Source organism: Hibiscus syriacus, unplaced genomic scaffold, assembly GCF_006381635.1.
Source record: "Hibiscus syriacus cultivar Baekdansim isolate YM2019G1 unplaced genomic scaffold, ASM638163v2 tig00110450_pilon, whole genome shotgun sequence".
Lineage (NCBI taxonomy): Eukaryota > Viridiplantae > Streptophyta > Magnoliopsida > Malvales > Malvaceae > Hibiscus > Hibiscus syriacus.
Window position 1 is genome coordinate 1,494,321 of NW_024062743.1, and position 72,089 is coordinate 1,566,409.

At 35.5% G+C, this 72,089-nt stretch overlaps 4 protein-coding genes and 1 pseudogene across 4 annotated transcripts; 4 read left to right on the top strand and 1 right to left on the bottom strand.

The window, feature by feature from the left end:
- The first annotated feature begins 12,844 nt into the window (after nt 1–12,844).
- LOC120126123 lies at nt 12,845–13,957 on the top strand. The gene is made up of 2 exons (XM_039144405.1): nt 12,845–13,321; nt 13,379–13,957. The coding sequence occupies exons 1-2, from the start codon at nt 12,845–12,847 to the stop codon at nt 13,955–13,957; spliced, it is 1,056 nt and encodes a 351-aa protein (XP_039000336.1).
- Nucleotides 13,958–20,224: 6,267 nt separating this feature from the next.
- Nucleotides 20,225–25,595, top strand: LOC120126096 (annotated as a pseudogene).
- Nucleotides 25,596–26,678: 1,083 nt separating this feature from the next.
- Nucleotides 26,679–29,062, bottom strand: LOC120125964 (pentatricopeptide repeat-containing protein At1g62350-like). Its single transcript, XM_039144276.1, has 3 exons — nt 28,655–29,062; nt 27,638–28,024; nt 26,679–27,069 (listed from the first exon to the last, which is right to left on the bottom strand). Exons 1-3 carry the CDS (start codon nt 28,952–28,954, stop codon nt 27,040–27,042), a joined length of 717 nt encoding a protein of 238 aa, XP_039000207.1. The 5' UTR covers nt 28,955–29,062; the 3' UTR covers nt 26,679–27,039.
- An 8,782-nt stretch (nt 29,063–37,844) lies between these two features.
- Nucleotides 37,845–38,255, top strand: LOC120126124. The gene has a single exon (XM_039144407.1). The coding sequence runs from the start codon at nt 37,845–37,847 to the stop codon at nt 38,253–38,255; it is 411 nt and encodes a 136-aa protein (XP_039000338.1).
- Nucleotides 38,256–68,684: 30,429 nt separating this feature from the next.
- On the top strand, nt 68,685–69,839 carry LOC120126125 (receptor-like protein kinase ANXUR2). Its single transcript, XM_039144408.1, has one exon. It carries the CDS (start codon nt 68,685–68,687, stop codon nt 69,837–69,839), a length of 1,155 nt encoding a protein of 384 aa, XP_039000339.1.
- Nucleotides 69,840–72,089: the final 2,250 nt, after the last annotated feature.

A 72,089-nucleotide genomic window follows, 5' to 3' on the forward strand; every position in this document is an offset into this window, starting at 1 on the left:
CTGAGACGTGTTCTCCCAAATTCACTTTCTCGACCCCGATAAGCTTTTTTTTATCATACAAAGATCCTTAAAAAATCAGACATATCTTGGAACCTTTCGGATTACCTCAAGGAGAGGTATGTTAACTTCCACCTTTCAGAGTACATTTAGTATTTCCTTTTCCTCAGCTTGTCTATCCATTTTAACTAACCTTGATGGAAAAGGTGGTAGCAAGTCATAGGGAGATGGTGTTAGATCCCTTTTTATTTGTTACTCTTTCTCTAGGGTCTTGAATCATCAGTCTTCTTCCCTTTTTGGATTGCTTCATCTGATGGAACATGTGGCGCCACTACTGTACCACTCCAAAGAGTGATTGCGCTGACATTCTCCCTTGGGTTTACCTCAGTTTGAGATAGAAGTTTACCTTGTGATTACAAGTAACCTACGGTTTGAGCAGTTGGCTCATTTTCTTATTTATCTCTTGTAATTGGGCTTTAGTACAAATCTATAATTTTTCCTGGGAAAGTTCTAACCTCTCGACAATTGACTCTAATGATGTTTTCTACGGTTGTTGTGGTGATGGAGGTGGTCTCTCTTGATAACCTTGATTCGGTCTTGAGTTTTAAGCATAAATGAAGTTTGGATGATCCCTCCATCATGGGTTGTAAGTATTTCGTAGGGATTATAAGCTCTTTGGGGAGGTCCTGGAAAGTTTTTGACTGCATTGAATTGAGCTGCTACGTCATCTTAGATCAGTGGAGAACCATCTGTTGGATGATCAGGTAATACACATATTCCACACGATCTATTTGGTCTATCTTTCCTGCAACAAGAGAGTTGACGACTTCAGTTAATTTATCTATCTTATTTTCTAAAGAAGAAGAACTTATCTCATGAACCCTTTGAGGAGGTTCATTATTTGTGCGGAATTGTTGGGAATTTGTAGCCATCGTGGAAATTAAATCCATAGCTTCAGTAGGAGTCATGTTCACTAAGGCTCCACTGCTGGCAGGATCGATCATCTTCATTTCCAGGGGAGTTAATCCTTCATAAAAGTATTGAAAGAATGTTTATTCTGTTAACCCATGTTGTGGGCAACTAGTACATAACTTTTTAAACCGCTCTAGTAATCGTAAAACGACTCTCCTTCAGGCTGCTTGATTCCAAGTATTCTCTTTCGTAGTTCACTAACTTTCGCTGCTGGAAAAAAACCTGTCAAGAAAAAGACGAGTCATCTGAGCCCATGTAGTAATAAAATTAGGGGGTAGATAAAATAACCACTCCTTAGCCGATTGAAAAAGGAAAAGCTCTAAGTTTGATTTGATACTCGGTTTCTCCCTGTGGTCTCATGCTAGAGCGGACCATGTGAAATTCCGTGAGATGTTTATGTGGATTCTTATTTGGCAATCTGCAGAATGTAGGGAGGAGATGAATAAAGCCAGTTTTTAACTGGTATGGAGTTTCGCCTTGGGGAAAATCAATGCACAAAGGCTCTTGTTCAGTAAGTGTTGCGACTAACTCTCTGATAGTAGGATCGACCATCGGATCTGGTTCTGTATTAACACATTCACCTGAATTTGATTCTGATTCTGGTTTTGATTGTTGTCTCCTTCTTTCCCGAAACGTCTATGCGTAAAGTCTCCTAGCTTTGGCTTGGATCTCCGGGTCGTACTCCACTAATGCGCCCGGATTAGTCCTGGTCATAAATCAAAAGGAAACAAAAAATTAGTAACTTTTGTGAAGTCCCTGATAATGGCGCCAATTTAAAAACTGCCATTTTGATGTCAAAATAAATTCTTTTTCTCAATTAATAAATAAGGAAATAAGTAGTAAAGAGAAATAAGGGTTAATTCCACAGAGTCTTAGAAAATTCCAAATTTTTGCCTGAATTATTTAAACCAGACGTGATTCAGTAAATGAGGTGATTTTGGTAAAAAGATATTTAAATAATGATAAAAGTGATTTAAAGTAAAAATAAAGAAAAGATTTTAAAGTTGAAAATGAATATGGTAAAAACAGCCTCAAGCTTCGCTTTGACTCAAATTCTTTTAGATCGCCGATTTAGATTTTTCCTTGGGATTCATGTCGGTTACTTTGTCTACAAGGGCAATCCCTGTGACTCTACTTGTATACCGAATACCCAAGGCAATCTTTGATTCTGACTTCAGAAACTGATCTTATCAACATCAATTGTCATAGATCAATTACCGTTTAAGTTCATGGCGACAGACTCAGATTGTTGCTTAAATAACTGTTAATTCTGATCTCAATTTCCTCTTAGCGAAGTTATCTCGCCAAGTGTGTTCCCAGGAACTCGAATGTGCTTTCAATAAGCCAATCCTTCCTCCCACACGTTTAATCGCAATAACCTCTTGACCAAAGTTAATCTTTGATTTTGAAAACTGTTTTGATTTTGAAAAATAAGCACAGAGATTGAGAGAGATATTCTGAAGTTATTAAGGGCCTGTTTCAATTCTCCCGTTGGAATTGAGTCATCGCTTCAGCTCTCGGCTTATTAGAAAATTAGCTAAGCATGACTAAAGTCATACTTAGCATATTTAAAAACAAAGCTAAAAAATAAAGTAAAAAATCAAAAACTTGAAAATAAAATAAAAGACATAATTTTATAAAACTAGAAAGAAAAAGAAGATTGTAATATGAGTTGTGAGTTTAGGCTTACCCCAAGAGGGTATTTATAGCCTCTCAAAGCCTAAGGATAAACAAAGAAATTAAAATAAAAAAAATCCTAAAGATAATTGTTTTTTTCCTAAATTCAAACTTTAAACAAGTCTCCTAATGAACTCTGCTCGTCCATCTTCCAGAAGGCGCATTGAGTAGACCTTCTAGAAACTGCCGTTGACTAGACCTTCTAGAAACTGCTACGTCAGACTGTGTCGTGCCCATGTCTCCACCCGTGACCAAATAATAAAAAAATGCAGAATACGCCGATTTTACCACTAGTTCTGGAAAGTAAGGACCTTCACGAAAATAAGTATAACACAACCAAATCAGCAACAATAAATCCACAAGGTCGAAGAAATAACAAGCAAATATTAACGATTATGAACACTCATCATTGTGGCCAAAGATGTCTGTCATTCCACTTCTTTTTTTCTCCTTATACAGGTTGGCATTCTCATAGGCTTGACTCTTCTATTTCATTCAACTCTAGTAACTTCCTTTCTCTATCTAGTTGAGCATCCATGTTTAACTTTTTTATGGCCCAATATGCTTTGTGCCCAAGATCCACCGAGAGGTGACGTGCTTTCCTATAAACTAACTTAAATGGGGATATTCCGATGGGTGTCTTGAAAGATGTTCGATAAGCCCATAATGCTTCATCGAGCTTGGGAGTCCAACCCTTCCTCTTTGAATTAACCACCTTCTCTAATATTTGTTTTATCTCACAATTGGAGAATTTGCTTGACCATTTGTTTGAGGATGATATATTGTAGGAATCTTGTGCCTCACACTATACCTATGTAATGCCTTGGTAATCAGCTTGTTATCAAAATGGGTTCATTTATCACTTATGATGGCTCTAAGAGATCCAAATCTTGTAAAAATATGCTTATGAAGAAACCTAAGGACTATCTTGGCATCATTCCTAGGAGTATCTACTGCCTCAACGTACTTGGACATGTAATCGACGACAAACAAAATATACAAATCTCTAAAGGAAAAAGGAAAAGGGCCAATGAAGTTATACCCCAAACATCAAAAAGCTCTACCTATAAGATATTTTGTAGGGACATTTCATATCGCTGGAGATATTTCCCGTCCATTAGCATTTGTCACATGACTTAAAAAATTCATGCACATCCTTAAAAAGTGTGGGCCGATAAAATCCTGATTGAAGGACTTTTGTAATAGTCCTTGTACCTCCAAAATATCCTCCACACGATGCTGCATGGCAATGAAAAAAGATATCTTTTCGCTCTTCCTTAGGAACACACCTTTAAATTATTTGATCAGTACATTGCTTGAATAAATAAGGTTCGTCACAATAGTAGAAGCGTACATCATGCTTGAACTTCTTCCTACCCTGGCTATTCAAATTAGGAGGCAAAATATCACTAACAAGAAAATTAACAATATCGACATACCATGGAATTGTCGTAGCAATTAATACTTTCTAATAATGGAATTCCTTCTTAATTTCAAAAGCATTATCACTGTGGACCTCATTCTCTAGCCTAGAAAGGTGATTGACTACTTGATTTTTCGTACCCTTCCTATCTTTCACCTCTAAGTCAAACTCTTGTAAAAAGAAATATCCACCCAATAAGTCTAGGTTTCGCATCTTTTTTAGTCAATAGGTACTTTACAGCCGAATGATCAATATGAACAATTACCTAAGTGCCTATCAAGTATGACCTAAACTTTTGAAGATTCTTCCACCAGGATCTTGTGCAAGAAAATAGTGGGACTTAACCCCTTCAAGTAGCCATAGTCCAGCCTAAAGCTCTCTTGTGTTGGGCTAAAACATTAATCAAGCTATGTTCATGTTTAGGCTTAGGAATCAAAGAGATCTCACAAGTAATGTTTCATTACTACCCAAATATATATACTTAAGATGAGATGACAAAGGATTTAATTATAAAGTTGGAGCATGTTCAAGGGATGGATTGTGTGGGGTAAACTCAGTGAAATCCAAAGGTCCAAAATGTATACCTAGTTTGGTTACAAGCAGGTTAGACTGTTGTACCTCTATAGGAATATCCTTGAGCTCCTTATCACCATCTTTATTATGCTCTCCATAATCCTCACTTTGTAGGAATTTGCTACAGGAAAATTCTTCTGCTCCTTCTTCCACCATCTCGTCCATGTCAATAACATATTGACATTCTTCATAATTATCCGCAAACTTGAGACTGTTGAACACATTAATGGTAATTCTCTGGTCATCAACCCACATAGTGAATTTTCCTTTCTCACAATCAATTAGAATTTGTCCAATGGCTAGGAATAGTCATCCCAAAATAATGGGTGTATTATCATCTGCTTCACAATCAAGGATAAGAAAGTCAGCTGGAAAAACAAACTTATCCACATTTACCAATTCATCCTCAACCATCCTTTGGGCTAAACATGCAACTGGTAAGCTAATTACAAGATAACAGTGGTTGGTATGCTTTTCCCATCCCCTGCTTAAAAAATACAGACTTAGGCATCAGGTTCACACTTGACCCCAGATCACACAAAGCCTTTCCTACATAGGTATCACCGATTTTCCAAGGAATGATGAGATTGCCAAGATCTTTTTGCTTTGGTGGAAACTTGCTCAGCACAAAACAACACTATTTTCTTGTAGTAACAGTCTCGTATTCCTCCACCTCCCTCTTTTTTGTGACAATTCCTTTAGAAACTTCAAGTACATAGATATTTTACCAATAACATCTAGAAAAGGGACATTAATATACATTTGGTTAAGAACATTAACAAATTTCTTGAACTGAAGATCCATATTTTGATTTTTCAATCTTTGAGGGAAGGGTGGTGGGGGCTTGACATCTTCCATAATTGGTGGGATTTGTTCTTTTGTTGTAGCATCTTTTTATTTTTCATCAGTATATTTACTTGTTTGTCCTTCATTAGTGTTTTTATCATCGACCTCATCAATATGTAACTCAAATGTTTCTTGGACACTTCTGGGGGTTAAATCTGCTATGTTACTTCCCCCAAATTTATCTCGTTTATTGATATGTGTCCTACTCCTCGAAGTAAGTGAACTACATTGTTTTTTCCTAGAGCTTTAGCAACTTCAGTATCACTGTGCAAACTTCCTTGAGAACGTACATTCATTGCTTATACAATTTGACATACTTGAGTTTCCAAAGCCCTCAATGATGCTCCTTGACTCTGCAATAAAACTCTATGATTCTTTATAGATGTGGCACGGTCTTACATTAAAGCTCTTATAGTGGCCATAAAATCATGCAAAGTAGCTTTCAAGGAATTTGTGTTCGATGAGGATGTTGACCCCTTGATGGCATTTTACCATTGCATATTTTGCAGAAAACTTGGGGATTTAGTCATATTATGTTGCTGATTTGAACTACCTGCATTGTAGGTCTCTTGATTTCCCTATAAGAAGTTATGGTGTTGGCACCATCTTGGATTGTAAGTATTTGAATATGGATTATTGTTGCCTCGATTGAAGTTTCCTACATAGTTAGCAGACTCGTGTTTTTTGGGACACTCATTTACATGATGGTTACCACAACATAGAACAAAAGAAAAACTTACAACCTTGACCTCCTTTACTTCATTATAGCATTGCAGATTCTTCAACATATTGGTATTGATGGATAGCTGAGATGAAACATAATCCTTGACATCTAATTCAAAGGTTCCTTGGGGTCTCTTTCCTATTTCGAGTCTCAAAGAAGGTAATTGATAGTCGTTATTCGTGATCTTATCTAAGATATCAAAGGCTTCTTCGGGTGACTTGTCCAGCAAAGTACCATTTGCTGAAACATCAAGCATCCTTCTTGTAGGAGCATTAACACCATTATAAAACATCACCACTTGTGTCTAATCATGAAACCCATGCATGATTAGTCAACTTACGGAGCAACCCATTGTATTTATCCCAACACTCATACACGGATTCATCATCAGCTTGGTGAAAGGATTTTATGTCATTCCTCAGTTGGGTGTTCATGTTGGGTGGGTTGTAATATAATAAGAAGCTCTTACCCAAGTCTGCCCACGAGTCCATTGAACTGGATGAAACACTACTCAACCATGCTCTAGCTTGACCACACAAGGAGAAAGGGAATAGCATGAGCTTCAATACATCTTCCTGTAATCCTTGTTGTTTAAACGAGTCACAAACCTCTAAGAAAACTTAAATATGTTTCCTTGCATCTTTATTAGGCATGCGTCCAAATTGCCCTCTTGAGTTCAACTTGTTGAACATAACTGGTTTAAGCTCAAAGTGGGTTTCCTAAATCTTAGAAGCTATAATATCAGGGTTTAAATCATCCCAAATGGGATTTAGATGATCCCTAATAGAACATAGATGAGCAATACCTCTCAGCGCAAATCCTAGCAAGATACTATCGTACAAGCCCTACTCATTTTAGTCGTTGAAACTTTATCCTTATCTATAAGGCAAGTTAGTGTTTTACTTAACAGTTCTACCCCATTGTTCATGTATATATAGGCTTAACTCTCTGGATATCAAGCATCAACCAAAGATAAAGGACATGTCTCAAAAGCTCTTACATATCTAAGCAATAAAATAGTGAACAAAACATGAAAGTAAAAAGAAAATGTTGTGACATTTATTAAAAGAAAAACATATTCATCCAAAATAAAACCAAGCCAACTTAAGTTAGTTCATTACTGGGTAAAAAGCATCCGATATCATTTGTTTAATACAACCCATTTCAGAAATAGATGGAGGAAATAAAAGCAACAAAAGGAAGGAAAAAGACTTTCAAGCCGATAGCTGCAATAGAATACCGTGAACTACCTTAAGCGTTACTACTTTTCTCAAAGTTCAGCAAGTTATATCCCTTTGGAGCTTCAATAATAGAGGTTACCTCGATGGATAAGAGAAAACTGAAGAGTGGTCGCCTCTTACTTTTCTCTTTCTTATCTCATGTACTCATCTCTCGTAAATGTGGTGTTATTTTTTCTTTATATAGTTGGGGTTCCTAGAGTTTTGTGCCCTCATTCTTCATGGTGCCCTAAGGGAATATACCATTCACGTGTTAGGGTCAGCTGGCAGGGTGTCACATAAGGGCTGCCAAAATGAAATATCTTCTTCTTTTGTCTTCTAGTGCACCCAAAAATGTTGTCCCATTTATTGTAACATAATCATCTTCTCCCCTTCGTTTTCCTTAAGCCACTGTCACATCACCACAAAAAAGTAAACCTTCCTCAAGCAGCACCAATTTTAGAAAAATAAAAATTAAGGCAACGAAACACTAACAAATGAAAATGAATGTATTATATGAATGTATATGCAATGGTATGAGCTTTTAAACAACCAATTAACTAAGTAAAAAACATGAAATATAGCCTTTTACAGGGTTATCATGAATCTTGCAGGTACCTACAACAATCCAGGGTTAAAGAATGCGTAACACGGAGACCTCATGCATAAGGACAAGCCGCATTGAAATCAAAACAAGGTACGTGACTTCTTTTCTGGTGAGGATGCTAATAAGGTGTCACATAACCTAATAGCACCTTGTTTCACATATTGTATAGTTTGGGGAACCATGACTCTGGTGTGTACTCTATTAGATTTGTATATTGGTGGTTTCAAAAGCCGACTCATACAACTGAAGCGATTTTATTTCTTTGAAAGGTTGTCATGAAGATGAGAGTTCTTCATAAGGTACGTATCTTTGCATGGCGATATGAAAATGAGGATTTACTGATCAGGAGTAAAGTGCAAGTAGCTAGACTAGGTGACGATATTTGTCCTTTGTGCAAGATAGATGTTGAAACAACCATGCATGTGTTCTGAGATTGTTCATTTGTGAATGACGCTCTATGAGTTACATGTATATCAGGTGTGCTTCTTTATTCAAATTATACAACTCCACTATTACGGTTAGAATCATCACTTGCTACGTCGGGGTTAGATGACTTTGTAGGATTCTTGGTTCTTCTATTGAATGTTTGGAATGAAAGATACTCCATGGTGCATATGGTCAGTTACAACCTTTTTAAGTACTTGTAGCCAATATCAAGGCGTTGTACTGTGATTTCCTTAAAGCCTAGCGGATGCACCTTTCCAACTGGTCTTCTACTTATAATTTGTACCAATGAAGTTTTCCGGATTGATAGTCAATTAAGATAAATGCATATTGTGCTTACAATCCAAATACTAAGATTGCAGTAATCAGTGTCATTGCTTGTGATGTTTATGGTTATGTTCTTGGTGGTTTAGCTACCACGTCATGATGTATTTATGATCTAGGTTTGCCAAGTTGCATTGTCTTGCCACGGTTGTTAATCTTACAATAGAGGAAGACTTGTATGACATTATTATTGAGTTGCATTCCACTACGATTGTCAACCTTTATAACGATACGAGTGGAAATGTTTCTACGATTGGTGTTTCTATTCAACTTATACACGATAAATATAATATTTTTAATAGTTGTATTATGGCCTATGTTTATAGGGAAGCAAATAAGGTTTCTCATAAGTTAGCTAAACGAGCCCTTGATTGTAATGTTTCCTATATCTTTGAGTCAAACTTTCCGCAGTTTATTACACTTGATGTAATAATGATTTGTTCCTGGCTAGATCAATGGAATTCTGGGCACTTTCTTCCCTTTATAGGAACCCCCAACCTTGTGTTGGTAAAAGAGTTTTTAATGAGGATATTTTTCTTTCAAAAAAAGGAAAAACTGCACACATGACTTAACCAAAAAATATGCGAATTTTTAAATGTTATTAGCATAGTACAACATAGTGTGGGGACCGTTGAAGTGTTTTCACCATGGTTTGTGGGTTTCTCTCGGCACTCATTAGCGGGGCTAATGGCATCTGAGGAATCTGCGACTGCTCTTCCGGCGCTCCGTTCATCTCTTCAAAGATCTTATTTCTTCACGCCCTCATCATTAGTATGTTCTAAGCTTCGTACGGTCTATTGATGGACTGACGCAAGCTATTTTCATGCTCCGCTGGGACTCAGTTACAATATTTCCCCCCAAATTCCGGAGATGGGATCCCGACTGTTTATCCGCCGCCGAAAGTGTTCGAAGGTGGAATTAAAGAATGGGGTCTCTCGCTTGTTGGGCAATTTTTAGGTGCTGCTCTAAATTAGCTGCTCTACATCAGATTATCGACACTCTGTGGAGAAAGCCCTTGCAAGTAGCCAATTTGCAGATCAGCTACGCAGGTAACAACCTTTACCTTTTTTGTTTAGTTCAGAGCATGCTCGGGACTGGGTATTGGAGAATGCCCTTGGCACATCTTCAACAAACCATTAATCCTTAGGAAATGGGTACCAAACATGGAAAAGTTGCAACTTGATTTATCAAGAATTCTTATTTGGGTTCACCTATTTAATGTTCCCCTTGAATTGTTTAACTACGAAGGCCTTAGCTATATTACTAGGCCATAGGTTACCCCCTTTTAATGGATTCTATCATCGCCTCTAAATCTAGGTTAGTGTTTGCAAAATTTATGTTGAAGTTGGCCCGTCTGAAGTTATTCCTAAGTTTGTTGATGTTGTTCTTAACAATAGTAAAACAGTCTCGATAGTTGTCGAAGTATCGTGGATGCCTCATTGCTGCAAATGTTGCAATGTGTTTGGACACAGTGTTAAAGAATGTAAGCAAAATCCTATTCCTCAAACCTCAACAATGGTTTGGAGGAAAAAAATTCTGCCACTATAACCCCACTAGATTTTGAAATTGTTTGCATTGAACATAAACAAAATGCAACGTCTGTTGATCCTAAACCTTCTTTGAATATATCTTCTAAGGATTTTGAAGGTGGGAGCCATTCTTCCTTAGGGTCATATCATTCTGTTAACGACTCTGATGCTTCGGCTGAACCCATTCAACAAGTCTGTACTACGATTAATGATCAAGAAACTTCTACTGATCCTAATGAAGAAGAGAACTCCATAATTCCAGATCAGCTAGGTAATTCTGCTGATACAATTTCTGCTCCTACTCTCCTTAATAAAAAGAATATGAAGGCATGCTAAAGCTCACGATGCATTAACAGGGTCCAGTAACCGTTTTGAGCTACTAAACACGATTAATGAGACTCTTCCTACCTCAGAGAATCAAGGGAAAAAAAGTAAGAGCAGTTGCTTCTGGTGTTGTTGTTTTGATCAAAGAACTCAAAATAAAAAAGAAGTCTCATCTTGATAAATCTAAGGGTTCTTCAGTAGGAAGTCAAGGATGGGAACCGAGCTCCTCATCCCAAGGAAAATGATAATTTCCTTTTGGAATGTAAGAGGATTAAATAATCCTCTTAAACAAGGCCAAGTCCTTCAAAGGGAAGCCAAGAATAATGTGGATATCCTATGCTTGATGGAAACTCGAGTGAAATTAGAGAAATCTTATGAATAATTAGCTACTTCTTTTGAGAATTGGAATGTTCTCACCAATTATGATTTTGCAGTGAATGGCAAAATATGGTTTTTGTGGAGGAAAAGATTGGATTTATCCTTATGTAAAGCTACCGATCAAAGTATCACTGTCAAAGGTCTTTTTAATGGCGCTCCCTTCATTATTACCACAATATATGGTAGTAATAATGGCATCATTAGAAGACAACTTTGGCAAGAACTTCGGTATCTTGAATCAAATTATAGTGACCTTTCTTGGCTCATGGGAGGTGACTTTAATGTTATCTTGAATAATTATGAAAGTTCTGATCACGAGCTCATGGGTATGATCACTTTCTCTGACATGTTAGAATTTCAGCATATTACTCAAGATCTACAGTTACAAGACCATTCTTTCTTTGGTCCAACATTCTCGTGGAGTAACAAACAAAGTGACAATTTCCTTGCTCGGAACTTGACAGATGGTTCGATTATTTTCCTCACTCTTCTGTGGAATTCTTAGCTCCTGGTCCTTCTGATCATTGTATGGCAGTGATTGATCTTCACAAAGAGGCTCATTCAAATAAAAACTATTCAAATTCTTCAACTGTTGGACTCTGCATCCATATTTTCTTAACATTGTTAGTCAATCATGGAATATGGCAGTGCAAGGCAACCCAATGAAGTCTTTATTCTTAAAGCTTAAATGTCTCAAAGAAATCCTTAAGCTCAATAAAGACCATTTCAGTGACATCTCGGCTCGAACTAGACTAAAAAGAGAAGAACTTGATAGGCAGCAAATTCTTACCTTAAGAGGTGATGATTCCTTGGAGAAAGAACTCGAGTTACAAATGGAGCTCAATTCTTCAGCAGAAGTAGAGATGATGTTCTTAAAACAAAAAGCTAAAATGCATTGGCTTAAGGAGGGTGATAAATGCACAAAATTCTTTCACTCAGTATTGCTACTAAGAACCAGAGGCAGACTATAAGGGTTCTTGTCAATAATCGGGGGGAAAGACTTGAATCATTTGATGAAATGTCCTCGGAAATAATTGAGTTCTTCAAAAATATTTTAGGTTCCAAGGATCCAGAAGTAAAAGAATGCTCTCCTGCAATTCTTAAAGTTCTTATGCAACCTATTTCATCACTTGTTGACACTGAAGCTCTTGTCAAGGAAGTTACTAGTGATGACATTAAAGAGGTCATTTTCAGCCAAGGCAATGACAAGGCTCCCGGACCGGACAGTTTTACTTCTCTCTTTTTCAAGAAAGCTTGGCCAGTGGCTGGTAATGATTTTATTAAGGCAATAAAGTACTTCTTTCAAGAATCATTTATTTATCCAGCCTTTAATGCAACCACTATTATCTTGATTCCAAAGAAGTCGAATCCTAGCACAGTTTCTGACTTCAGACCCATTTCTTGTTGCTCGGTTATTTACAAGGCCATTACAAATATTCTTGTCAATAGAATTACTAACATACTGCCAAGGATTATTGCACCTAATCAATCGGCTTTTGTCAAAGAAAGGAGTATAGTAGATAATACCCTTCTTGCGCAGGAAATTGTTAAAGGATATGGGAGGAAATTCATATCACCAAGATGTGCACTGAAAATTGATCTTTAAAGGCTTTTGACTCCATCAATTGGGACTTTATTTATGCAGTTCTTAAAGCTCTGGATTTTCCTACAAAATTCATCGAATGGATTTTTCATGCTATACGATGCTAGATATTCCATTGCTCTTAATGAAAGCTTGGTTGGTTTTTTAAGGGTGCAAAAGGAATCAGACAAGGTGATCCGCTTTCCCCTATTTTATTTGTTCTAGTTATGAATGTGCTCTCTAATATTCTCAATAACGCTGCTTCCAGAGGGATTTTTTCCTTCCATCCAAAATGCAAGAAAATTGAACTCACCCACTTGTCATTTGCTGATGACTTATTGATTTTCTGCAAAGGAAACCTTGAGTTTGTTATGGGAGTGATTACTGTCTTGGACTGTTTTTATGAATATTCTGGGTTGAAGCTCAACGCAGGTAAATGTGAGATTTTCACTGCAGGTATTTCGGCTCATAATCTTGAATCTATCATCAACTATACTGGTTTCAAACAAGGAAAGTTACCTGTTAGATACCTCGGGGTACCTCTTGTCACCAGAGAGCTTACCGATAAAGATTGCAAAGCTTTGCTAGACAACATCAAGAGCAGACTTCACCAATGGTCTAGAAAGAATTTGAGCTACACAGACAGAGTTGAGCTTATAAAGATAGTTCTCTATAGCGTTGCGAATTATTGGTGTAGAAATCTGGTTTTACCACAGACCATTATCAAGAAGATTGAGCAATTATGTTCCAGATTTTTCTAGAAAGGTTCAGACATTTATGCTGTCGGTGCAAGGGTGAGTTGGGTGAAAATTTGTAAACCAAAATCAGAAGGAGGTTTGGGACTAAAGGATATCAAATCATGGAACAACGCCTGCCTAATGTTTCTGATCAGAAAATTACTTGTAAGGGAAGGTTCTCTTTGGATAGCGTGGCTTCAATCCTACATAATTAAGCAGCATGATTTCTGGACCATGGAAATACCGCAATCTGCCAGCTGGAGCTTTAAGCGAATGCTGAAGCTCAGAAATGCTGCTCAAACAGTGCGTGTAATAGCAGTAAAAAGTACTAAAGAGATTTGGGAAGAAATCCGCCCTAGAGATGCTAAAGTTGCATGGCACAAACTTCTCTGGTATCCTCTACATGTCTCGAAGCATAGCATAATTTCATGGATGATTATTTTGGATCGTCTCCCACTAAGGACAGAATGCAACGATTTGGTCTTATTACAAACAATCTTTGCATGTTCTGCTCGGAAGCAACGGAAACTAGGAACCACCTCTTTGCCGAATGCTCGAAGACTGCTTCTATTTGGAAATCAATTCTGCAACTTTCTGGTCTGAACAGGAATTTCTCAAATTGGACTATTTTGTTGTAATGGGCAACCTCTTCATAGAAAGGTAAATCACTGCTAACTTGCATTCTGAAGCTGTCATGGAACGCCTTTAATTACACCATTTGGGAAGAACGAAATCGTTGGATATTCAAAGGAACTTCCAGAACTGAAGCAGAAATTATCAAAGCTATTAAGGAGATGGTAGGAACTCTTCTAAGTAATAGAATTTTCAACAGATTAAATAGCATTAACTTATCTATTTGTAATCATTGGGATATAGTCTAATTTGTTAGCAGCTTGTTCCTTGATTGAACTGTTTTGTTAGCAGCTTGTTGCTATTTTTGGGTAATAAAATCTTGATTTATCCAAAAAAAATATATGTGAATCCTACGAGGTTAGACGACCAAGTCGGGTGGGCAAACATGTTTAGTATATGAGTTAAAATTGAAATCATGATTTCATTTTAAAGCATTTTTTATTTTAGGCTACCTCTTCCCCGGTTTAAACTCTTTGAAATTTGAGAGATCAACCCAAAATCGGCTTAACTACATCTGCTTACCATTATCTATCATTGTTAGCCACCACTAATAATGATTGAAAATTTAAAAAAATATATATATTTCTCTCAATTTTTCACCCTAAAGATGATTTTAGTATTAGAATCTCAAGAAAATCATTGAATTTGAGTAGATTTAAAAAAAATCGATGGAACCTTTATCAAGCTTGGAGATTCGTTGTTTAACACTAGCATGCCCAAGATCTAAAAGTACATTCATCGTTGTGATTTTTTATGTTTCCTCTTATGGTATTAACATCTTTCAGTCCTTTTTCTTTTTACAAGTCTTACTTTCCAAAAGTAAGTTTTTGGTATGGTTTGGGGGTTTAAATAAGGTTTTTATGGTTATAATCTAATAAGAAGTGCTAGTTTTTATGGATTTAGATGAAGTTATAATCTATTAGGATAAGATTCACTTTGGGTAGGAAACCATTCGAATATTCGCTAGTATTTAGACATTTGAGATAGTGACAGTTTTTTTCGATGAAAGAATATGTCGATGATTATCATAAAAGCAATGGCTACTAAAGGTAGGGGTTATTTTTTAGGGGGGATATGGGTTAGGTGGGTTTGTATTGTTTGAATGAATTTGGGTAGGTTTTGATCAAGGCATGGGTGTTGGGTTGATTAATGTTTGGTTATATAGGTTTTGGGTTTTGTTTAGATCTGGTTCTAAACTTTAAACCTAGATAAAAAAAATATTATAGTAGTCCTATTTTGTCCATTGTTGAGAAACATGAATATGGAAAAGATTAAAATGAAAAATTGTATTCAGATAACTTCAAATAATTTACTCACTCCTACGCTAAAGATGTTGAACTTACTCTTCAACAATTTTACTCCATTTCTCCATAGAAAATGATGTTGGGCTTGCTCTTAATTTTGTTCCATTCTACTATAGAAAATGATGATAGGATCACTTGTAATATTTTTCTCCACATTTTCATAACAAAAGATGTTGAATTCGGTCAGAATAATTCTCATCACTTTCACACACAAAAAGGATATTGAACTCGCTCTTCATAATCGACTCCACTCCTTCATAACAAAGAATATTGGTCTTAATCTTAATTATTAGCTCCACTTCTCCATAGTAAATGATATTGGACTCGCTTTTTAATAATATGCTCCACTCCTTCATAGCAAAAGATACTAGGCTCGATCATAAAAATTTGCTTCAGTCCTCAATAGAAAAGGATGTTGGGCTCTCTTTACTCCACTACTACATAACAGAAGGTGTTGGCTTCGTTCATAACAATTTGCTTCACTCCTATATAAAAGAAAAGGATGATGTGTTCTCTCCTAATAATGTACTCCACTTTTCTATAAAAAAAAAAGAAAGACATTCGACTCAGTCATAATAATCTGCTCCACTCCTCCTTAACAAAGAATGTTGGCTTGGTCATAATAATCTGCTCAATTCTTCCATAGCAAAGTATGTTGGATTGATCATAATAATGTACTTCACTCCTCTATAGCAAATCATGTTAGGCTTGCTCTTAACAATTTTACTTTTAATACATGTGTGTATGCCATTAGTTATGTGAAATGAATTTATCATGAATGCACGAACATATTCTCTATTATGCATGTGCTCCATGGTTTTCAGAACCGGACCGGTTAGCGAACCGGTCATGCTACCGGTTCACTGGTTCAACCGGTCGAACCGGTCCGACCGGTCGGAAGAACCGGACGACGTCAAAATTATTTAAAAAATTAAATAAAAATATCAAAAATATTTAATAAAAAATAATTTTTTTATATCACAAGTCATATTCAAAGCAAGTCATAACATATATAAGTTAAAAACCATAAAATCAAGTGAAGCAAAATGATTTAAATTAACTACAACATAATATTTAAGGTAAAACATATTAAACAATAAATATAATTATATAACTATAATTAAAAAATAAATTTGGGGCTAAAAAATCATAACAAAATGATATTGTTTGGTATAATTTTTTTTTAAAAACAATCCCACATGGCTAAGAAACATAGAAGAGCATCCCAAAAGTCTAAAGAGTAAAAATATGAGAACAAAACAATCCCACATGGCAAAGAAACATAGAAGAGCATCCCAACTAACTTCTATAAATAATAGAGGTAATTTGACATTCAAAATCATGGAGCCTTTTAGTGAGCATTTAGTGAACTATTCTTTCACTTTAATCAAGCTCAAATTTTAGGCTTCAATCGAGCTTCTAATTTTTTTTTTTGAGTTAAAGCCTTTTCGAGTTCAAGTTTCAATATTATATTTCGAGTTCGAGTTGAACTTGATAATTTTTAGCTCGTGAGTTTGAGTCGAGTTGAGCTTACTTTTAAAGTTTTCAAGTTTGAGTGGAGTTCAGCAATACTCGAGTTCGACTTGGCTCGTTTAACAAACAACGTTATTTGGTTTAATTTAAAAAAAAAAAAAAAAACTAAATTGGCGGTTTTTCCCGGTTTTTTCTGATTTTCAGCCGGTCCAGTTCGAACGGTTCAGCGGTTCAACCGGTGTAGATTGAACCGGACTAGACAACGGTTCTCGGTTGAACCGATTGAACCGGCCGGTCCGATCCGGTTTTCAAAACAATGATGTGCTCTTAATGCTTGAAATTTTGTGTCATCAAATTTTTTTCATGTCAAGTGCAAAATCTTTTATAAACTTCATCTTCCCTAGTTGCATGTCTGTTCTCATCTTCTGTGTACATAGATATTTTATTGTTTCGTCTTCTCATTATAACTTCAAGGCTTTCTTAATCATACTTCTTTCTAGTTATTTTTTTTTTTTTAAATCTCCACATACACTTCAAAAATTTTGAAAATATGTTCAAGGGGAACTTTTCCTCTAGTTCTTATACTTATTAAAAGTCTTTATCCTAGATAATGTGGAAAATGCAATAGCATATATTCTCTTTAGACATTCTATAAATACATATATTTTTATCATAAGACAATAAGAAATGATTTAATAATTATTAAGATGCATGAAACAAGGTATAAAGAAAAAATGACGTTGTATTAGAAATTTCATTTTATTAATGCATAAGTAAGAAATGATAAAGGTTAAAACTGGTCACCAAATGATTCTAACTGATCTTTTAACTTTTAAAATTTTAAAAAATAAGTATTAAACTTTATATTTTGTTATAAAATGGGCATTACATTGTTATCTATCATTAGTTGTTATTAAGGAATGACATCACATATTAAAATTAATGGATAATATCTCATTTGATCCTTTAACTGTAATTTGAATTTTATTGGATGATTTATTTAATATTTCTAAGCAATTATTTTAAAAAAATACAACTTAAGATAGGATTCTCTCATCTAAAAAAAACTCTAGCGATGCTTGCTCTTTTATTTTCATCTTTGATTGATAGACGGTGACACTAACCTTGGTGTTAGTTTTCGACCATCAATATTTCTTATTTTTTGTTTTCTTATCTCTCGTCTTTGTTTCTAAAATTCTACCTTTATGACACACTTTCTTTTTTTGACACAATTTTCTCTGTCTTTTGACACTTTTTTGGTTTCTTTATCAATTGTTTGATCATTTTTTTCATTTGTTTTTTTCTCAAGGTTGGATTTCTCGCCACCTGGACCAATCAAGATGACGAGTATTTGTTATTTTATTGATCTTTCCTGCTTTAGACCATCGAATTGGATTTTGATACTTAGTTTGCATTTGTATATAGTTTTCTCATGATGCTTGACTCTGATTTACATTTGTCGGTGATATTTTAGTATTTTTGATATTCTTTTGTGACTCATTTGTCGATGTAGTCAAATTTATTTGTATATATTTTGTTCGATTTTTTTGAGTTTTTCATTTTTTTCCTTGTATGGTCATTGTATGATCTTAAGTGACTAATTTTTTGCAAATAGTAGTAGAATGTCATAATTACGTGTTTAGTTTACAATTATGACTGTAAACATTCATTATAATTTTGAATGTCTTATTTTTTATAATATAACTAGTTGCTTTTATTTGTTGATATATGCACCACATGCCACAATCCTAAAGTAGATGGGCTTACTCTTCTACTTGGCCCAATCACATGGAGACATACCAAACATCTTAAAGACAAGCTTAAGACCACTGTGCAAGCCTTCATCAGCAAGAGCTTATACGCCCATAAGGAGATTGAAGACTTTCAGGAAGAGAATCCACATCTCTTACCATCCACATCAACTTGGATCACCACAGCTCAAATTGAAACTATTTCAGGATCAAATTGCAAGAATCACAAAGATAATCTTGAAAATACGTTCAAGCCCCTTTGAATGGAAAACATCTTGTAATGTTGCACATTGCTAAATTTACAAAGCTTGAGATAACTTTCCCTTTTAGGATTTCAGTTATTTAGACAATTATAATGGTTGTTATTTTATTTTCTTCTAGAAGACTCATCTTGGTCGTCTATCACCTTCTAGAAGACTCATTTTGGTCGTCCATCTCATCCTACAAGCTAAAGGACTTAATCATGCTTTCAAACTCCTAGTTTCCATCATCACTATTGGATCAAACACAACATCAAGGACTCATATTCATGTCATCCACTTCACCTAGATTAGGATTGCTTTTATTTTTTATTTTACTCTTATTTTTAATACTTAGTAATGTTACAACAAGAACTCCTACAAACCTATATAAAGGATGATCCTTCCACCTTTTTAATCACATATTTTCTTGAATACAATACATTGAGAGTTTATCTTTGCAAGTGTTGATTACTTATGTCTTTAAAGCTTCTTTTCATCAAGTTCTTTGTGAGAGAGATCCTTACACTCCGGTTTGCCTCTTCATTGTGATTAAAAGTGCTGGTTATAGCCAATTATCGAGTTTGCCTAATTAATTGCGATTAGGAGGGTTTGTAGGACACTTATCCATTGACTATCATCGTCTACATCAACTACACGCCCACCACCTCCATTAAACCAAGTTTGAGTTTATCCCATACCTACCAGGAGAAAGTTTCAATTTCAGTTTTTCTATTGATTCGTTTATCCTTTTTCAATTCTGTTTGCATATTTATATTTCTAATTTTGTTATCTTTCTAACACATATTATTTAATTCTATTTGAGGAACGATTTTGCCAAAACCATAATTTGGCTAAGTTATTCTCATCTTATTACATTCATTATCTTTATTGTCTTTTGTCTTTGGCTTGTTCTTTCTATCTATTGTCTTAATATTGCTTTGTCTTAAAATTCTAGCAACCCTAATCATCTTTACGCCACCCACATCCTATTCCTTCCCTCTCATTCTTTGATTGAGTTTAAAACTTTCTAGGTTTGATTCTTCGACAACGAGCAACATCCATCTTCCCGCTGCTATTTTTTATCAATTGTAAAAAATAGTAAATATCATCAATTTTAATCTGTCGCGTCATCTGAAATAATGACCAATAATACGAGACTTGTTTTATAATAAAATATAAATTTTAATATTCATTTTATAAAATTTTAAATGTAAAAAATAAATTTTAAAATAATTTAATCATCATTTCTAATCCTTACCTTCAAAATGTAAATTCTATTGCATTAACATAAAAGAAACTAAAGGTTCGAACACCAGCACCAACAGCATGATTGAACATTCATCGTCAAAATAACATATACTACTAATCACCTTAACATAAAAAATGAAGAGATTGAATCATATAAACAATCTTTAAACTAATGATTTCTGTTTTGGTTCCACACTTTTAAGTTATTGCATAATGGGGTTTGGAAGAAGAAAAATAAAATAACGAAAGAGAAAGAAAAGCAAGGAATAACAAAACCATGAATAACAACAACAGCCGTGGCGAAGAACATCAGCGTAACAAAGAAAGCCTTGATTCCAGAATAAACCAAACCCTCGAAAATGTCCAAGGGTACCCCTTTTTAACCATTCCAATTTCTCATTATTTTCCTTTTTTTTTAACTTGTGTTTTGCCCTTGGATTTAGATTTAGATACCCAATTGACTAATATCTACGAATCTTTCGAATTTCACTTCTTATTCTCAGTTCACGTGGAAGAATTTTCATCTTTAGCGGGAAAACTTTGATTTCCCAAATTTTCCAATTAGGTTTTTAGTTTAAATTGTGCGTTGATTGAAAACCCTTTTTTTGGAAGTTGATTCTTTTATCTTTGCACTAAGATTGAAAGACCCCTTTTTTCCTCTAGAAATGTCTGATTTGGTGTATGTTGTAATTTGATCATGTCATTGTTGTTGGAGAATCGTATAATCACATTATGCAGTAGAAATGTTACTCCTTTAGCTTGGTTCTTCCCGAGAATAGAAAGGATGGTTATAAATGTGAGAAGTTCATAAAGGTTATGGAAAAAAACTGTTGCTTTTAGACATGCTTACCAATGATAACATTGCTGAGAATGGATTTCATGATGGCAATTGGCTGAAGCTTGATGTTAACATGAGTTGCAATTAGCTTACTCCATATTTATTGCTTTAGCTGCAAATGATTATTTCTTTTATGAGTCCTATCAAGGTTGCTTAAAGGTCGCAGTATTCCGGGTAAAGTATTATTGACCAGAAGGACAGATCAACTTCATGATTCAGGTTTACAAGAACAATCACCCACTTATCAAAGAAGCGTCTCACATAGCGATGCTGGCACAAGTGACGATATGGACAAGTCTTTAGAGGTGAGGTTTAGAGTGAAAGTGTGTATTATTCATTCTATTACTAAAATAATGAACACTGATTTATTCTTTCACTAGTGTGACTTTAGAGTTCTTTAAAAGTTTGTGATATCCTTAAAAACATTTATTCATTTAGGGAGGGGTCAGAAATACAAATAACTCAAATAGTAATACAGTTGTTAATAAGTCAAGATCTTCCAAGTTGAAGATCGAGAAAGCTGCCAATGAAGTTCAGAGCTCTGAAATGGGCACAAGAGCTACTGATTCTGCCAGGGTTACAAAGTTCTCGAGAGAGCTCTCAGGACAAACGGTCATTTTAAGTACCATATCTGCTTTTTTGCTTCGAAAACAATTTTATATATATATATACACACACACTATCGTAGTTTTGATTAGCTTAATATGTCTCTTTTGTAGAGAGATTACGTGAGTTAGCTTGGAGTGGTGTTCCACCTTACATGTGTCCTAATGTATGGAGACTTCTGTTGGTAAGCTCAGAACTATCAGACTTAGGCATTAGGTGGACTTGAACTCTATGAACCAATTCATTACTCTTCTTGTCTGCAAAGGCAGTGATTTTTTTTATGTAAAGTAATGATTTTTTGTTAATTGCTGCCACGGTACCAACTTTAATATTATCAACTTTGTAAAATCCTCCGTATAAATATTTCTTGTAAGACTCATTGGATTCTGCCTTTTTAAAGCTTTATATCATTTTAGCTACTGCGTTCCTAGTTTAATGATCTGTTTCCATTTAATGATGCGATGGTACTATGCTTTGTGTTTTAACATCAAATATATCTGTTTTAGGAGTTATTTGTTATTTGGTTTTCGTTTGTTCCAAATGCAATTTCTTAAGGAGTTTGGCTTTCCCTTTGTTGTGTTGTCTTGCTGACTTTGTATTCCAATTAATGGTAGCAATGAAGACACTTTTTAGACAAAAAAAATCGGGCATGTCTCATACTTAATATCCTGGGTTAACTAATATTTTATCAGATTGATATAGATTGTCTTTATTAAATAAATTTCTGCTCTGAAATTGTATGAACTGGCAACAGGGATATGCACCATCTAAGGAGGAAACGCGTTGAGTATCTTGATTGTGTTGGTCAATTTTATGACATTCCTGACACTGAACAATCTGCTGATGAGATTAGTATGCTTCGCCAGGTACGTTTAACCCTTGTTTTATTCTCAAACTTGATTGTTGGCCTTCTATGCCTGAATTAAAATCGCAGTTTATTCTGTTTGTTAGATCTCCCTCGATTGTCCGAGGACTGTATCTGATGTTGCTTTCTTTCAGCAAGCTCAAGTTCAAAAATCCTTGAAGCACATTCTTTATACGTGGTAAGATACTATTTGAGTTGATGAATTCACATTTATTGATGGCCTTCTTATGCAAAACTCAATACTTTTTTAAAAAAAATGTAAAACTTTAGTTTTTAATATTGAAATGTTTGATTATATAAACTGTTCAACCACTAAAAGACCGGACTGGATGGTAAAATACTGGTTTTGTATTTATTTTAATTTATGAGATATGCACTTTTAATCCTAGTTTATATTAAGATATTAATATTAGTCTTAATGTTATTAACTTCTTTTATAGCTTATTTTACATTAAATTAAGTGTTTAAAGTATTAAACATCAAAAACTCAAGGAAACATTGAATTGCCTTGTTGAACCAGTTGAACCGGGAATGGAGGTCTAACCAGTGTGGCCTCTAGTCCAGCCTTTTAACATTGGTTTACATTTTCTTAGAAGCAACTTTTGAGATAGTGGTGTTGTTTTGTGGGTAACCGATGCTGCACTTCAACTTCATGTGCAGGGCCATTCGGCATCCTGCAAGTGGATTTGTGCAGGGTATAAATGATCTTGTAACACCCTTTCTAGGAGTCTTCTTATTGGAATACTTAGCAGGGAGCACAGATAGTTGGTCAATGTCTGATATGCCTTCTGAGAAGATATCCGACATAGAAGCTGATTGCTACTGGTTCTTATCAAAGTTGCTTGATGGCATGCAAAACCATTACACATTTGCTCAACCGGGAATCCAGAGGCTTGTATTTAAGCTGAAGGAATTGGTTAGGTGCATTGATGGTAAACTCTATGGAGACTTTTCGGTTCTCTCCCTAAAATTTCTCCTTTTATGAGTTCAACCACTTTCTGCTTTATGAAGGGATTTTAAGTCATCATTTACCAAGTAAATTTTGTTTCGTAATAGTTCACAAGAAAGAAAGATGTTGGGAATGCATGTGCAGGAACACCCTTTTTTCTTGATGTTACAGAAAAAGAACCAGCTCATTATTATTACTATTTTATTTTTTTATTAAGTATAGAAGTATCACATTCTCAAGGCATATACTAGGTTTCGAACCCACACAAGGTGGAACAACATGAGCATCCTTGACCACTTGGCCAATTAATGGATCTCATTATTTTTACTCTTTTTTTGTGGGTGAATAGGGAAGGGGGTTCTGTGTTTTCATTGTTTGGTTATGATGGAAAGAAAGATGTTATTTCCCTATCTAATATTCCCCTATATGATGTGCTTGCAATTTTCATTATTCGCGTAAACTTCTGTTTATGTTTTCATGTTCTAGTTTCATTTGTCTAAGTGACTTCTCTGTTCTTCAACTTCTACCAGAACCTGTTTATAGACATATGGAGAACCAAGGACTTGAATATCTTCAATTTGCTTTTTGCTGGTTCAACTGTTTGTTTATACGTGAGGTAAGGTTTCATTGCATTACCCACATTCATTGGTTTATCCTGCATTTCGATTTATTTTTTGATGTATGACTGACCAAATGCTTCAACTTTTATTTATTTATTTTGTTTGTTTAACAGATCCCTTTTCACCTAGTAACCCGTCTATGGGACACGTATCTTGCTGAAGGAGATGCACTTCCGGATTTCCTTGTGTACATATTTGCCAGTTTCCTTTTAACGGTGTGCACTCTAGCTTCCTTTGTGCTGAACTGTTTTACTAGCTTTCATCATTGACTGCATTTTGCAACCTTAAGGAGATGCAACTTTGGTAATTGTTCAATTTTCAGTGTTTTTTTTCCTTTCTTTTCCTTATCTAATAGAGAAATAATCATAATTTCTTTTTAAAAAAGATGATGATTGCTTATGTTTTCCGAGACTTCATTTTTCTTGAAGTATCAATGTCAACACATTTGATGCATATCTATAAATAGGTATGGGCATATCCAAGGAACTTTGAAATATATGGAAAAACAGAAAAAAAAAATTGAACATATCCGTATCCGACACGGACACCCTAGTCCAAGTAACATAGATGATGACGAAGGGCAAGATGTTGGATTGAGGGCATCAAACTAATAGCAAGCATCTCTTACAGCTTACTTCATATGCCTAAAAGCTTGTATTCTCACAAATTTACATTATTTAAATTTATAGATGCTGGTTTTCCTAGATTGCTGAGTCAGCCTGTTTACTTGCAAGTTGCATCATTTATGTTAGGTTGTAATGTTCTACTTTGAACTTTGCTTCTGCATGGTTCAGAAGGAACAACACTTTGCAACTTTTCCATTTTCGCATGAACACTGCTTCTGAGCTTCTATGTTACTCGAACTTGGGTGTGACTTGTGAGTTTTGATAGGTCAACACTGGTATGTATGTTCCTTGGTCACATACCCATATCCTAATATGCATTAGACTCGTGTACTCAAGCAAAATGAAGAGTCCTATCAACATAGATGAGCTTTACTTTGTGATTCTTAATCATTCAACCGCAGTTCTTTTTGTTTTAATGATGCTTTGATGCCGGATGCATCCTGAAACATTTTTCTCGTCATGTTTGTTCATAATCGCAACAAAACTGAAAAAAACCCTGATTGACGAAAGCTTTATTCTATATGTTTCAGTGGTCAGATGAACTTCAAAAGCTTGACTTCCAAGAGATGGTGTTGTTCCTTCAACGCCTTCAACTCAAACTGGACATGTCAAGAGCTTGAAACGGTACTTTCTAGGGCTTATGTATGGCACAGGATGTTTAACAAGTCTCCCAGCCACTTAGCTAGTTGAGCTTAAATTTTATGTTATGTTATTTATTCAATTTCATCTTTTTAAATTCTCTTTGTTTGTTGATAAAAGTGATTAAGAGAGTTATGAGCATGTTTTATGTGTTCGTGTAGCGGCCAAGAAGTATTCCTTGTATTGTGGCATGCTATGTTTCCTGGACTTAGGGGTGTTGGAATTTGGTGGGTTTTCTAGGGTCCCCCCAATTTATTTGGTGGTTTAATAGGTCCATGTTCAAATGTTTATCAGCCATAGTTGACGAATTCAAATAACTTTAGGGAAAATTACGACTGGCTAACATAGGTTTCATGTAATACACATCAACCTTGGAAAGCAAGAACATTTTCCTTGTATAACAAGTTTTGACTTCCATCAATAGATATAAAAGATAATGGTGTTTGTGTATTTAGATGACAATTTTTGAACCGATCCATATTGGTGGGGCCTATAGACAGTATTGTTAATTGTGTTGTTCTTGTTGGTCTACTTTATACCACCTATATATGCTCCCCTTCGGCCTTTGCGATTACAAACACGTTCAGTCTCATTGCACAAATTCGGACATTGTCATGGCTGTTCTTAATACGGTTAACATGTTTGACATAACTATTCGTATGTATATACGGGTGTATATGAACAGAATCTTCATTTATGATCGTTTTAAATTAAATAAACAAATATGAACAAATTTTTTATGTTCATTTAATAAACGAACGAGCACGAATAATAGTGTATTTGATTCGTTTATGTTCATAAATAAATTCGTTTATCAATTCATTTGTTTATTTAGCAAGTCGTTTATAAGTTTGTTTATCGACTCATGTGCTCAATTTATTGTCCTTTTTTATTTTAAATACTAGTAAAGATGGATATTAAATTGAACATAAGGTGAACTTTGGAGTTCAAATTGTGAAGCCTAAAGAACATAAGAATAGTAATTTTACTATTTCCTTTACCTTGCAAATTAATGGATAAAAAGTGTGTTAGTTGCCAAACATTAACCGGACATGATTGCCAACATTAACCGGACATGATTGCCAACATTAAACAAATATATTCACGAATGTAAAATGAGCATGTTTGCAAAAGTTAAACGAATATGTTGACAAGCATTAAACGAATGTGTTTACAAGTGTTAAATGAACGTGTTTGCGAATGCTAAATGAACGAACACAAACACCTTAAAAAATAATAAACAAAAAATATTAAAACTTTTAAATGAATATAAACCAAATATGAACACCTTAAAAAAAGGACAAACGACCACGATAATAACTTTGTTCGTTCAAACTCGGTTCATTTACAACTCTATGTATGTATAGTTCAAGATCTTGTTGAACAGCTTTGCATTACTACAATTGAATTACCAAATTTAAGGAATCATTAAGGCTTTATAATAATGAGCACTTAGCCAAGAACATATCCGAGCATGATAAAAAAAATATGGAGCTACAGTTTACACTGCAAACATGCATGCATGTGTATGTGTATAAGGGCAGATTTGTTTTTGATATTATCAGAATTCAATCTGTTAAAACACAAATCAGGCAATTAATCTATAATGTTGTTCTTGATACTCACTTCCTACATAACTTACTGAGAAACAAAGTATGGTAGATGTTGATCAAGATCACAAATCCTAATTTCAAACCGGAACATTGAGCAGATACACAATCATGGAGTGGGGTCGATCGAGAACAACTTTGCTACGCAAGTCCATCCGCATCAATGAAAATCTGCAAACGACATCTCATATAAGAGCCGAGCCGGACTAGGTCTTGCTCTCTAGAAGCTTGAATCTGCACTAATGGTGTTACGATCTCGGTCACCATAGGACTGCAAATTGTCAAACAAGATCCAGTTGCTGCCTCTTTGACTGAAACAGAAAAACCAGCAATTCAGACACTTTGAAAAATAAAATCCGCGTCAGAAAAACACTACAAATTTGTCAAATATATTAAGCAATGACACGGTAGTTCGTATTCGTAATATGATATTAATCACGTGCAGGCCTAATCATCAGATCAACAGCAATACTTCCTATTTCTGTCTCCTCAGTCCTCTCTTTTACTAAGCAATAGTGAAAACATCATATTTTTAACGCAAATCCATAAGATTAGGGTGTTACAGTACTATAGCCTCAAGTATTGGTACTACTAAGAAATATTACATCACGATTTTTCCACTCTTAACAGACGTCTAGAGCTTTTGGTAGCATGTTCTAAGTTCTGCGGTATCATGTCATCTTTGAATAACAAATGGAGCAAGATATTTCTTCCTAAGCTTCTCCTAAATGGTTTCCCTTCCTTGCATCACCATTAGAGAAACATAGTTTTACAAATGTACTCATAAGTCATAACTTCCAATAGAAAGATATATGAGGCACGCACGTGCGTGCACACACACACATATAACCAAGTAGAAAGGAAATGGGATTCTCATACATGTTTCTTTTTAACATCTTCGAGGAATCTCTCAGGATATTCCATATATTCAATACAATCCTTTTTCAAAACTGCTGCAAGCTCTTTTTTCCCCACATTCTTGAGGTTTCTTAACAAAATTGTAAAGGTTAACTTATCTGGGGAACAGCCAGATGCCTTGAGTCTGTCATATGTCTCCATTGCCTTCTCGATCATACCGACTTGCAAATATGCTCCAATCAACTCGGTGTATGCCCTTGTATTCGGTTTCAAGCCATCTTCTTTTACTTCATCAAAAAGTTGTTCAGCCATTTCAATCATTTTATTCTTTCCCAACAGCTGAATCATGTCACAGTACATGGACATGTCTGGTTTGTACCATACTTCCTTCCTCACAAATTCGAAAACCTAAATCCCGAAATCATCTCAGCTAAAATACCATAATTGAAAATCAAGACAGATTATAAACTAAACATGAAAATGAATCATACTCAATATAGATTAATAGGGTTCCTTCCATTTCAATTCAAAGACCTAAACCCTAACATTATTTCACATTAAAACCCAGAACTGAAAACTTAAATGCAAGATAAAAGTTACAACTTGAGTATGATTATATATATATATATATATATATATATATATATATAACTTAAAGGGTTCCTTCCATTTCAATTAAAAAAACCTATAATCTCACAACATTTCGTTTTAAAACTCAGCATTGAAAACTGGAAATCAATATAAAACTTAAATTTAAGTATGAAAATGAATTACAATACATATAGCTTCAAAGGGTTACTTCCATTTCTATTCAAACACCAAAACCCTGACATCACTTCAATTAAAAACCCACAAACGAACACTGAAAAGTAAGAGAAGTCATAAATTAAGCATGAAAACGAATCATAACACAGATTTAAAGGGTTCTTCCACTTCAATTCAAAGACCTAAACCAGTAAAAAAAAACTTATAAGCAAAATAAAAGTTAAACCTTAAGCATGCAAATTAATGGTAATACATAGATGTAAAAAAGGGTACCTTAAGGGATAAGGGGAATTCGTTTTGTCTCTGTAACTCGGCCAGAGTGTCCAAAAGGTCAGCTTTGAGTAACCTGGAAAGCCTGGTGGAGAAAACATGGTGTAATTTGGAGTCGGAATTGGCTAACTTGAGGGAATGAACGGTTTGGATGGCTTCCGTGGAAAGCACCCTTGATTTCCACAAGGGTTTCCTTTTTCCTCCTCTAAGCCCACAAGTGACAGTACTTGGTTGCTCAAGTTTCTTCTGCTTTTGTTGGGGGTATTTAATAAATCCCATTTGTGGGACTGGCAGGGTTCCCATTAAACTGGGTTTCGATTATTGTATTAAACGGAGAAGATGAATGTTGTGTTTTGCTACTGAAATGTAACGGTGGCTAACAACTTCTAGTCTTTCATTCATTTCTTTCGAATTAGGATAAATTGTTCAGATGACCTAATTATATGAATTATAGGGTTAATATGGATATAACCGTTATACTTTTAATTTTCACAATATAACTATATAATTATTTAAATATTTTTAATGTAGTCATTTTTCGTAACAAAACACACGAGGTAGTTGATGCGGTTGTTATTTATTAACGATGAGTCAAAAGTCCTCATCAACTACAATATTTGTTTTGTAACGACAAATGACTACATTGAAACCACTTAAATAATTATGTGGCTATATTGTCAAAATTAAAAATATAATAATCCTAGCAATACTAACTATATAATTAAGTAGTCACTCTAACCTATGAATATGAGTTGATCCTTGTACAATTTTTTTTTATAAGAATTAGAGGTCTTGTTAAAAACTCCCTTCATAACCCTTAACGTACAAAAAATACGTCGATAGACATTGTAACACCCTAAACTTGATTGGGCATAAAGTGCTACATTGGTCTACCGAGACAATCTTTAATTTTCAAAACCGATTCGTTTTCTTTTCAAACACGTTGAATGGTATCATAAATAAAATAAAACATAAATTACTGTATAAAACATTTTACAAAACCATAGCTCCGTGACACATAATTTAAAACCAAAATAATTCAAACTCTGAGTTTAATAATCTAAATACATGGGTAAGGTTCTATAAATACATATGCCCGTTAAGCTATGGTATAGTACTCTGAAGGAGATGTTGGAAGTCCTGCTGTGACGGTGCTCTACGAACTGCTCATGTTACTAACATGCCAACGAAAAACATACGAATGATGAGCATACAAAGCCCAACAGTATAATCGATAATCTATACCAGCATAAGAATTTCATAAACATAAGCACGTTGAAGACATAGTACTAAGAAGTAGGTACATGTATAATCTATATCAAGTGTTATCTACTTAAGGTTTAGCTACTCTATAACTAAAGTAGGGGTCTCATGTTTCCCTAAATTCTCTGCTAAGGCTTAGCCATGATTACACCTCTAAAGGGTCTCTAACCTCACTGACTGTATCTGGTGCACATTGTCTAATGTGATACTAAAGCTCATGTGCATTATCTGAATGCAACACCAACTCTGCTATGCATTATCTGAATGCAATACTAACTATGCTATACATTACCTGAATGCAATACTGACTCTGCTAGCACTATCTAGATGAAAGACTGATACTACTATTCAACACACAAGCTGTGGTGGGCATCATGCTGCGACTGAGGGTTTTGCATCTCGGAGCTCACACACCCCTCTAGCCTTCCAGAATACCTTTGGGTACCTGGCTGAGATCCCAAACTACATCAGAGACGTAGACTCGACCTCTCGAATATATGGGGTGAGATCTGGAGCTGTATCGAAAATGTACACCTCGCCAACTAACTCCGTTGAGTCTTAAGGCATCTGCGCCAAGCTGGCATCTAAAGTGCCATTGCACTGACTGGTATATATATGAACATATTGACAAACAAGACAATCTCCCTACTACTAAAGTAACTCGGGTGTCTTGGCTGTTTCCCGAGTGTCACATAAAGGTTAGTTTTATAATATCCTAGTTGATATTGTTTCTAGTTGTTCTGAGTTATTACTGTTTATTACTCTCCCTAGCTGTAATCTTGCTCGTTCTCTAATCTAGAATGTTAAGCGAGGCTTTATTAGTCTGTTATTACTAATAATCTGTATTGATCTAGTTGTTTGCTACAGAAGTGCATTTTTTCTCTACTTTATAGAAGTCTCTACGTGTTTTGAAACTTCACGACGATTATTGTGGTTACTTCTTGTTGGTTGTGGTTATGGTTGGCCTGATATTTAACTCAGGTTCATTTATGGGTAGCGATACTCTATTCATTATTACTACGTTTTCTCTTAATCTGCCCTAAAATTAAAGGGATAATTGTACGTCCAACACTGTTGGTCGTTCTTGCAATAACGACTTTGTTGTTTTATAATGCGATTATTCGATCATACCACTTATTGGTACTCACTAAGCAATAATCCTTCATTTTTAGCTATCTGTTACGTGTTCAACTGAAGATACATAGAAGTGTTATGCCTGCTATGGTTACATTGGTTGTAACCAATCCTACGAGTGTCACTGAGCCCCTTTGGACATTTACATCCCTCAGGACTAAGTCTTATCCTTACGGACAATCCCTATCTCTTACAGACATTAATCGAGTCAATTATGATTATACAAAGTGGGTAATATCGATACTCTAGATGTAGTATTGATACCCTAGGGTCAAGTATTGATACCCCTATGAGTATCGATACCAAAAATGTATTTTGTTACGAAAAAGGGACTTTAGTATCGATACTGTTACCCTGAGTCGATACTTCCCCTGCAATATCGATACTCACCTTGGTAGTATCGATACTTCCTTATGAAATCTCTAATTTTAGCACCAATTCAACCAGTATCGATACTCAAACCCTAAAATAGATTATTTAAGCTAGAGAATCACCCAAAAATAATCATAAATGACTTGGTTTAGTTTCTAATATTGTCCTTAAGTTTTAGTAAGTTGTTTAGGTTCTTAAGGTGTCCTAAAAACACATTATTAACACCTAAAACGTGGGTTGATCATGAAATCAAATATAAACCCTAAACATGCTCAAATATCCAAATTCTAGCAATTTCTTGAAATTTATGGAGACTTAATACTCCAAAGGATTATAAATAAATTACCTTGATGATTAAATCCCGACATAGAGCTCCTTTAGCTCTAGGCTTGGATGATAAAACCCCTATTTGCTATGAAGCTTGGAGAGAAAGAAGAGGGAAAATAGAAAGACAAGAAAAATGAAGAGAATATGAAGATGAAAAGATAATAAAGTCTTCATCTTTAAGAAAATGGGCTAATTACACTGTTGGTCCCTCTTCATATTTCTAATATGCAAAAATCCCCTTTTATGGCTAATTGGGCTCATATCCAACCCAATTAAGATCAACAACTTAAATTATAAATTCTACAGGGTCCACTTACCTCCTGGGTAAACTCGAAACTACTAGCCCAAAATTTAGGACTTTACAGACAACGAAAGGTGGAACATTTACCTCAAAATAAATATAAATATAGAATAATAAGTCCATTAAAACATAAACAACAACTCTATCAGTCTGTACAAAGAAAAACAGAAAAAGCAAGACACCCTACACAGACTGGTAGTCGCCTCAAAATTCAAACAATCATTGTTTAGCAAACCCATCCACCAAAGTGTTGCATCTTCTACTAATTAGGCGGAAAATAATATCACGATCCTTAACCATGAGGTCGATATCCTGAATTAGAGATAAGAAAGCAGGGAGCAAGAAGCTGATGAAGAGATCCACTCCAAAGTCATTTTACAATCACATTTAATAATCAATCGAAAGTTATCACATATATCCAACAAATTAAATATGGACAAGGCAAACTTAAGTTTTAAGTGTTCAACTAAAATAGGAGGACCCAAACCAATTGATTTAGAAAAAGGCCAAACATTTACCTTCGGAGTCGCGAAGAATACCCTCAATCCCTTCTGTACTCTTATCACTCAAAACAGCTCTATTGATATTAAATTTTAAAAATTTGAAAAGTGGCAGGCTCTATGAGGCACAAGAGAGGCACGAACGACTCAAAATATCAGATATATAAACAACGAAAGGATCACACACAAGGTCGTCCATAGAAACCATAGAAGATGGATACTTGACCTTAAACCAAGAAGCTAAATGAAATCTGGTTAGAAAGAACAATTGAACACTATCCAATTTACCACCATAAAAAACTAAATCATTCCTAAAGAGCTACAAAGACCAAAGAACTACAAATAGAATGAAATGCCAAATATAGTCCTTAGATAAATGAGAGAAGGTGTTGTGTTGTGTGAGTGCTAGAAATTAAATGCAAATATGTGCAAGTATACACATTCAAACAAGTAATGTAGGAGTGAGTGAGTATCGTCTCCATAGGGATTGATGGGGTTTCGAGATAAGTTATAACACAAGGTTGTCACTAAATAAATATATATATGGTATAGACAAGTGGTTAAGATAGTTGTGGCAAAATTGATTTGTGTAAGGAGTGTCAATATGGAAATGTTGTAGCAATTAATTAAATAAAAAATGTGACAAGCAGTAAAAGAATGTTGTAGCAAAAGAAACTGAACTTTAATGAATGAAATAAGACTTAACAACCTTACACAATCAAACTTCTATAGGGATAAATAACTTGGTTTGCTATGACAATTAATATTCTATGTCTAGAATGGTCTATGTGTTCTATGAGTATGCTGCTCGACAAGATTTTCTATTAGTGCTCTTAGGCTATCTCTAGTAAAGAACTTGATAAAGAAAATGCTACAGCAATACCTCTCAACGTGAACTGTAGAACTATCCTATCGATTATGTCCTACCTCTTTTAGTCAATGAAAACCTCTCAAGTCGATCTAACCTAACTCTCTCAATATTAAGCATCTATACTTAGAAAATGGCTAACTCTCTAAAGCTCTTACAAGTCTAAGTAATTAAAATAAAAACAATGAGTAAAGAAACATTTAAGCATAAAAACATCCAACTATTCATTAGCATAAAATAAAAATCATTCAGAGCAAACCCATGCCAAATAAGGTTAGTTCATGGCAGGGCTAAGTTCAACCTTCATCATCAATTAAGTTCAAACCCACTAAAAAGATAGAAATAAAGTACAAAGATGAGGAAGACTCCCAAAGTGAGATGCCGCCATGACTTAGAACCACTGCCTTAGACACCTTAGCAAGCTAGCCTCTCTTAAGGTCCTACTTCTACCCCTTTGAAGCTCGACTATAGAGGACACCACGAAAAGAATATGAAAAGAAGAAAAATGGAGAATAAAGGAGTTCATTGTTTTGCCTCTTGTTGCTTTTTTTTTTTGTCTTCTTTTATCTTCACTTATTTATAGTAAAAAAACTCTCCAATTTCCAAGAAGCTTTTAATTTCACAATAAAGTCTCTAAATCCCAATTTATTTGTCTTAAATTCCAAAAGCTCTTCAACTTCCCCTTAATAATGGGATATACTTATCCTTATTTCTTAAAACTGGACTATTCCCTTCACATGTGTGGGTTGGATGGGCTAGTAGGCGGGATTCACGTATAGGTTGGACAACACCATAAAATATCTTTCGATTTTGTCTTTTCTACGCCCAGAAATGCTATAGCATTTTACCAATTCTTCTCATCCTGAATTCTACAGCAAATCATTGCTTCTCATTTAGTTTACCATCACATCATTAGCAAAACAAAACCTTTCCCATTAAGCAACACTAGTTTTATCATTAAAATGTTGTAGCAAAAACATCACTACCAAATGTAACTACATGATCTTAAATGCAATTATATGCAATGAAATAAACTTTTAAACAACCAATAACCTAAGAAAAAAGGAACGAAATATAGCCTTTTTATGGAGTTATCAAACCCCCAAATTTAAGATTTTCCTTGTCCTCAAGCAATGGATAGTGATAAACAAAAAGAATGCTATGACAAAATTCAGATCAAGACATTTATATGGCATAAAATTGCAGTGCTTAGAAACAATTGACTTCAACATGCTAGGTGAGCTGAGAATTCAATAATTTTTCTCTATAACAAAATCCTTTGCATGTGTGTAAGAATGTATCTAGTCTATGCTTAACAATGTTAGAAAAATTCTAGTCAAGTTCTTTTACAAGGGAGTTTAAATTAAGCCTTTCTTGATATTATTGAGCATTTACGCTCATTAATCATCAAGTTATAATTAGGCATGTAAGAGTCATTTCATAAAAAAATCTAAATTCCTTAAACGTGCAGAGCATACAATGGTGTATCAATGAATCGCAAAGAATCAAGTCTTAAAGTTGGTTCTATCAAGCTCAGCTATCATGTACATTCAATCAATCACAACCTTAAAAATCATCATTGAGCATCATCAATTTATTCCAATGACTATATCAAAACTAACAAATGCCATATAAAATATTCTACTAACAACTACTAAATGCAAATGCTTAACTATGAACACTACCTCCCCCAAACTTAAAAAGCCATTGTCCTCAATGCTTGAAAACTAAAATAAACAAACTACATGAATGTAAATGTTAACGGAAAGGAGGTACCTCACTTTGGCTGTGTCTTGCTCTTCAAACGCCTAGTACACTTCCTTCTTGTGATAGGGCTATCATGGTCATGGCATTGGGCGAGGAAGGGCTCCATATCTTAATATTGGGTAGGCTCATCTCAACACTGCGGGCTGTGCTGCTCCCCCAACTGGTCTTATTCTTCTATCACCAATGAGAAAAGCTAAAAGAAATATTAAAATAAAGGCTGAAAATAAAAAAAAAATGAGTAAGATAAATAAATAATTTATTTATGCACAACACACGAAATAAAAATGCTATAGTAAATGAGAAAAAGATAGTGGCTGCAAACTCTTATGTTTCATGGAAGAGGAGAGAAACTTGTCACGAATGATGGGGGCACCAATGTAGACCTTCAGTCGTTGGCCATTGACCTTGAATATTATGCCATTATCAAGGTTCTTGGTATCAACAACTCTATGAGGGTAAACCTCGTGTACCTCGAATGGGCCTAACCAACATGATTTGAGCTTTCTAGGGAACAAAATGATCCTAGAGTTATAGAGGAGCACTTGTTGAGCTCTATGAGAATGTTGTGAAAAAATATGGTTGTCATGCCAATTCTAGGTTTTCTCCTTGTATAGACGAGCATTCTCATAGGCTTGGGCCTAGAATTATTCCATCTTATTTAGCTGTAACAATCTTATCTCATAGGCTAGTTGGGCATCCATGTTGAGACTTTTGATGGCCTAGTAGGCTTTATGTTATAGCTCAACAAGTAGATGGAACGCCTTGCCATATATAAGCTTGAAAGGTAGCATCCCAAGTGGTGTCTTGAATGTTGTTAGATATTCCCATAACGCCTCATCAAGCTTTGAAGACTAGTCTTTTCTTTTGAGTTTGACCACCTTTTCAAGTATTTGCTTTATCTCTCAATTAGAGACTTCAGCTTGCTCGTTGGTCAGTGGGTGGTATGCTATAGAAATTTTATGTTGTACCCCATATCTCTGTAATGCTTTAGCAATGTGTTTGTTTTCAAAGTGGTTTCCTTCATCATTGATTATAGCTCTAGGTGCTCCAAATCTCATAAAAAATTCTTGTGAAGAAACTTGAGTACAATCTTGGAGTCATTCCTTGGTGTTTCCACGTCTTTGACCCATTTAGACACATAGTCAACTGCTAATAGAATGTAAAGATCACTAAAGAAAGATGAGAAGGGTCCCATGAAGTCTATTCCCCATACATAGAAAAGTTTCACCTCCAAATTATTTTATAACGACATTTCATGTCTCCTAAAGATGTTTATCATCAGTTGGCATCGATCACATGCCTTATAATATTTTAAATGTTTGGATATGTATTATCTTCTTTCTTCAAGTGTCCTCAGCTTGTTTTTATAGCTTGAAATGAATTTGAAGTCGTATCTAGCCGTTGGGGATGTTTTGGAGTCGTTGGGGATTAATTTTCTGCAAAATAAAACTGCCCAGAACAAGAAGTATCGGTACTCCTTCAATGAGTATCAATACTACCTTTCTAATATTTGAATTTTTGACCGTTGGGCTTGATAGTATTGACACTACTGTTCACGGTATCAATACTACTGTTCATGGTATCAATATTACTGTAGTAGTATCGGTACCATTTTTGTATTCTTGAATTTTTTAGCATCGGTACTGTTCATGGTATCGATACTACTAGTCATGGTATCAATACTACTGTTCACATAGTATCAGTACTATTCATACAGTATCAATACTATTCATACAGTATAGTACTATTAAAAAACAATTTATGCTCAATTCCAACTTAAATAGACTTGGAATTATTTTTGAAAAATTTGAATAAATTCAATTCAAGTCCAAAAAGATTTTGCCATAAATTGTTATATCAAAATATAGTTCAACAATCTCCTAATTTGTAGAAAAGATGACTCTTATATTATCTAGGTCTCTAATTCATGTATACAAAAATCCCATGTATACTCTTGTGTAATATGCAATTTTTCTTTTGAATTAAAATAATTTCAGAATAAAAAAGCCTTGTTTACCAAAACCATAAAACTCCATTTACCATAACCAAAAAACTCTGTTTCTACATGGTATTAATCACCGACATCGATCCTAGCCTTGCTGCCACTGTCGTTGGCCATCCTCCTGCCCAACAGTGTGCATTCTGTGCACTGTTGTCCTTCCAATTGTGAAATCCTATCAACACACCACCTATCATAGCGTTGTTCTTCTCCCATCACCACACCATTTATAGCACCATCCTCATCGCAACCTAGTTCTCCTCGCATCACTGCATCCCTCACATCGTCGTCCTCATCGCAGCGCCATCTTCTTTGTAGCACAACCTCTTCGCAGCGCCATCTTCCTTGTTATGCAACCACAACAGATTCATTTTTTTCACAGTACTGCTCTCCTCACCGTACTGTTATTGTCATATTGCCGATCTAGCGTTGCCTTCATCAAAGCGGCATCCCTTCCCGTTTCTCTATTTGGTACATGTTCTATTGATGTTTGGTACATGTTCCGCCGCTGTTAGTAACTTTTTGGTCAACAATATCTCATTGTCGCACTGCCCATTTGATACTCATCCTAGCGTCGATCTCCTCAAATCTCTGATTGACACTTATAGCAGTGTTCCCTGCTAGTTCGTGACATATCCCAAGCTCTCAATTCCTCGGCAGTCATGGCATATCCTTCTTCGTCCAACCTGCTATCTGAGGATGAAAATTCCATTGTTCAGTCACCTCCTTCAGACTCAGCTTCCTCATCCATTACTTGTCATTGTCTAAATGGTGAGAATTACATTGTTTGGTCTCAATCCATGCCTATTTTCATCACAAGTCACCGAAAACAACAATATCTCTCTGATAATATTTCAGTCCTCGATCCCTCTAACCCCCAATATGACACTTGGCTCACAAAGAGCACCATAATTATTTATTGGCTCCTCAACTCTATGCTGCTTGACATTAGCGTGAACATCATGCTCTACACCACCGCCTCGATTTGGAAGGCTACCAATGAGACGTATTCTAATCAGGAAAACTCGTCCAGTTTGTTTGCCGTTAAATGTCGAATCAACAACTTGAAGTAGGGAGATCTCACTGTTACCTAATACTTCACTCAACTATCTTGCTTATGACAACAAATTGATATGTTTGAGTCTCTCGATTAGCAAACCGATGCAGATGCCAAACACTACAAAGGGCTACTTGAAAAACGATGTATTTTTCAATTCCTATCGGGACTGTCAGTATCTCTTGATGATGTTCGTGGTTGGATTTTGGGCATCAGGCCTATTTTTTCTCTTCGCAAGGTGTTCTCTGAAGTTCACCGTGAAGAATGTTGTTGCTCTCTGATGCTTCCTCCACCATTTGAAAGTTCTACCTTAATTACCCATTCCTTCGGTGACACTCGTGTCAAAAAAGGTAGTCCATAGTGCGATCATTATCGAAAACCTGGTCATGTTCGTGATAAATGCTGAAAGCTCCATGACTTTCTAACCAACTGGACTTCATCCAAACCATCATCGCATCCATCTCACGATAACTCTGCTGTAACAACAATGGAGGGTGGTTCATTTTCTCGTCAATAGTTGGACAATCTACAACAGATGTTTGGTTATTTATAGATTTCTCATGCTATTGAGTCCAGGTCTACCTGCACTGTTAGTTAAGGTAGTTCTCATTTTACTTTTTTGTCCCTTTCACTATGGTGTGTCTCTTGGATTGTTGATTTCAGATCAAGTGATCATATGAAGGGCAACTTCAGTTTATTTTCCATATTTCACAAAATTAGTATCTTTTGGAGTGTTCGTACCGCTGATAGCTCCTTATCATCGGTTAAGGAAAGTGGCTTAATTCGCATTAATAGCCACATTACTCTATCTAATGTTATATTTGTTCCATCTTTGACTTGAAATATTTTTTGTTTAGCAAATTATCTACTGATTTGGGTTGTACTTCTCATTTTACTCATGATTATTGTGAATTTCAAGATTTGACCTCGGGGTTGGTGATTGACAATGTTAGGCGTTGTGGTGAACTCTACATCCTTGACGCTCATCCTTATACTCTCTTTCACAACCACTCACATGCACCCTTTATCTCTTCTTTTGTTTTAATTTCTCCCACATATGCGTCTGCCGACATTGTGTTATGGCATTTTAGGTTAGGTCACCCAGGTTTTTCTTATCTTGTAAAATATTTTCCCAAATTATTTATTAATAAAAATCCCGCATCATTTTCTTGTTACATTTGCTCTTTTTCAAAACACATTCAGAGTTCTTATCCTCGTTCTACCTCTCATTTGTCCAAACCTTTTTCCTTAATTTATAGTGACATTTAGGGATCTTCACGGGTTACGGGTTTACATGGAATTTGTTGGTTTATTATTTTTATTGAAGACCACTCTCGTGCCACTTGAACATTTCTTATGAAGGACTAATTTTAGTCTTGTACCATCTTCAAATGATTCCACAAAAATGGTTGAAACAAAATCCCAAAGTTCCATTGGCATCCTTAAATCAGATAATGGTGGGGAATACCTCTCTCTGTCGTTGGGATCCTTTTTCCAGGAAAACGGAATAATCCACCTCACTTCCTGTGTCGACAATGCACAACAAAATGGGTTCACTGAACGTAAAAATTGTCATCTTCTTGAGGTAACCCGAGCACTCCTTTTTTCTTCTAATGTTCTGAAATACCTTTGGGGTGAGGCTCTCTTAAATTTTCTAATCAATAGTTTGCCTAGTAAGATTCTTGACTTTAAGTGTACACAGGATATCATTTCCACTAAATTCTCACTTCAAACCTTTTACCTCTTTTGTTCCTCTTCGTGTATTTGGTTGTATTGCCTTTGTCCATGAGCGTAATCTTTATAAATCTAAACTTGATCCTCAGGTAATTCAGTGTGTCTTTGTTGGTTATTCATCCCATCAAAAAGGTTATCATTGCTATTCTCATTCTATAAAACAATTCTTCACATCTATGGATGTCACTTTTCAAGAACATAAATTATTCTTCTCAAAAATTGAAATCTCGGGGAGAGTGAGCCTGAAATTCAATTTTTATTGATTATTACTGAGTTACCCATCGGTCCATCTTCTACTAAAAAAACTACCACTCCACAACCTCCTAACACCACCACATCTGATAATAAAAACCACTCCATTAATTCCATTGACTCTTATGAAACACCTAGACCATCTATTGGTATTCTCATCTAAAAAAGACGACCCAAACAAGCCCTACCTTCTACACTGCAACCAATGCATTGATATGAGCCAGAACCGGGTTTACATTCATCGACAGAGAAAGGATATAGTGACTAAAGTAAGTTGGATGTGGTAATTGATACTAGTGAGTTACTAATTGCTCAAAGAAAGGGAGTTAGATGATGTACACCACATCCTATTAGTAATTTGTTTCTCAACGGAAACTAATGTATGATTTGAAGACTTTCACAGCTCAGTTTGATCATATTCACATTCCAGAGACCATATAGGAGGCATTAAAAAGTCCTAAGTAGAAGAAGGTAGTTGAAGAAGAAATTTCAGCTCTAGAACACAACAAAACTTGGGTCATTGTTGATCTACCTAAAGATAAGAAACCATTCGACTGCAAATAGGTCTTTACTATGAAATTCAAGGCAGATGGAAAAATCAAGAGATATAAGGCTAAACTTGTGGCAAAAGGGTTCACTTAGACTTATAGAGTTGACTATAAGGAGACCTTTGCTCCATTTGCAAAACTCAACACTGTTCGAGTTCTATTATCCTTGGCAATGAACAAGGATTGAATACTTCACCAACTAGATGTAAAAAATGCATTTCCAAATGGCAATCTTGAAGAAGAACTCTATATGCAAGTTCCACCAGGAATTCATTCTATAAATAATCGGGTATATAAATCACTGAAATCCTTATATGGTCTAAAACAATCACATCAAGCTTGGTTTGATAGATTTACGAAGGTAATGTTACAAGACAACTATAAACAATGTTAATCCGATCACACACTGTTTGTAAAAACTGCTCATGATAAGAAGAAGTCAATCTTGATTGCATACATTGATGATATCATCATCACAGGTGATGACTTGGTAGAAATTAAGAAGTTGAAGAAATTACTAGAAAAAAGAGTTTGAAACCAAAGATTTGGGAACTCTGAGATATTTCCTAGGCATGGAGGTGGTGAGATCATGAGAAAGAATTGTCATAAATCAAATAAAGTATATTCTAGACTTACTTTATAAAACTGGAATGAGTAATTGTAAGCCATCGAGAACTCCTATGGAAGTTAACTTGAAATTGAGTAAAGATAGAAACCCAATAAACAAGGAACATTATCAGAGGCTAGTTGGTAAACTCATTTATCTATCTCTAGATAGACCTGACATTGTTTTTCGTGTTAGCATTGTTATTCAATACATGAATGATCCAAGAGAATAACATCTATAGTCAGTTAATCAAATCTTAAGATATCTAAAGATGACACCAGGACATGGGTTGATTTTCAGAAAACATGAAGATAGAATAGTTAAAATCTTCTTAGATTAAAGTTGCGATGGAGAATTAACATATAGAAGGTCAACCATAGGATACTGCTCATTTGTGTGGGGAAACCTAGTGAAATGGATAACGAAGAAACAATTAGTAGTCTCCAGAAGCAGTGCATAAGCAGAATATAGGGCGATAACACTCAGAATGTGTGAAGGAATTTGGCTACAAAGACTTTTAACTAAACTTGAGATGTGCGACAACAACAATTTTGAACTTCAGAGTGATAGTAAATCTACGATAAGCATTGCAAAGAATTTAGTGCACCACAACTAAACAAAATATGTGGAGATCGATAGACACTTTATTGTAGAAAAAATAAATGTCAGAACTCTAAAACTAGACTACATCCCTTCACAAAAGCAGCTAGCAGATGTATTGACCAAGGCACTTCCAAGGATTTCCTTTGATGAAATTATATCCAAGTTGAATCTTCACAATATTTACTCCCTAGTTTGAGGGGGTGTAAGTAGTGTTTAAGTTAAAGTCTGAATCCTAACTTATCTCTAAAACTATCTCCTAATTTATAGAAAATATGCATCATATCTTATCTAGGTCTCTAATTCATGCAGATAAAAATCCCATGTATCTTCTTGTGTAATATGCAATTGTTCTTTAAATAAAAATAATTTAAGAATAGAAAAACCTCGTTTACCAGAATCGAAAAACTCTATTTACCAGAACTGGAAAACTTTATTTCTACACATTGTCGTCATATTCATAATCAATGATGAAAAAATCGACTGGAAAAACAAACTTGTCCACCTTGACCACGACATCTTCGATCCTTCATTCAGGTCAGAGATGAGATCGATCGACTAATTACAAGATAGCGGTGGTTAGCCTCACATTTCTATCCTAAGCTTCAATAATACCAACTTGGACATCAAATTGACACTCGATCCAAGATCACATAAGGCTCTCCCCACATAATTACCACCTATAGAAATAGGAATGACAAAGCTTCCAGAAACGTTTTGCTTTGGCGATGCTTGCTCAACACAGAAAAACACCCATATGCTATAGTAATTGTTTCATATCTCTTGACCTTTCTTTTTTTGGTGACAATATCCTTGAGGAATTAACATGCAAGAGAATTTGATCAATGGCCTCCAGTAATGGGACATTGATATACAGCTTGTCAAGAATATTAACGAACTTTTTGAATTGAAGGTCATGTTTTGTCTTCTTTAACCTTTGAGGGAAGGGTGGTGGGGGTCTGAATTTTTTCTCTGCTGGTGGAGATCTTTCTTTTGTTGTGGAAATATTTTTTTATTTACACTCAACTGATTCACTTGTTGAACCTCATTCACATCCTTATCAAATGGTTCATTCTCTTATAATATTGGTTCTTCTTGAACAATCATGGGGGTTGAATATATCGTATTTCTTCCCCCAAACTTATCTCCTTGGTTGATTTGAGTGCCACTCCTTATAGTGAGTTCACTACATTGCTCCTTACTATGAGTTTTAGTGACTTTAGTATCACTGGGTAAACTACCTTGTGGATAAACATGTAATGCTGCAATAATTTGTCCTACTTGGCCTTTCAAAGCTCTTAGAGATGAGCTATGTCTTTGCAGTAACACTCATTAACTTTGTACTAAGGCTATTTGATTCTTGATAAATATGGAATGATCTTGCAGGGAAGTTTGTTAGTCATCATGAAATCTTGTAAATTAGCTTCCAACGAGTTGGTATTTGGTGAAGATGTTGCCCCTTGTTGGTATTTTTCCATGGCATAATATGTTGAAAACATGGGGGTTCATTCATATTTTACTACTGAGTTGAGCTACTTGTATGGTTGGTTCCTTGATTTCCCCATGAAAAATTAGGATGCTGACACCATCCTGAGTTGTAAGTGTTTGAGTAGGGGTTATTAATATTGTTCCTATTGAAGTTCTCCATGTTGTTGACAGGCTCGTGGTTGTCAGAGCATTCGTTCACATGGTAATTGCCATGGTAGAAAATGCATGTAGAACTGGCCACCTTTACTTCTTTCACTTCGCTAAGGCGCTGGAGATTTTTCATCATATTTTTGATGGTAGACAATTGAGTTGACATGGAATCCTTGACATCCAACTTAGAGGTCCCTTGAGGTTTCGTCTCAGTCCCTACTCTCAAATAAGGGAATTAATAGTCATTGTTTCCTATCATATTAAGAATATCAAAGGGTTTTTTAGGTGACTTGTCCAGTAAAGTACCATTTTTTGAATCATCTAACATCATCCTTGTGGGGGCATTCAAACCATTGTAGAACATAACAACTTATGTCCAATCGTGGAATCCATGGTTTGTGCATTTACGAAGAAGCCCCTTGTAGCGGTCCTAACACTCATACATTGATTCATCATCAGCTTGATGGAAAGATGCTATGCCATTTTTGAGTTGAGTGTTCATGTTGGGTAGATTACACTACAGTAAAAAACTTTTGCACATATCAATCCAAGTTTTCATCGAGTCAAATAAAACTCCACTAAGTCAAGCCCTTGCTCTGTCACGCAATGAATACAGAAATAACTTGAGCTTCAACACATCCCTATGCACTCATGGCTGCCAAAAATGAATCACAAACCTCCAACAATTCACAGATGTGTTGCCTTACATCTTCGTGAGGCATGCTACCAAACTGTCCTATTGAGTTCAACATGTTAAACATCAACAGTTTGAGCTTGAAGTGGGCTGCTGAATCTCAGGAGCTATAACCCCAGGGTTTATATCGTCTAAGATGGGAGCTAAATGATCTCAAATGGCATGTGGTCGAGCTATAACTCTAGCATTTTGTATTGATGTAGTATTTGGATCTACAGGATCCTCTACTTCATTACCTCATTGGTTTTGAACGTCGTACATGGCTCTATGAGCACATTCAGTATGTCTCCTTTGACGAAAGAATTGTTTGATTTCATGTTCAATCGGTAGTATTGGTCCTTCAGGTCTTCCTCGGGTCATGCAACAGTAAAACCTGAATAAGAGAACAAAAAGAAATAACAAGTAAAATAAAAACAAAAGTTATGCTATAACAAAACTTTAAATATCCAATTGACAATCTTTGGCAACAGCACCAAAAACCTTTTGCAGTGTGCGAGTGTTATAAATTAAGCAAAAATATGTGAAAATATTCATAGTCAACCAAGTAATATAGTAGTGAACGAGTATCGTCTACATAGGGATTGGTGGGGTTTCGAGTTAAGTTATAACTAAATAAAAATAAATAATGGTATGGACAATTGATTAAGATTATTACAACAAAATTGATATGTGTAAAGAGTGTAAATATGGAAATGTTGTAGCAATTAATTAAATAAAAAGATGTGACAAGCAATAAAAGAATGTTTTAGCAAAAGAAAACTGAACTTCGAAGAATGAAATAAGACTTAACAACCTCACACTATTAAGATTCTATAGGGATAAATGTCTGGGTTTGCTATGGCAATTAATATTCTAAGTCTAGAATGTTCAATGTGTTCTATGAGTATGTTGCTCGACAGAATTTGCTATTAGTGCTCCTAGGCTATCTCTAGTAAAGAACCTGACAAAGAAAATGCTACGAAAATACCTCTCAGTGTGAACTAAAACACTATCCTATTGATTACGTCCTCCCCCTTTTAGTCGATAATATCTTCTCCTTATCTCTAAGGCATATTAAAACCTCATCATTCCAGTTTAGTTCCATCGCTCACATTGATCTAGCCTAACTCTCTTGATATTAAGCATTTATTCTTAGAAAATGACCAACACTTGAAATCTCTTACAAGTCTAAACAATTAAAAAAAACAATGAGAAAAACAACATTTAAACATAAAAATATCAAATAATTCAATAACATAAAATAAATTTTTTTCAAAGCAAACCCACGCCAAATAATGTTAGTTCATGGTGGGCTAAGTTCAACCTTCATAATCATTTAAGTGCAAACCCACTAAAAAGATAGAAATAAAGCAAAAGGAGGAAGAAGACTCCCAAAGTGAGCTGCTGATGTGACTTAAAACCACCGCGTTGGACTACCTTAGCATGCTAACCTCTCTTAAGGTCCTAGATGCTACCTCTTTGAAGATCGGCTATGGAGGGCACCACGAAAAGAAGATGAAAGGAAGAAAAATAGAGAATAAAGGAGCTCATTGTTTTGCCTGTTGTTACTTTTTTTGTCTTCTTCTCTCTTCACTCATTTATAGTCAAAAACAAAAACTCTCCAACTTCCAAGAAGCTCTTAATTTCACAATAAAGTCTTTAACTCCCAAATTATTTATCTTAAATTCCAAAAACTCTTCTACTTTCCCTTAATAATGGGATATCCTTATACTTATCCTTATCTCTTAAAAATGGACTATTCCCTTCACATGTGTGGGCTGGATAGGCTAGCAGGTGGGATTCACATATGGGCTGGACAACACCATAAAATATCTTCATATTTATGTCTTTTTCTGCGTCCAAGAATGTTGTAGCATTTTACAAAGTTTTCTCATCTAGAATGCTACGACAAGTCACTGCTTCTCCTTTAGCTCACCTGCACATCATCAGTAAAACACAACCTTTCCCATTAAGCAACACCAGTTTTATTATTAAAATGTTGTAATAAAAACATCACTACCAAATACAACTACATGGTCTTAAATGCAACTGTATGCAATGCAATGAAATTTTAAACAACCAATAATCTAAGTAAAAAAGGCATGAAATATAGTCTTTTTACAGGGTTATCATAAGGATTCATGTCAAGTAGTCAAGAACGATTGAATATTACTTGGTAATATTGTATAAAAATTCTAGAACGATGCAAACCGCGTCCAAAGTTCCCAAGACACCCTACAGTATAAAAAAAGGTGTTTGACAGTTTCAGTTTAGTACGGGAGAAGGGGTAAAAAATATCCGATATAGGCGAGACTATACACTTAACCAAATATGCTTTAACCAGGACTCATGCGTGAGCCAGTTGCCATATGAAACACTTCGCTATAGAAGGGGCCAAACCACGCCAAACAATATTTGACCAAAAGGGATTAAGATAACCAGAATCAAAGAACATTTTTCCAAAGGATTTAGCTGAAAACAAACCATCACCATTTCCAGACCAAGAGATCCAGTCCTTATCCAAGTCGCTTTATTTAAAGGCCTAAAAAACAAATTAATGGTGTTTCACTCATTGACCTCTCATTCAAAAGGCCTTCTTTGAAAAATGATGTTCCACGACCACCCGAAAGGGCCCTTAGAACCAAATTCAAGAACTTTACCATTTTTATAGAGTGATAGGGCAAAGATTCTAGTGAATTTAAATTTCAATGGAACTTCAAAAATCCAACAATCTAACCAAAAGAAAATAGACCTAACATCCTCGACCAGTAAAATAAGATGATTATGAAAACATGATCTAACTACATCATCCTTATAGAACGAATTCATAACTTCTTTTCACATTTAAGAAGAACAACGAGGATGCGAAGTCAAAGGTAGGATAGATACTGGGCCGAGTTTATACTTAAAACATATCATTTACTTCCACATACTATCATTGCCATTTGAAAAATTTAAAATCCATTTACCTAAAAGAGTACGATTCTGAAAGTATAAATTCAAAATACCCAGTCTACCTATCCCAATTGGACCACAAATGGTGGGCCAATTTATTCAGTAAACTTTATTCTTATCAAAAGGTCCACCCAAAGGAATTTTTCCATAATGGAATTTAATTTCCTAGATATTACTATAGGCGTTTTGAACATGGATAGGAGATAAATAGGAAGGGATGAAAGAACTGACTTGATGAGAACCAATTTACCACTAATGGAAAGAGAGTTGGCTTTCCAACCCACTAACCTCTATAAAAAATATTTACCCCTAGTTCCCAGAAGACCCTTGAATTCCTTTTAGGACCCAAAGGAATACCAAGATATTCTGATGAATAGGAATCAACAGTGCATCCAATATTCATGACCCAACTCAAAAGAACATGCTCATCTATGTTAATACCAAACATCCTACTTTTACCCAGATTAAGTTGAAATCCCACTGCCAACTCAGAAATACAAAGAACCCGTTTAACATTCCATACCTGACTCAGATAGGCATTGTAAAGAATCATCAAATCATCCAGAAATTACAGATAAGACAAGTTTTCGTCCCCACCAATAGTGAAATCATTAAATTGCCCCAAATGGACAGCTTTAGATAACATGAGGTTTAAAGCTTCCCCTACAATATTGAAAAGCATTGAGGAGAAAGAACAACATTTTTTAAGATCTGTAGACATCCAGAAGCATTTTGTAGGAACACCATTATCCAACACCGATATCGAGGCTGAAGTGATACATTTAAAGATCCAGCTACACCAACAGTTCCCAAACCCCATCTCCTTTATGATCCTAATAAGGAGGAACCAATCAACAATATCGTAGGCCCTTTTAAAATCAATCTTTAAGACAACTCCCTAAAAACTCTTCTTAACTAGGCAATCCATCCTTCATTAGCTATGAAGGAGCAGTCCAGAATATGTTTTTCATGTATAAGAGCAAACTAAGTGATACATGCATGATTATGCCCAACATTCTCCATAAGTTGATTATTCCATGGACGTTTTTCATTACTGTTTCTAAGGGAGTTCTTTCTTACCCTATCTTATATTATATAATTTATACATTCTATTTTATCATAAGCATGCATTTACATGTTAGTATAAATTATCATATTATTATTTCCATCCTATGCTTTATTGATCATGTTTTTCATATCATTCAAATATATGCTATGATTACATATTATTTGTTAGGATATTATTATTACTTGTTTCCATTTATCATTTATTATGAATACCATGTTATATGATATTCATGCATACAACATATAACATATCCATATCTTTAAAATTGATGCACATTGTTATTTAAGTATGTTAAGCATGTTAGAATAGTCTAGCATTCATATTAAGCATGATTCATTACATTTATGAAATGACAACATACTTATCATTCATTTATTAGCTCATGTACATTCATTTAGCTCTTAAACCTTATACATTAGCTTACATATATTATATGATGTATACTTAGCTCATGTCATGCATTCATAGCTCACAAGACCATGATCATGCACGAAAACAAGGTAATTAGCTCAAACAAGCTCAATGCCATTGAATTACCTTGTTTTCTTTGCACATTTACGTACATTGGAGCATGGCACACATTGGGACAGCTTGGTGAAGTATTTGGAATCCATATGCAACTCACAATCAGCTCACAAACATCATGGTAGCTCGTGGAACACTAAAGAAAGCTCAACTCAACTGGAGGAGCTCAAGGCTAGCTAATCTCAGCTAGTTGGACTATTTGAAGATAGGTTGCTAAAGGTGACATCAATTGTAGTTGAATGTAGTTGAATGTGATGCTATGAAGCTTGGGAGGTCACGGCTAAGGAGTTCATTCACCACCAACCTTTACATTGTTAGCTAGCTAAGCACATACAAGCTTGAAGATAGCTCAACTCACACCCAAGGCTGCTGCCCATGCTTGGTCTTCATCCTATGCATAAGGTTGCACCACAAGCATCCTAGAGAGCCATGTGCACGCCTTGTGACCAGCCAAGCCATGTGCTATGCGTGTGACTTCATTTAGGCGTCAAGATGAATGGCCATATAACCATTCGGGCAAACATCATTCCTCCTTCAATTTGGCGCCAACTTGAAGGGCTTCAAGTGCTATTTGGCCATGAGACATGCCCCTCCATTCTAACCTAACCAACACCTATTTTTTATGTTATTTATTAATTAAATTATGTCACTATAGAGAGATACAAGGGCTGGCCGAACCATCATGTTCCCATTCGGACAAGTCTGTTAAAAAACTATAAATAGGCTAGTCCTATTTCATTTGTACACACACATTTCTTATCAATGAAAGTGAAATTATTCTCTTTGCTTAAGTCCTTGTGACTTTTATCGACTTATCAAGTAATTCATTTACTTGTGGCATCGACCCCTCTTCATTGATACTTGTGGTTTCTATCTCCATATAGATAGTGGGTCCATGTCCTTTTGTTAACACCCCTTAGGAAGATTTGTATGGCTAGGTCATTTCTAAGATACTATCATCACCAACCTTCTATTGTTTCATCACCCATACCATAGGCATAACAACATACTTCCGCTACCATTTCTCATAACATAAAAAGCCTATCATTTCACCTTTACATCTACCACAAAACCATCTATTTGAGTCATTAACTTATGCAGGTTGTTTTGCTTCCTTCCTAGATCCACAATCAATTAAAAGGTAGAAATACCTTACATCAAGTGGTTTTCAGAGCTTTGGTGGAAGAAACAACGTGCAACAACAACAACAGAAATACAAAAAAAGTGCAAGTACAATAAATAAAAAATCAGCAAAGAAAATTGCAAGCACTCAAAAGAAGAAAACAAAAAGAAAAAAGAAAAAAAAAGCAAGAAAAGTTGAAAGCACACAACAACAAGTCTCATCACCAAGCCATTCAAGTAAGCCTTTAAAATTGATTGTGGTAATAGACGGGTTGTGAAGTGACTTTGTGTAAGTAACCCCTTTAATCTCTTATTTCAATTTCTAGGCCACCCTTTCATTATAATTTGCTTTCCATTACTACTAACCCTTTTGTAACCGATTCATAACAAGTAAATTTTACTTGGTACAGTTTTGAGTAAAGTTACTTAGAACTTGAGATAAAGCGATTGAGAGGAAAAAGGCTTGAGCGTGTGAGATCAGACGAGGACTAGTAAAATCCTTGAAGTCCTAGAGTGCAAACACGAGCGGATTGAGTGACATTCAAGTTTTTTTGGAGTGAACTTGTGAGGCTTTGTGAGAGCATTATTGGTAAGGTCCTATACACATTTTCTTTTTATTATTTGCTAACATGTCTCTTCCATCCAACATCTTTGTAGTTAAAAGAAATTTGAACATTCAAAGTTAAGAAGATGAACAAAGAGAGAATATCTTCCATACAAAATGTCACGAGGGAGATAAAGTTTGTATGGTGATCATTGATGGAGGAAGTTGTACAAATGTAGCAAGCACTCACATGGTGGAAAAGTTGGGCCTAAAGACTTCCAAACATCCCCATCCTTATAAATTGTAATTGCTCAATGATGTGGGGAAGCAAAGGTAACCAAACAAGTTGTTGTTCCTTTCTCCATTGGAAGATACAAGGATGATGTTCTTTGTGATTTGGTGCCTATGAGCGCAAGTCACACTATATTAGGACGTCATTGGCAATTTGACAAGAAGGCTACTCATGATGGATTTTCCAATGAGTATTCCTTTCATCATCAAGGAAGGAAAATCATATTGGAACCTATGCTTCCAAGTCAAGTCCATGAATTTCAAGTGACCCTTAAGTCATGCATAGAAGAATGGGAGAAAATGAAGGCCATAAAAAGAAGCTTTGAAGAAGAACGTTTTAAGGAGACAAGAACAATTGGAAATGAATCTGTTGGAGTTGAAAAGGATGTTTTGCAAGTAGTGGAGCAAATTGAAAATGGTAAATTTGAAAAGGATGAGTGTAGAGAAGAGAAGTAGAGTGAAGGATAAATTTTACCTAACAAATCTTCTTATACTATTTCTTTTTCCTTGCAGGATATTCAAAGAGACATATCTTTTCATGTTGAAGATTCAAGAAACATGTCTTTTGAAGAACCAATAGGTGTGACATTTGGTAATCTGCAAGACATGTCCTTTGACGTTCCAACAATTATGCCTTCAAAAAGATGCGTCACTTGAAGTGCCACGAGTTGTGATCATTGAGGCACAAGTAAAATACAACTATTGAAGAGAATTTAACAACTAATGGAGTTTTCCATCATCAAGCAACCAACGCCTATTAAACATCCACCATGGTTTTCTATTTCCATTCATCTCGTTTATTCATTTTCTAACATTGGTTTATTTTGCAGCGAAAGGATTCATATCTATGGAGTTATTTTCACTTTTGTTGAACAATTCAAATAGATGAATCGAGCATTATCCACCAACTCAAAAGCCATCATTTGGAAAGGTACAAAGTTTAAAGGAGTAATCCAAAAGGCAAGTCCTATTCCAAAAGGACATCACGTTTCCAAAGAGGGATCTCAATGGACTTGTGCCTTTTCAATCAAATGTGTTGTTTCAAGCATAAAGGTAAGATTATTAACCAACAAAGAAGATGATTCATTGAAGAGTTAGAGATTCATCAAAAGGAATATGATGGTTCAAAGGAAAACTTTCAAGGATTATGTCCTATCACCAAGGGCGACGAATTTCCAAATACACATGATGATTCAAAAGGACCCAATAGAGGTTTTCAAGAGACATGAGCTTATGAAAGGGGAAAAGCTGAACAAATGGAGTTGAACGTTCTACATGGAGTAGATTCATTCATTCCTTCACAAAAGAAGCAATCAATGGCAAAGAGCTTCGATTTGAGGACAAATCGCCTTAAAGAAATGGGGATAATACATGTATGATCATGCCCAATATTCTCTGTAAGTTGATTATTCCATTGACTTTTTTCATTGTTGTTTCTAAGGGAGTTCTTCCTTACCCTATCTTATATTATATCATTTATACATTCTATTTTGTCATAAGCATATATGCACATGATATTATAAATTATCATATTATTATTTCCATCATATGCTTTGTTGATCATGTTTTCATATCATTCAAATATATGCTATGATTACATATCATTTCTTAGGATATTATAATTAAATGTTTCCATTTATCATTTATTATGAATACCATGTTATATGATATTCATGCATACAACATATAACATATCCATATCTTTACAATTGATGCATATTATTATTTAAGTATGTTATAATAATATTGCATTCATATTAAGCATGATTCATTACATTTATAAAATTGTAGCATATTTATCTTCATTTGTTAGCTCATGTGCATTCATTTAGCTCTTAAACCTTATACATTATCTTACATATTATATGATGATATACTTATCTCATGTCATGCATTCATAGCTCACAAGACCATGATCATGCATGACAATAAGGTAATTAGCTCATACAAGCTCAATGCCATTGAATTACCTTGTTTTCTTTGTACATGTAGGTACATTGGAGCATGGCACACATTGGGACAGGTTGGTGAAGTATTTAGAAGCCATATGCAGCTCAAAATCTGCTCACAAACATCATGGCAGCTCGTGGAACACTAAGGAAAGCTCAACTCACCTGGAGGAGCTCAAGACTAGCTAATCTTAGCTAGTTGGACTATTTGAAGATAGGCTGCTAAATGTGACATCAATTGTAGCTAAATGTAGCTGAATGTGATACTATGAAGCTTGGGAGGTCATGACTAAGGAGTTCATTCACCACCAACCTTTACATTATTAGCTAGCTAAGCACATGCAAGCTTGAAGGTAGCTCACGCCTAAGGCTGCTGCCCATGCTTGGTCTTCATCCTATGCATAAGGTTGCACCAAATCATCCTAAAGAGCCATGTACATACCTTGTGACCAGCTAAGCCATGTGCTATGTGTGTGACTTCATTTAGGTGCCAAGATGAATGGCCACATAACCATTCGGCCAAACATCATTCCTCTTCCAATTTGGCGCAAACTTGAAGGGCTTCAAGTGCTATTCGGATATGAGACATGCCCTCCATTCCAACCGAGCCAACACCTATTTTTTTCATGTTATTTATTTATTAAATTATGTCATTATAGAGAGACACAAGGGCTAACTAAACCACCATGTACCCATTCGGCCAAGTCCCTTTAAAAACTATAAAATAGGCTAGTCCTATTTCATTTATACACACACCTTTCTTATCAATGAAAGTGAGATTATTCTCTTTGCTTAAGTCATTGTGACTTTTATCGACTTATCAAGTAATTCATTTACTTGTGGTGTCAACCCCTCTTTATTGATACTTGGGGTTCCTATCTCCATATAGATAGTGGGTCCAAGTCCTTTTGTTACCATCCCTTAGGAAGATTTGTAAGGCTGGGTCTTTTCTCTCTATAGCACTGGTTCTTCCTTGGTCATTTCTAAGATACTATCCTCAACAACCTTCCATTGTTTCATCACCCATACCATAGCCATAACAACATACTTCTGCTACCATTTCTCATAACATAAATAGTCTACCATTTCACCTTTACATCTACCACCAAACCATCTATTTGAGCCATTCACTTATGCAGGTTGTTTTGCTTCCTTCCTAGATCTACAATCAATTAAAAGGTAAAAATACCTTACATCACTAAGATTTAGTGATGTTGGAGTCAACACAAGATCTCAATCTCTTGGATAAAATTTTAGAAAATATTTTATAAATGCCACTTACCAAGCGACTCGATCTGTAATATTCCAATGAACACCTTTTTCGTTTTATAACAAATATTTTAATATATCCCTTGTACAAAATTTTCAATTACAATTTTATTCCGCTTTTCTTTTAACAATAAAGCACATCCTTTTCATTTTCTAACTAATATTCTTAATATTATACCAAATGAACATATTTTTTTAGTAATTTTCAATTACTCAAATGACAACTTAATTATGGAGTTAGTATAGATATGATCATCATACTTTTAATTTTAATTAATATGATCGTATAATGATTTAAGTGGTTTTAGTGTAGTCACATATAATTACAAAACAAGCAGTATAACTGATGTGGTTGTTATTAACTAACTGTAATACCTCAAATACTAGGCTAGTAGTTTCAGGTAACCCATTTGAGCTTAGAGTGAATATAGTAGGTCTTCATGAAGACTTGGATCAAGTTTTGGCTTCGTTGGACTATATTTTGGACCCGTATAGACATAAAAATGTCACTTTTGAATTGAAAGCAAAAGATTAAAGACCTATGAGGTAAATAGCCCCTTATTTGAAAATAAGATGATCTCAATTTATTTTGTTGAGGTCATACGCTAGGAAGGGATTTCATCTTGTCTTCTTCCTCGTCTCTTTATTTCTTCCTTCTTCCTCTCCTAATTTAACAAAGGTGGTAGCTTTGTTGTCCAACTTTCCTAGTTTGGATTTGTAAAAGTAAGAACGATAACCTCCTCCCATATTGCTTAATTTCAATCCTATCATCTCAATTTTTTGTCATGGTGGGGTTTTATAAGGGTCTTGGGGTTTAAGGCTCTAGACAACCCTAATCCATTTCTAAGGGTTGAGATTTCCAACTCTTTTAAGTCCTTAAGTGAGCTAGTAATTTGTTTTTTTGCTTTTGATTAGTGAAAAATGTTGGAGAGTCCTCCAAAAGTAAGAACAAGGATAAACTTGTGCTTCAGTGACCTTGAGGTGCTTCCCAGTAGGTAAGACCACAATAACACACTTATAACTCGTCTATAATGCTTGTAGATCACTATATGCAAGTTGTTTACTTGTATGAGTGCATAGGTACATAAATAGGTGTCTTTGTGTTCATGAGGAAATGGGGTGTTTTGATGTTTATTATTCATGAAAATGACATATTATGATCCCCTTAAACTCTCATAATCTTTAAATGACATTTAAGGGCCTAAGGGGGACATAGGTAGGAGTGAAGTGACTTACTCGTGAGAAAATAATTTTTTTGGGTTTGGGGTATCGAAATTGTATGAACAATACCGATATTGTTTGTTTGAAAGGCCAAAATAAAAAAGTTTGGTCTTGTAGTATTGATACTCTATTCATATGGTATCAATATTATTTTTTGAGTATCGATACCGATGGTGTAGTATTGATATCATCGCCATGTCTTAAATTTCAGGGACAAAAAAATTGGGCATTGAATTTAGTGTACCTGATAACATGATTGTGAAAAGATTGGTGGAGCTCGAGGCAACTAACGATTGTTGAGGTGCTATTATGCCCATAGTAGGTGTGTCTCTTTTTTATCATAAAATTTTCGACTATTTCCTAGAACATTAGAGGATTGGGAAAATCAGAGAAAGTCAGAGCAATTAGTTGGGTGATATTTTCGTGCAAAGCTTTTGTGGTATTTCTTCAAGAATTGAGGCTTTTAGTAGAAAGGGAAGCTCATTTCCTTTGGATGATATATTACTCCAATAAAAATTTTGTTAGTTAATTTGCTTGTGTATTATTTATCTCTTTTTCAAATGCCTGCAACAAAATTATCGCTATCTTTCTCTGGGAGGTCAATTCGGGAAGAGTAATACATTGGGTGAAGTGGGAAAACTTATGTAGACCATAGTTGCAAGGTGTTTTTGGCATTATTGACATAATCCTTAGAAATCGATAATTATTGAATAAATGGATTTGGAGGTTTGTGAAGGATATAGATTGCTTATGGAAGGAAGTCGTAATAGTCAAGTATGATTAGGACCAATGCTCAATACTTTTGAGGCTAATTCAAATGAGGAAATCATCTTGGGTTTATAGAAACATCACATCACCATTAACCAAAGATGATGATTCTTTCTCTAAAAATAGCTAGTGCATTATGGATGATAGGAAGCCCATCATCTTTTGGGATGATTGATGAACTGAAGTTTCAAATTTAAGGTGAACTTTCCTCAGATCTTCAATGTATCTGTAAAACTTGGAGAAACTTATCTATTTTAGGCCAAAGATTAATGGTGTGTGCATTTGGAACATCGTGATCCGTAGGGTATTATTTGAATAGGAGCTTAGCATTTGGCATAATTTCATGGCTATAATTAAAAGGGCTGGCCGTGGGTAGTGTTCAACAGGTTATTTAAGGTGGTATGGCGCTCCAAATGAAATATTCTCACCCAAAAGTTATTGTGAGTATATGATTAAAGATATTAGTTTTGAAGACAAATTTTAGTTACTAGTTTGGGCCAATTTAGCTGCATAAAAGGTTGAAGCCTTTGTATGGAGAGTAGTGGTACAAAAAATCCCTACATTATTGAAGCTAGACAAATGGGGAGTACTGATATTGGAATCTTGGCTGTGCATTTTTTGTAAAAAGAAAGAAGAGTTGATTAACCGTATCTTTTGCCACTGTGAGGTTGTGTGGAGACTGTGGAAAAGATGGTGTTGTCTTTGGAAGGTAGATTTTGTGTTTCCAGACAACATTAATGATTTGATATTAGTATCGATAACTGAAAGGTTTGCTACGCTGCTAAGCCCATTTGGAATATGATCTTGGGAAATTATACGAATAATTTCTCTATAACCAGATTAATGAGAATGCAAAATAAAAGCTGAATAATAACACACGAAATTGATAACGAAGTTCGGCCAATTATACCTACGTCTCCAGACTGCTTAGATCTTTTACTAAAGGGAGAACATTTACAGGTGTTTACAAAAAACACTCACAACTCACAACCCAATTACACCCTGAAAAATTATTCTCAATTTTCTCTCACTAAAGCTTTTCTCTCTAAGCTTTTCTTTGTGTTTCTCACTTAGATTAATTAAGAACCTGTTGGGGTGAGCTATTTATAGATTCAGAAGCCCCCATTCTATTTCTACCAACTAATTCATTTAATTGGCTTTCCTTATTTTCAACAAAGATGCACCGTCAATTGGGTTGTTGGCTTGGCAACCAATTTCTCCTATTTCCATTTATGGCACCTGCAAGTTTGACCAACAATCTCCCACTTGAAGAGTGATTTTAATATATCTTCACACCTCGATCAATGCATCAGTATTTCTGGTCTTGTTACTCTAGCATGCCAATTGAAGTTGAACACAACTTCAGTTTGTCCATAGTCACCGTCTTTGTTAACATGTCTGTCGGATTTTGAGCTCCACTAATATTTTCAAGTTTCAAAATCTCATCTTCCAGAAAAGTCCAAATAAAATGATATCGCAATTGTATGTGCTTCATCTTGGAATGAAAAGACGGATTCTTCGCTAGATGGATAACACTTTAACTATCGTAATACAAGACATTGTTTTCTTGTTTCTTGCCTAACTCTTCCAAGAAACGTTGGAGCCAAACTATCTCCTTGCTGGATTCTGTAACATCGACATATTCTTCTTCAGTTATGGAGAGAGCAACTATCTTCTGTAGTTGAGAAACCCAACTCACTGCGGTACCTCCTAGAGTATAGACATACCCTGTAGTGCTTATTCTTATGTCAACATTTCCGGCTAAGTCAGCATCTACATAGCCTGTTAGTATCATATCTTCACCTTTGAAACAAAGTGCTTTGTTTGTGGTACCCCATAGATATCTGAGGATCCATTTGACTACTTCCCAGTGTACCTTACCCAGATTATTCATGTACTTGCTAACAACTCCCACTGCTTGAATAATATATGGTCTAGTACAAACCATGTCATACATCAGACTTCCAATTACTGAGGCATGCGACACCTTCACCATGTGTGCACATTTTTCTTCCGTATTTGGTGACTGTTCTTTGGAGAGTCTAAAATGAACACATAAAGGTGTACTTACTGGTTTAGCATCTGGAATATTGAACCTGGAGAGTACTTTATTGATGTACTCAGCTTGTGATAACATCAAAGTCCCCAACTTTGTGTCTCTCTTAATCCTCATCCCAAGAATTTGCATTGCATCGCCCAGATCTTTCATTGCAAACTGCTTCGACACTTTTTTCTTTAAGTTTAAAATCTCTTGCATGTCTGAGCCTGCAACAAGTATGTCATCAATGTACAACAATAAAATAATGAAGTTGTTTTCAAACTTCTTGATGTAGCAACAATTATCTGCTTGGCATCTGGTAAAACCACTGCTACCCAAGAAGCTATCGAACTTCTTCTACCACTATCTGAGAGCTTGTTTTAAACCATACAAGCTCTTATTCAACCTGTATACCAGGTTTTTCTTGTCTACCTCTATGAAGCCTTCTGGCTGCCTCATATAGATTTCTTCCTCCAAATCACCATGAAGGAAAGTTATCTTCACATCTAACTGCTTAAGATGTAGATTCTATATAGCAATTTTTTTCTACACCAGTCTGATTATAGACATCTTCACGACTTGAGAGAAAATTTCATTGTAGTTAATACCTTCTTTTTGCTAAAAATCTTTGATAACCAATCTTTCTTTATAGCGTTTTCTCTCATCGTGCTCTTCTTTGATCCTGTAAACCCACTTGTTATGGAGCACTTTCTTGCCTTGTGGTAATTCAGCTAATTTCCACGTCTGATTTGACACAAACGAGTCCATCTCATCTTTCATGGAAGACTCCCACTTGACTGAATCCTCCACCTATATCACTTCATCATAGCACTCTGGTTCACCATTGTCAGTCATCAACAAGTAGTGCAAAGAAGGCGAATAACGCTGGGTTGGTTTAGAAATTCTAGAGCAGCGTCTCAGTTCTGGTGTGCCTAGTTCTTCTTAAACTACTTCAGGACTGATCTGAACATTATTTCTAGAAATATCCTCAAACTCAGCAAATTCCTTTGTTTCAGCTTCGGTATTAGAGCTACTTGATTCTATGGTTGACCTGTATTTGTACATTACATTCTCATTGAAAATTACATCTCAGCTTCTGATGATCTTTTGATTTTCATAGTCCCAAAACCGGTAACCAAACTCATCACCACCATAACCAACAAAGACACATTTGTTGGACTTAGCATCAAGTTTACTTCTTGCAGCAGAATTTATGTGTACATAAGAAATACAACCAAACACTCTTAAGTGTGAAAGATTTATTTATTTTTCTGTTCCAAACTTCCTCTAGTATTCCACCATCCAAGGGAACTGAGGGCCCACTGTTGATTAGGTAAGCTGCAGTGTTGATAGCTTCAGCCCATAGCAATTTGGGCAAGCCGACATGTATCCTCATGCTTCTGGCACGTTCATTCAGAGTTCTGTTCATGCGCTCTGCTACACCATTCTGCTGCAGTGTCATGGGAACTATTGTCTCCATCTTGATCTCATTGTTTGCACAAAATTCTCTGAATCTACTATCTCTGTACTCTCCTCTATTATCAGACCTCAACCGCTTGACTTTCAAACCAGACACATTTTCCACCATAACCTTCCATTTTCTGAAGGTATCAAAGACTTCTGATTTTTTCTTTAGAAAATAAACCCACACCTTCCATGTAGAATCATCGATGAAGGTGACATAATATAGTGAGCCTGCAAGAGATGGAACTGGAGATGGTCCCCATACATCAGTATGAACCAACTCTAACTTTTCTACCTTGGGTGTCTTACCAATCTTTGCAAAACTGACTTTCTTTTATTTGCCAAAGATGCAATCATCACATAGTCCGATATATATGCTTTTTAGACCCGACAACTTCCCTTTTGATAAAAGTGTCTTCATCCCTTTCTCGCTCATATGGTCAAGCCGTTGGTGTCATAGGTTTAATTTTCCATCTGCATCTACTACTGCTATGATATTCTCCAAATTTGAGGTTATATAGAGAGTACCAGTCTTCTTACCACGAGCAATGACGAGTGCTCCTTTGGCAATCTTCCATTCACAACCTGAAAAGGTTATACAATATCCTTCTCCATCAAGCTGTCCTACAGAAATTAAATTTCTTTTGAGGCCGGGAATATATCTCACTCCTTTCAACTTCAGGTGGTCTGGTTTGGCAACTTTAATCGAATGTATCCTTTTCTGACGATCTTTAAGGTGTCATCATCAGCTAGATGAATCTTCCCAAAATCACCACTAACATAGTTCTCCATAATTTCTTGGCATGGGATGGCATGGAAAGATGCCCCTGAATCCAAGATCCATGATTCAATCGAACTGTTGTCGCTTAGAATCATGGCATCACTTGTTTCCTCTGTCATGTTGGGAGATTCCTATGCGCCGGTATCTTTCTTCGGTGCTCGACAATCTCTTTTAAAGTGATCATTCTTGCCGCAATTATAACAGTTAAAATCTTTCTTTCCTGTTCTTAATTTTCCCCTTCTAGATTTTGATCTGCCACAATTTGGATTTCTTTATGAATTTCTCCCTCTAGACTCCGTGTGCAAGGCTGAGGAGCTTGATGCTTCACCTGATTCACTCCGTCGAATTTCTTCACTCAATACCAGATCCCGAACATCGTCAAATTTCAATTTATTGTTTCCCAACGAGCTACTAATTGCTGTAACAGTAGCATTCCAACTGTCTGGTAGAGATGATAAGAGAATTAAAGCTCAAACTTCATCATCGAATTCAATTTTCACGGATCTCAACTGGGTTATGATTGTGTTGAGTTCATTTAGGTGTTGAGCCACTGATGCCCCTTCCGCCATCAGTAAATGGAATAATCGCCTCATCAGGTGAACTTTGTTTGAGGCCCGATGGCTTCTCATACATACTGGAGAGAGCCACCATAAGACCCGTTGTGGTCTTTTCCTTTGCTATGTTGAAAGCAACATTGCGGGATAACGTCAATCTGATAACTTCGAGGGCTTATCTGTTGAGAAGAGCCCAGTCTTTATCCTCCATGCCCTCTGGTTGCTTTCCTAAGAGAGGTTGATATAGCTTTTTTTTGGTACAGAAAATCTCCAATCTGCATCTTCCAAAAATCAAAGTCCGCACCATCGAACTTCTTAATTTTCACCTTCCCTTCGTATGCAACCATTGCTCCCACTCGAATATGGCTTCTTTTGGATCATTTCTAACAATTCCTACGAACCACCGTGTATTAGAACACCTCCGTCGACAAACTCGTATCGCCAACCAAATTTTACTATTCACAAAATTTACTATACACGTAAATAGTAACATCGTAGAAAAATTGACAAAATTCACCACAAAAAAAGCTCTGATACCAGTTGTTGAGAAATTGAATGAGTAATTTCCCTATAATCAGATTAGTCAGAATGCTAAATAAAAGCGGAATAATAACACACGAAATTGATAACGGAGTTCGGCCAATTATTCCTACGTCTCCGGACTGCTGCAGATTTTTTACTAAAGGGAGAAAATTTATAGGTGTTTACAAAAAACACTCACAACTCACAAACCAATTACACCCTAAAAATTGCTCTCAATTTTCTCTCACTAAAGCTTTTCTCTCTAAGCTTTTCTTTTTTTTTCTCGCTTAGATTAATAAGAACCTGTTGGGGTGAGCTATTTATAGATGCAGAAGCCCTCCATTATATTTCTACCAACTAATTCATTTAATTGGCTTTCCTTATTTTCAACAAAAAGATGCACCGTCAATTGGGTTGTTAGCTCGACAACCAATTTGGCAACCAATTTCTCCTATTGCCATTTATGGCACCAGCAAGTTTGACCAACATATGAATCTCTTTGGGATCATTTGGGCAATTTGGTAACGTAGGAATGATGCAGTTTTTAATAGTAAAGCCCCACTGAGGAGCAAATGTTTGAATTGGCAATGCTTAGGATTGGATTCTGGTGAAAAGTAAATGATCATGTTCTATTCATTTGTCATTGAGTTCTGCAGATTTCCAAATTTTTGTTCCATTGCTAATATACAGACCTCTAGTGTCAGACCTTAAGGTTGTATTGTTCTGTAGCATTATTTTCAGTTTTTTGGGTTGGTTTAGTTGGCCTGTTGTTTATCATTACTGAAATATTGTTCAAGAGTTCATAATTTTCGTGGTCTTATCGTCTTACGGGGTTTGGTATAGCTCGACAACCTTCAGTGCACTGAAGTTGAATTCTCTCCCATGTTATTTGTCTGTCCTGTTTGTGTGAAGGGGCTTGTTGTGGTTTAGCTTCACATTGGTAATTAAGGTTAATTGAACATGCTCATAGGAAATTCGTGGCCAGCGTGGTTTCATTCATATTAGTTTTTTTAGGGTTAGGGACCTACTTTGTAAAGTGTGTTACTCTTATGTTTTATTCAGATTATTGTCTGGATAAGTTAATGGTGTACTCTTTTTCCTTCATTTAGAGATAAAGAGGGTTTTAAAAATAGTACAAAACCCCCTTCTATATAAATCATGTTGTGTGCCAAATTTTTATAATTTAGTCCTAAAAATTATCTTTTCTATTATTGAAATTGGATTCAAATGAAAGCAAGAATTTGATAAAAAATTAGAAAATCCATGGGACACGATTTACTCCCAAAATCCCTCAGTTTGATAAAAGAATAAAAGATAAAAGCATTTTATCATCTTTCTCAGTAAACCCTAAATGACATTATTGAGAGCTTGTACAACTATAGAGAGAAACCAAAATTTAATCTTGCATCGATGAGCTAAACCTCAAGCTGAAGGTAAATTTATAAAGTTAGGGCTTAATTATATCTTTGGTGTCATTAGATTCATCATTCAACAAGTGTATGTAAAACCATAGAATTACTTCAATTTAGGGATTTGTGAGATATTGGGGTTCATGTGCAAATATGATGCAAATGATTGTTAAAAACCCTGAAACTAAAAAAAGTTCAAATCTTTGACTAATTCATTCATTTGAGAAATTTCTAAAATGAGGTAAGTCTAACCATAAAGTTTATGTTATTAATATGTTTCAATTTTGATTGTATAGATGATTGTAGACACTTATTTTTAAGGACTTTATTTCGAGTTTTCATTTTTAAAGTTTTGAACGTTTAACTTTATTTGAATAATTTTATTTGTTTTTCTTCAGTTAATTGTAATTAGTTCTAATTTAAATGTATGGTCATAATAATTTAGAGTAATAGTAGATTAATATGATTATAATTATATATATAAATATTAACTATATACTAATATTAGGGATTATATCACAAAAGTGACAAAATACTCAGTTAATTTTTTTTATTTTTCAATTGACTTGAAATTTTCAAATTTAAATTCAACTTTAACATGAAAATCAACTTGATAGTTCTAGTTGAATCGAATAACTTAAAATTTAAAGAAAAATTGAATCAAATCAAGTTTTATTCACCATTAATCAATACCAATGATTGTTATCGTCCCTCTTATGTTATTTTCCCGTTCTCGTCCTGTGTGAATTGGTTAAAGCATGGGGACCGAAACACTGGTTTCTTCTATGCTCGTGCTAGTCAACGGCAGAAAAAGAACATGATCCATGGTCTTTTTAATAGTGACGGGCTATGGACAACTGACAATGCTTCTTTGTAGGATACATTGATCGATTATTTTCAAGACATGTTCATGTCTTCTAACCTAATTATGGCCACTTACGTTATCAAGGCAATTGATGAGGTTGTTATCACATTTATGAATGCCGAGCTCAGTAAGCCTTACTGTGAAACTGAGGTGCTAATCCTTTTAAAGACATCAACCTAGAAAGGCACTAGGCATCGACGGATTGCTGGCAAGTTTTTATCGCTTGCATTGGGATTTGGTTGGTCCTGATGTTGTTAGCTTTTGTCTGCAATTTCTAAATGACACAGGGGATATTAAAACGGTAAATAAGATGGTTTTGGTGCTCATCCTGAAGGTAGAAGAATTGAAATACATGAAACAACTCTGACCCATTAGCTTATGCAATGTCTAAGGTGGTTTCTAAGGTATTGGTTAATCAACTAAAGAGTGTTATGCAGGGATTCAAATTGCAGTCGCGGTCGCGATCGCGTTTTCGGTTGCGTTGTGTTTATTGCGGTCGCGGACGTAACGAATGCTATCGCGGTCATTGCGGGTATCGCAGACGTGAATTTTTTTTAAATTCGCATAACTTATTATAAAATATAGTAATTATAATTATAATTATAATTATAGAAAATCACTTTTAATGATTTTTAGAGTATTTTGTAAAAATAATTATCTCAAACGCCTAATTTCTTTTGTACAATAAAAATGAAAGAACAATCAAAATACAAATCGATGCCAAACAGTCTACTTTTCTATATCTCAAATTACAACACAAATTAAGACAAACCAAACATTAACCCATTTAACCCAAACCCGGTTAGGGCCCGTCCAGCAACCTATTATGCAAACAAGTGATTCCTCCAGTAACCAACTAGCACCACTGTCCTCCAGAAGCTTCTCCAAAGATGCTTCATCAGAAATTCATGCAAAAACAGAGAAAAAGGAACCCTTAAGAGAGGCAATGCAGTTTGCTCGTTCAAGGATGAAGCCTTCATCTTCCTAAGCCTTCATCTCCCTCGAACTGAACAGTGAACAGAGAAGCAGATGAAGCCGACGCCTGCCGGAAGTATCAGCTCCAGCTGTGGTAGTGGTGGTGAAGGGAGTCAAGCTGGACTTGCCCGCTTCCGCTCACCTCCAACCACCTGGTTGGAAGCTCTTCTCGAGGAAGATGAAAAGGACCCACGGGAAAAACGGTCCGTTATAGCCACGATCGATCGTTACCCGTTAAATTTTGGCCGTTATCGGCCATTATAGGTGTGATTCCGTTTCACACCGTGATTTCGGTTGATATTGGTAATGGGAGCCGCCGATACCGCGATATAACGGCCGTTATACGGCCATTTTTTGAATCCCTGGTGTTATGGCTTCATGTATAAGTGATAATCAAGCATCCTTTCTTCTAGGACGCCAAATAGCGGATAATATTTTAGTGGCATATGAGTTATTTCACTATTTTAATTCGTCCAGCAATGGTGCAAATAATGGCGTTGCACTTAAACTGGATATTGAGAAGGCCTATGACCATGTTGAATGGAGTTTTCTCTAGGCAGTGCCAAAATTTGTTTTAATAGTGAGTTTATGGCCACTATAATATGATGTGTCACCTCTCGCTAGAGTTTGTGACCATGTTACATTCACCGCTCGCATTAATGGATCATTCACTAGAGATTTCACCCCATCGAGGGGACTTCGGTAAGGCGATCCATTATCACCTTTTCTTTTTCTTTTTATGACTAAAGGTCTATCGGCTTTATTTCACAAGGCACAAAAGAAGGGTATGATTAAGGGCATTCGTGCTTGCTAAGGTGGACCGCGTATCTCATATTTATTATTTGCGAATGATAGCTTGGTGTTCATGCAAAATTCTACATCAGAGGTGTGACATATTAAGGAAATTCTTCAAGTCTATGTTGAATCTTCTAGACAAATAGTGAACTTGGATAAATCAGTAATCTATCTCAGCCCCAAGACCATTGATGATCAGAACCGATAGTTAATGAACATACTTGGTATTCGGCCAATTACGCCTTTTGGTCACTATTTGGGCTTACCATTATACATTGGGAAGAAAAAACCTGACGCGTTCGACTATCTGTGAACCAAAGTGGTTGAACGTGTTAAGGATGGATAAAGTGATTGTTATCTTATGGAGGTGGAGAGATTTTCCTTAAAGTATTGGCACAAACGTTACCTCAGTACGCTATCTCTTGTTACATGCTTCTGGAGCGGTTGTTTATTGACATGACTGTTGTAATGCAACATTACTAGTGGAGAGGAAAGACCACAGATAGAGGATGGTCTCTTATTGCATGGTTAAAGATTTGTCAATCGAAACACTTAGGAGGATTTGGTTTACAAGACTTACACTCCTTTAATTTGGCACTGTTAGGTAAACAGTGTGGAGGCTTATTCGATATCCCAATTGTTTGCTCTCTTGTGCGTTATGAGAAAAATATTTCCCTGGCGGGGATATTCTTAATTCTAAAAACAAAGTTATGAGTTCCTATGCTTGGAAAGGGATATATATGGCACTTCAAGCTATGTCTAGTGCTATTTTCTGGCGCATTGGAATTGATAGCAAAATGACCTTTTGTGGGATCAATATGGTGGATCAGGTAGGGTAATCCTTTTTGGTGTCTATAATGTTGTCCATCTAGAACAGTTTAAGGCGGTATTCTTTATGCTTCCAGGTAGCAATAGTTGGTCTGAGACATGGTTTGAGCTATGTTCATGACTGAGGATAATGATAAGATATTAGCAACAACCATTGCACCTTACACAGAAGAGGTACTAATTTGGGGATTCCACGACTTTGCCACTTATTTTGTTCATTGGGATATTGGTGGTTACAATGGCATTTGCATTCGGTAGAACCAATTTCACAAGTTTGGCAGGCTATTGCAAAATTAAAGGTTCTCTCAAAGCTGAGAGTATTTGCATGGCGTGTGGCACATGAGGGTCTTCTGGTAGGAAAACATCTTCGTGAAGTAGGCATAGGTGATGGGTTTGCCCCATGTGTCATGTAGCAGAGGAGAACATGATCCATGTGATGAAAGATTGTGTGTATGCACAAGAGTCGTTAGAGCTAGCGGGATTTCTTAGTTTGGTTGGCTCCTTCGTTTGCACGTCTACTTTGCATTGGTTTGAAACCGTCGTTCCTATTCTAGGTATAGTCTGATTTTCTGAATTTATAGTCCTTCTATGGAATATATGGAATGGGCGTAATACTCAGGTTCATGATGCTAAGTATCAACCCCGTGTATTATGGCCCTTAACGGGCAATCGCTTCAACGAGAATACCTTTCGGCCAGAAATCAAGCTGCTAGTAGAGCAGCTACCCTACGCCATCATCGATTGAAGGATAACATAGTGGCCAAAATCTTTGATGAGGACGGTCGGAGGAATGAGAGATGGAGACTGCCAGATCGAGACTTTATAAAAATCAATGTGGACTGAGCATTCAACTCTTGTAGATGGATTGCTGTAGTTGGGGTCATTTCTCGTGATGCGGTTGGGTTACCTCTAAGAAGTATGGCTATGGCGTCTTCGTCTTATGGGAAGGTAGGTCTCGCCGAGAGTCGCATTGTTTTTGCTGGTTTAATGTTTGCGATCAAGAACCATTGGTCTCAAGTGGTTATTGAATTAGATTCCACTATGGTTGTTAATAAGCTTAATGGTGATATGAATGACTTGTCTACTTTTGGTTTCCATTTGCAAGAAGCACGGGATAACTTAGCTACTCATGTATATTTTGTTGTTGGTTTATGTTGAGCGTAATTGTAATAAGGATGCTCAAACGTTAGCCTCTTGGGCTTTTAGTTCTGAGCGTACTTTATTTTTTGACTCGGTTTGTTTTGATGTTATCCTTTATAACCAATGACATTTATTTTGGGTAATATATTTGTGGGCATTCTTTCAAAAGAAAAAAATAATAATATATATATGTTTGGTAAGAAGAGATAAAATTATATGAAAAATAAAATAAAAAATTATATTAACGTGTTAATTTTGTAACAATTGGTAATTAAATTAGAAAAAGAATCCTAAAACTAGTAACATTTTTGTCATAAAATAATTTGGTGATTATTTACTAATAACGTAGTTTATCAAAATGAAAATAAAAGCAAACGAAAAATTGGTATATAGGGTATACTACATCCATAACCACTTAACTGTGAAGAGATTTTAAATTGACCATTGCTCTTTTAATTATGTCACTCAAGTCACCAAACATTTATATTCAATAAAGAAGCTGACGTATTAGTTAAAATTGATATAATTTACTTTCAATCCTTATGATCCACATATTATATCAATTTGATTCTAATTTTAATTTAATTCAATAAATTACACAAAAATATAATAGAAGAGTAAATTAAACCCAGACCATTTAATGGTATATAATAGATAACATCTAGTATATATATTTTTTATCTTAATTTGAAAAAAATAGAAAAGTTAAAGGGGAGATTTAGATCATGTAATTTTGTTGATCAAATCATTTAGTTAGAAGAAAATTTAATTGTATTAAATAAACAACAATTATGAAAACGTTTAATCAAATGATGACACATGCTACGATCTAATTGAATTATCAAACTTTTTAATTAAATTAAAATTAGAATCAAATTGATAGAATGTGAAATTAACATATATAAAAAATGTAATTATACTAATTTTTTAGCTATCATGTTAACTTCTCCGGTAAATGTTAGCAACTAGTAGCTTGATTTGCATCATTTAAAAAGTTAACCAGTATGATTGACAAAATTAAAATATCGGTAATCAATTTAAAATCCCTCTACAGTTAAATGATTTAATTGAAAATTTTGAAAGATCAGTGATAAGTTTAGAATCCATTCGTAATTAAGTGGTCTTGGTTGTATTTTACCAATAACTTATAAACTGATTTTGCAAGTCAACTGCTGCCTGATAATGAGAATTCTGTGACAACACAATCCAGAAAACATTTGTGAGGTTTCAGATTTCCATTAGATTTTCCACAATTTCTTCCTTTTTTTCTCTCTTCTCCGACTGATTGACCTTGCTTTTTTCCATTGATATGGTCGCATCGGCATCAAAATCTGCCGATCCTGCCTCAGGCAAACACCCGTCTCCTAATTTCTTCTCTTTCTGGAGAAAACCCAAGAAACTCAAAGAAGATCCACCACCATGGGCAAGAATTTATCGAAGGTTTACACTCGAAGAGCTCCGCTTCGCAACCCTAAACTTCAATTCGAAACTAGGTCAAGGTGGTTTTTGTAGTGTTTACAAAGGTTTCTTCAATGGCGACTTCAAGGAAACGGTTGTCGTCAAGATGTATTATTCACTCAATGGTCCTCAATTATTTCTCAGAGAGATGGAATCTCCATCAAAGAGGGATCACCCAAACATCCTTTCTCTTATTGGTTACTGTATTGAGGGACCCCATAGATATGTTGTTTCTGAATACATGCCCCATGGAGATCTCCATGATCAACTCCATAATCAAAAGACCCTGTTATCATGGAAAAGGAGGGTTGAAATCTGCATTGGAGCTGCTCGTGGATTGGAGTTCTTACATTCAGGTACCCCCTCGATCATCCACAGGAACATTAAATCTTCCAACATTCTTCTCGACAGGAACTGGTTTCCAAGGATTTCGGATTTCGAGATCTCCAGATTTGTGCCAACAGGGTTGTCCGAAACAGACAGTCATGTCAGCACCGTTGTAGCAGGCACTGTGGGGTATTTAGACCCTGAATATTTGAGGACCGGTCATCTGAGTCTGAAATCTGATGTTTATAGCTTTGGGGTTGTGTTGTTTGAGGTGTTGTCTGCAAGAAAACCAATTGAAATGACCATGACAGAGGAACATGGGACACACGGGATGCAATGGTGGAGACAGTGTGTGGAAGATGATAGGGTTGGTGAAATACTTGATCCTCGAATGAATGACGAGGTTGTACCGGGGTGTCTTAGAGCATACGCTGATATAGCATACGCGTGCGCGAACAATCGAGGAAGTGAAAGACCGACGATGGCGGATGTGGTGAAAAGGCTTGAGCAGATGTTGTTGTTTCAGGAGTGTTTTGAAGCTGGTTTACCTTTCTCACCATCATCGCTAGGATCTATTGTACCTCCCCCAAAGAAGAATGAGCCTTTGTTTGAGATTGAGTTCCAGGACTCGGACATGTCGGTATCCAATTATGACTCCGACGAACTGCTTCGTGATTGAAAAGTTTCTGTAGTTTTGCCTGAAAAATGGCGAGACACAATAATTATGTATGAATTCGAGAGTGATATTTACATCAGTTAATTTGCAGAGACTGGTAGCCATATTTTGATTTAAAACAACAGATTTAGATTCATTACAGTTTATGCAGTCCTTTAGTTTTATGATTTCCAGCATGCAAAACTTATGTATGGCTAAAAAATCTAAAATCGATCAAGAGAGTAATTCTCTTCTTCTACCTGCAATCATAGCAAAAGATGGAGCATACTAAAAAAGAATCTCTTATAAGCTGTTAGTTTACAATTGAGTACACTTATTTTCGCTACTTTTAACCCAATTAAGCCTCCAAGAAACATAGCAAATATTGATTCCCCGGTCAAGCCCTAATATTGATTTACTAAGCTGAGAAAAGCCTAGCCTGATATTGATATTGGAATTGCTTTAAATAAGCAGTATAGGTTTGAATTCTTGCAATGGAAAAAATTGGGTTGCAAGGGTCGTCCACGCATCTGTATTACTCGATCTAGATTAATCAATCAATAGATTGGATACCGATAATTATACCAAAAACTAACTGCACTAAATTGATAAATAAGCAAAACCATTACACAGCTGAATAAGTCACCATCACAGAGCAACTAGAATTAACTTGTCAAGTCATAATTATATAAAAATGATAGCCGCTACCTAATTAACTGGATATGGAATACATGGTTCTCTACAAGTTCAACTAAAAAAGATTTCTCAATGTTTGGTATATATCAGATTATTCTCTTATACGAGATTTCCTCAAGTATTGTAAGATTTCCGACCACCGCAAAAAAAAAAAAAAAGACTGAATTGATGCTTTGAGAAATGTAACACTCCGTTTTTATTCCAAATTGAAAACCCTGAAATTTGGGGAAAAAATTTCAAATCCATAAATTGGATATAGGGACAAAATTGAAAATTTCAAGAACATTGGTGACGTGTGTGTAAAGAAAATAAAGTTTGAGGACATTTCGGAAACCCTGAAAGGTTGAGAGACTTAGTTGGTGGTTTATCCGTTTTTCCTGATGTCATAATCCCAACCCTTTTTCAATTTCACGCGGCCTCACCAGCTGTTTCCTTTTTTTCTTTCTACTTTCCCTCACGTCATTCTTCTCACTCATTCTCGTCACTATTGTCACGTCGAAGTCAGGTGGCCGGTGAATCATTCATCGTGTAGTTGCACTCTCATCACGACCTTTATCATTTGGTCGCTGTTTCGCTCGGTAAAGGAAGAAAAGAAGCCTCACCATTTTCGTAGCTTCCACTACTGTTCACGGTCATTCGCTTGGTCGTTTGTTCGAAAGGGGTTGGCGTGAGGGACGTCACACTCGTACCAACTCCGTTAGCCATAGGAACTTCGACAGCACTTTTCCACTCGTTTTCCTACCACTTCGAGTCACGGCTAAGTGACCGTGAGCATCCCCAGCCTTTTGTGATTGTTGGTGATGAATTCTGTCGCTGGCAGCCCCTATTTTTCGTTACTGACAGCCATCGCATTCGAACCAAATTCCCGCTGTCCAGTCTTTAATTCAAAAGAGGAAGTTATGTTAGGGTCGTATTAATTTCTACATTAATCTAAATATTTGCAAATTGGGATTTTAAATCGGACGATTTAATTTTTTGTAGGAGACATCGAATCGAAATTTGATTTACTGCCTCCTCCATCGATACCTACTCATTTTGAATCGACTTGTGTTGCGAGGACTGATAGTGAGTTTTAAACGATTACATAGCTAGATATGATTATGAAATTAAATTAGAATAGTAAATTATTGTTAATTATTCTGTAGGGATTGATTCGATCAGACCCTCGATTTGAGATGAACTTAAGAAATATTACAATCGCAGTTAGAATTATTTTGTGGAGGTGTGTCTATTCAATGCTATATTTAAATTGATAGGTTATTTGCTTGCTTGCTTGATTTGAAAATTATTTTAAAACATGTCTGACTATAAAAATTGATGTTATATATAATTTGGATAAGTGACATGTGATTGTGTTGAATTATTAGAATCGAAATATATATATAACACTAAATATTTGGTATGTGATATTTTACATTCAAATCAGATCGGAATCGAATATGTATGTCATTTTGCATGTCATATTGGGTTGGATTCTGATAGGGGAAGTACAGAGCATTCACTAAATGGGGTAAATGTCCCTTTTTGATTCTGCGGCCTCAGCCTTTATAATACCTTAATTCGATCCTACCTAAAACC

Bases quoted from the DNA above. Each gene is read 5' to 3' on its own strand.
- LOC120126123 (XM_039144405.1), top strand. From the start codon at position 12,845: ATGAATGTGCTCTCTAATATTCTCAATAACGCTGCTTCCAGAGGGATT. The intron at 13,322-13,378 runs GTTTTACCACAG...AGATTTTTCTAG, and splicing joins ATTATTGGTGTAGAAATCTG to AAAGGTTCAGACATTTATGC.
- LOC120125964 (XM_039144276.1), bottom strand. From the start codon at position 28,954: ATGGGAACCCTGCCAGTCCCACAAATGGGATTTATTAAATACCCCCAA. The intron at 28,025-28,654 runs GTACCCTTTTTT...TTCGGGATTTAG, and splicing joins AATTCCCCTTATCCCTTAAG to GTTTTCGAATTTGTGAGGAA. The intron at 27,070-27,637 runs GTATGAGAATCC...TTTCTGTTTCAG, and splicing joins AAGATGTTAAAAAGAAACAT to TCAAAGAGGCAGCAACTGGA.
- LOC120126124 (XM_039144407.1), top strand. From the start codon at position 37,845: ATGGCATATCCTTCTTCGTCCAACCTGCTATCTGAGGATGAAAATTCC.
- LOC120126125 (XM_039144408.1), top strand. From the start codon at position 68,685: ATGGTCGCATCGGCATCAAAATCTGCCGATCCTGCCTCAGGCAAACAC.